Here is a 72,089-nt window from a genome sequence, read left to right on the forward strand (position 1 = left end):
AAACAGTTGGTGGAATGATTAGTGATTGACACAGTAACTTATCTTTGCATTACAGAATGAAAATATCAGGTTTGTGTTCTAATTTGAAAGAAATGATGTGATTTTAAGACTAAAAAGAATGTCTTTTTTGTAATTCTTAAATTTTTTTCTTGCGTGAAAAATATAAGGCAAACATTATTTCCTTTCAGAAATATGAACAAATTCTGCATATAATGTACTATTCAACATCAAAAAGTTATATGTTGTAACTTTAATTATATTTTTAAAGTGTATGATTTCTTTTAAAAAAGAAAAGAAAATGTTACAGTTATGAAGAAGTAACAGTACTTCCAAATTACATGTTGTTATAATAATAAATATCGCTGGAGAAGAAACAAATTAATTTAAATCCTAAAACTAACAAAATGACGTTTTCTGCATCATATTATAAATACGAACTACATATATGTATCTTGAAATCAGCAAATTAATAATTATTTTCTGTAAAATAATGATATGAATATTGAAAGTGGGAATTATTTATTTGTTGTGGAACTAGACGGTGTCACTAATTTTGCTGAATAAAATGTGGATTTGCGATGTGTGTGTGTGTGTTTGTGTGTGTGTGTAAATTAAATATTTAAAGACTATCAGTTTGAAGAATTAACCCAAGTAGTCATTAAACTTGCCGAAATATCCTGATATTATTTGGCATTTGTGGAACTTCACTCAAAACAAAAAACTGAATTATTCGTTATTGCACTTAAAATAAAACAATATATAATAACATCAATTGATTTAATGACTTGTCTTTGTCTTGTTATCCTGTGAAATAGATTACTGTATTTGTTAATCTTGTAAGGCAGACATTGTACGCTGATCCTGTCACTGTTCGACAATTTTATTATAATTAGCTCTCACTTTAATAATATTAAAATAAATGTTCTCATATTTTGCTGTTGTGGCTTTCAAGATATAGGGAAAATTCGTTGCATTTGTTCATATTTAATATAATGTCATCTGAAAATATTTGATATGGCATTTTTCCTCTCTACATAATAATAACATAAACTTTTCTCTAATTGATTTACGCTTGCTGATCACTACTTCGGCTACTATATTTGCTTCCTATTCAGTGGTGTTGCTATCAATGCAGTACTCCACTGTTTCATTATCTTTACTTAACGCTAGCACCTTTATTTTTCTTGCATAATATCGAATAATGTTTGTCGGAGTTCTCTTATAATATTAACGGCTCTAAGTTAATTCCGAAATCGATTAATTTTCAGTATGCTACGGAAGTGTGTTCGAAAAATTATATAACATCTTTTGTGACTCCTAGACAAATCTGTATTTTGTATTCAAACGAAGCAGGGATTTAATCTTCTCTGTAATTTTGCACAGACTCCACTGATCGTGTATAATAATGCCACGATTAGATATCTCCACAAAATTCTTTCAAAGTACTATACTCATCAATCTGTGAATTATTTGCCATTTATATACGACATTAATTGCTTATTACAAAAGTATTTTCTTGCACAATTGGTATAAGATATTTTCTTTCAGCATAAAATAATTTCTGCAACAAATATATTTTCTGCGACAAAAAACACCATATATAGTACTGATCAATAATCCTTTTCTGTAGCGGCCCAGAAATTTGTGTAATATTGCCACAATCAATAATATTGGCATGACTGAAAATTGTATCACTCGAACGCTGATGCTAATCATAATCCTAATAAACAATCATATCTAGCATAGTAGTTCGACAATAGCGGTTTCGTCGGTTACTGATACAGACCTCCGTCTTCTAGAATCAGTGACTTTATCATCTTGCATGGTCGGATATTGATCAGTTTCACAGATTACAATTTGAGGGTTCACATGCATACACATGTGATGTATTGTAATATAAGCAAAAAGGCATTGGGGAGAGAAGGCCATGACCTATATCAAAATGAAAAATCTAAATCCATTATTCTTTCACTGCTGCTTTTATTAGACATGCGATTTTTCCGACATAGTGAAATAAAAACAAATAAATTTAACTAACTGAATCACAACACTAATATCTACATATTTAACTTGGTTATTAAATCACAAGTGTACAAAAGGGAAAAATTACTATTACAAACTCTCATGATAGTCACATAATTTGAGGTGAAAATTATAAGTTATGACCTTTTTCTTTGCAAGTTTCTATTCAGCATTTTTGTAAACAGTTCCGAAATATCATACAGTCATTCAAACAGTTTGGCAGGCATTATTTCTTCTTGTAATAATAAAAACCTTATTAAGTGATTCACCATCTTTCCAGTCCTCAGTTAGCCTCGGATATATCAGATTGCCAACTCTAAACAATCGGTTTTTCAAAGACTTCTTTGATGAATGCCACCAATATGTTGGCTAGTAGGTGTTAATTGTTTAAAATACAACTTGTGAGATTTCTATGACAGGTGTGTATTTGGAAATAAAAAGACACTCATCTATAATGATTAACTATCAGGAGGAGTTCGTTCAAAGCGTGATTGATGTTAGGAAATGTAACAACCATAGGCCTCGTTTATGTTTTTTACATAATAATTACAGGAGACCCGATACATACGGCTTGGCAAAAAATTAAATTGACAAAAATAAGTGTTCTCAAATTATTCTCAAAATTCGGATTTTCAAAATATTTTGATGCATGTCGTCGATTTGAAGGTGACTACATGATAATTGTTAAGGAAATGGATAAAATAAGTGTTCACTAAACCTTTGTAAGTATAAATGAAACATTACAAACAGTCTTGCTTTAACTCTCGTTTTGCTTAAAATATACTATATTATATATATATATATATATATATATATATATATATATATATATATATATATATATATATATATATATATATATATTTGTTCATAAGAGTGAATTATTAGTTTCTCAGGAAAAAAAAAGATTTATAACTTGTATGTAAAATGGCAATAAAGTATTACTAAATAATTAAAGACCTCTGTGTTCGTTAATTACTACTTATAAAGTAGCCTCAGCAACCACTGCAAACAGAATTAAGAAAATAAACACACACTGATTAAATGGATCTCGTTTCTGGTTGACATATACAGGCAAATATCAGACTTACATGACATTGCAGGGTGGTCCAACTTCTTTAACACCATGGGCCACATTGACCATGGGCTATAAATATATAACTTATAACAATTATACTCTAATAATAGAACTGACATTTTATATGAGGACACAGTGGCCACATTTGGCCCCCGGTCTTGTAGCTCGAGTACTCAGATATAATGCAATGCACAAGATGACCAGAGCTTTTCTCCTTGTTGATGTCGAAAGAACGTTTCATTCGGTTTCATGGAGTTTTATCAATAAAGTTCTATTTTTTTTAAAATTCTTAATAAATAGGATAGAGAAAAAATAAAAAAACCACATAAGAGATAGATGAAGTATTCAAAAGAAAAGATATAAAAATGTTTCAAGTTAGTCCTTGGAAACGAAGACATACAAATGCCACATATCTCAGCAAGGTGTGACAGAATTGTGATCATACGTGTGATAGTATGTACTGTGGGTAGAGGTAGGTAAGGCATTTTGGAGATAAGAGTTTAATGTTTGGCATACTAAAAAATGTAGGGTAAAATCTTTTGCATCATCCTAAAGGTAGGGAACAATGTCTTCTGACTGAGTATGATACTCTTTGTAAAGATCTTTAGATCAATTCATAGTGAAGGGTTAAAAGTGTAAAATAATTGTGGAATAAAACATTTTGTGGTTGAGAGAAAACATGCAAACTGTCTTCCTTAATACTTGATCAAACAATACTTATTCAATGTGGATTTAATTTCATCAATAATACTTTACTATCGTATTTACCGCATATGTTGGGACACGATAAAATAATAATTTTTTCCTGTCCCATAATTTATGGTGAAACATTTTTTCACTTTGGTCGTATGTCCCAAGACTTAAGAAATGAACAAAAATTGTATCGCATTTATGCTTGCCCCCCCCCCCACTGCACGTTGCAATAAAATAGATAAATAAAACGCTAAATTGATAATAAAAAAGAAAGAAACTAACCTTGTGTTGTTATCAGTTATTCCTTTTTTCAACACGAGTATTAAAAAATAAAATATATCCATGAAATCTGTATAAGTAATGTAGGCTTCCATACTGTAGCGTGTATCAATTATGTCCGATACCACACACCACGTTGTTCATTGACATGAACATTGAGAAACAATTGTTTGTAGTTGTGCTCAAAGGTTTGAACATGTTATCCGACTGAAAACTGGAGCCAACAAAATCGCAAACAAGAGGGAAATAGTCAACCGATATCTTGAAGACAACATTCACGCATGACACGGTGTTGGGTGCAAAATAATCAAGATTGAATTATATCCAGGTTTACTGAATGACAGCATCTCACAAATAAAAATCATCATTTGAAAACGCAGACACTTGAGTGCAAGTGACAATCTTTCCCCCAGTTCGGGTTACAAAATTATCCTTAGTATTTACCTGCAGACATCAATGCTCCTTTGTATTAATTGTAACCACAGATGCCAAGCACATAGAAGCCCTGGTGGTGAATAAACACGACTGGCAGCGAGCAGTTAACTCCTTCTTTGAACCTACCGACAGGACATCAAAGACAAAAGGTTATTTTTATTACAAGTTGATCTCAGAAGCTGACTGGTTACAAAGTGCAAACCATCCACAAAGATTGGCCAAGATTTGTAATGGCTCCAGCATTACTGTTAAGAAAAAATATTTCTTTGTTGTTGTAGGGTTTAAGGCCATCTTTCAGCACAAGATAGGCTATACATGGCAGCCAGTATAAATGGTGGAGGAAGAAGCCATGAAAACCCCGGAGAGAACCACCGACCCACGAGAAGCTACGGGCAAGCTTTCTCACATAACTACATCAGCTGAATCCGAGACTCAAACTCATGCAGACAGAACTTTGTTTTGTCACAGTCACCATGACTTTTTTATATCCAAAATCAAAATGCTTTTTGTTTATTCCCACCCCAAGTAAAAAGCCATGTTACAAATATTGGCCAATGTCTGTGAAGTAAAATAATCATATTGTGAGGAAACCATGCTTCTTCTTTCTGTCAGTCTGGCCTTGACCGTTTGACTTTAAAAAAATAGGTTTTATCTTTACCCCATATGCAAGCCATAAACAAAGTTTGGTCCAGGTATATGGTGTATAACTGTTATTGTTTGGTAACCATGTTTCTTGTTTCAGTCAGTGACCTTGACCCCAAAAATCAATAAGACTCTTTCTTAAAATGAGTGCAAGTCATTCTGAAAGATTAATCCAGATATTTGATGTATAATTGATGTTATTATGCATAAACCATTTTTTCTCTCGATCACACTGATGTTGACCTTGGATCTTTTGTCTCCAAAATTTATAGGCGTCTTCCTTACCCTAATTGCAAATCATCCACAAGCTTTAGATGTTGGAGAAACCAAGTTATTGTGCAGAACCTGCTTACATATGCAGAGCCGAGGGGGGGGGGGGGCCAGCAACTGGGAATGTATCCCCAGGGCCCGAATTGAACAACACTTTTAAATATTATAAAAGATATTTTTTGTTTGAACAAGCACTAGGAGACGCATGGGTGTTTATTACCCCAGAGCATGTGATTGCTTTCTATGGCCCTGTACAGATGGATAGATAAATGACACCATAAGATAATACTCACCGCCTTCTGGCAAGCAAATCAAAACAAAATCACAGCAATGTAATCGAGTCAACTGGCTTTATTTCATTTGGTATAAAATACAAAACTTTAACGCCAAATGTCATCGCAGATCAAGCAAAGATAATTATTAAAGTCAGCAACATAGCATGTGTTGTATATAATGTTATATATAATATGTTAAAATTAAAATAATTATACATCCAGAGCATTACTCTCTTTCTCTCCCTCTCTCTCTCTCTCACTCTGATTCATTCAAATGTAGGTCAACTTGTATGCCAGACTTTAACTTACATAGTATCACAAACAGACACAAATGCTTATTTTGAATCTATTGCTATGTAATTAAGCAAGTAAAACAAAGAAATCTGCAAAATGTTTAAACAATTTTCCACTTTATAATTTGGAACTACATCCCTGCCCTCACTGTCTGTCACCCTATCCTTTTTGGGGAAATACTCTTATAAGACCAATATTACCATAAATCACAAAAGTTGTATAGCAGGGAAGCTACTGAAAATGGTATTATACAGCAAATATACTGGTTTTGTATACCAATACTAATGCAGTAAGTGATTGATGATGAAGCTATTTCAGTGCACTAAATATGTTATTTCTTGCAGACTATGATGATTATAAGCAAATTTCAACTTACAAACATAATGTGTGGTTATTAATCAATTAGTATTGACTTGAAACTAACACAGAAAACCCTATTTTCCTGGTAAAGTTCATGCAAAAATTGACCTCACTGCATAAAAGAATCATAGAGAAATTACTTACAGTATTTTTACAAGGGGACTTACTTATATATAGGCCAAAGCACCTGGCCTATATATAAAAGTCTGTCAAAATCTGCCTTGACTTAAAAAATTATAACACAAAAATAACAATGTCTGCAGTTAGGGACAAGGGGATTGGCTTGTATATGGGTCAAACAATAAGACAGTAAAAATGGGAGTCAGAATTTCAAGTCCATTTTCAAGAGCAATACGCCCTGATTGTGGCTTTAATATGTTTCTGGCAAATATTACAGTTCTGTAGTTTTTTGGCACATACAAGACACGCAGAAAGGTGACTACAGGGTAAAAAGACGATGCAGGCTTTTTCCTGTAGGCATGTTTTACACAGAAACTGATGTCGTAGTTGTCTGTTCATTTCTTCCAACCTTCTATAATTGTCTGCAAATTAAAAAAGTATGAAAATGTTATTTATTATTTTTCAGACCTTTCTGGCATCTTGTTAGTAAGTGCATCTATCTACCTATTTAGAAAGACATATGCATGTAAACACAAATATTTACATATCAAGGTAAATGTATAATGTACACCACAAAGTATCATTAAAGATCTGCAAATAATGTCAGTTTTGCATGTTAACAATGTACACATCTTTTAGCAAATAGCAATCCTTAATAATAATATCAGTTTTGGTGAAAAATATTCTCATGAGTATAACTTCCTCACTAATTTTGCTGAACTTCTGCACTGTCTGTGACCAAGATGAAGTGATTTACTACTAATGAAGACAGGGATTCATGTACATACAAATAGTAAAGTTAGTAAAACAGTACAGGTTTTAAGGTACTATATTAAGGTATTTTCATCCATACTTATGTTTCATTAACTTGTATGCCCACTTACTAGAGATCCAGACAATAGATAGATAAATAGATAATTGGATGAAAAGATACATCATATTTGTTGTGAGATAATTCCATAAGTGATTATGATCATTTATTCTGCAAAGTAATCGACTTTATACACAATGACCAGCTGCCTAGTTTTAAAATAATAATAATAATAATAATAATAATGAGGACCTTGTATAGCGCCTAATCTTTAGAAGCTCTAAGTGCTTTACAACATTAGACAACACCTACACCTATAACATAAAAACATATATAATGATATGATTATAAAAAACAAACACCATGAAATAAGAAAACATATTTTAAAAAATGATCCTAAATAATTATATTTAAAAAAATAAGCATGTAATCCCACAAAATAAAAACTGAACATGCATTCATGAATTGACATGTACTTCACAAAAATGAAACAGGAATCACTCCTTTGGCATGAAAGTAGTATTTATTGTATTGCTGATGGCACTGCAAATGATATATATATATATATATATAAAAATGAGGGGTTGACAGATGCCTGAGTTATTGTAGGTATTGTTGCAGCTATTGTTGTCTTCAAACTATTTCTATATTTTACCTGTTTCTTGCAAACTCTCTTCCTGTAAGCTATCTCGTCCGACTCCATCACCACTATTTTGCATTGTACAGCTCTGAAAACAAGTAAATAATACTAGTGCTAATCATTTAAATCTACCCAAATATTGTAAATTAAGCTTATTGACATCATTAATTTCTTTAAGTACAGGCAATATATTTATTGATAATAATGATGCTAGTATGGTGCTGGGGATCAAACTAATCAAACAGTTAATAAAAGTATATTACTGTTTATGTGTACATGATTTTGTGATTTATATATGCAACTGTATATCATGTCCTTGTCCTTTTTGTGTCTGTATATTTTTTTTGATGTTGTTACTAATCTCATAAAGAAGGAAATAAAAATACCAAACTTTTGTGTTTCATCATAAATCTCATAACTTTTCTCAGTTATTCATACATTACCGCTACACACACATTATATGCTAAAGTGTCACTTACCAATCATGCCACATCCAACCCACTTTATATGCCAATGTGTCACCCACTCACCCTGCTACACCCACACACACATTATATGCCAATGTGTCACCCACTCATCCTGCTACACACCACACACATTATATGCCAAAGTGTCACTTACCGATCCTGCCACATCCAACCCAAATTATATGCCAATGTGTCACCTACTCACCCTGCTACACCCCTCACACATATGCCAAAGTGTCATCCACCCATGCTGCCATACTCCACACACTCTATCTGCTAAAGCAACACCAAACCACCATATTACATCCAACTATGCCCAAGATGGATTTAAGCTGTATATACAACCCCCAAATCATACACAAATGCTCTCTGTCTTAAAAAGTGTTGGAAGAATTGTAGGTGTGATATTAATTTATGCATTCTCAAAAGACTAGAAAATCATCTATCTCTTGAGTTCTGAAACATTATGGTAAAACAGGTTTGTATCAAACATAAACGTATTTTTTTTCTCTTCAATAGACAGCATTTCCATACAACATTTCTTCCAAAGCAACATATTAAACTGTAGTGTTTCCTTGAGCTGTAGCCAGATTATCCCACTATTTGCATTTGTCTTGTTATTAATACTAGTAGTAGGATTGGACTGGATTTGTTCTTAATACAAATTATCAGATTACTGATAATTTTATTTAATTCAGCACAAACAAGATAGGCATTGTACAATTTGAAGAACACTTGGATTAGATGTTAAACATTTTGTATAATGTGAAATTTAGGCATATATGAGGTAATCCAGTGTATAATGTACAGTATACACCACTGCAGTTGTGACCCTACTACATCTAACTTCTCTGTGATTCTTACACACTTTCTGGTGAATAAACAAGATGTAAAAATATGTACAAAATTTCTCATCCAACTGTCAATCAAATAGGAGTACAAGTTATTTTCTTCTGCAAGTTTGAGGAGACTGAAGCTTCAAGCATACTTTTGGCCTGATTCACGGAAATTCCACATCAGATGATCCCAGTAGATTGTGGTGTATGTATATATATATATATAAACATACAGCCATGGCATACAGTTGGAAGCATTTAGTCTTTTTTATTGAATTTCGAGTCCATATTTATTACTTCTGCATCATGAACATGCTTCAGTTTAATTCCAAATTTCTTATATTTACTTGTGCTAATAATTTGTCATGGCTTGGTTGAAGGCCAGATAGTGAAGGGTATAAACACAATGGATTTATTTGATCCAGGGATGAAATTTTACATTGGAACTCAGTTAAACAATGACTCATTCCTGAATACAACCCTACCTAGTGTGTATAGAAGGAGTGATGTTGAAAAAGTGATCTACTTTTGACACCAGAAAAGTCCACTCTACTTCTTGTACCAAAGCAATATCAGAGGGGAGTTTGTCTGCCTGTGTAAGCCTCAAGAATGAGTACAGAAGGAGACGGGTGTCTGAGTGCCATATTTGCCAGCCTATAAGACGATACTTTTTTTACCAGAAAATCTTAGCTTCGTCTTATACTCCGAATCGACTTATATATGGATCATGTCATCCAAATTACTTTATGATATTTTTTGTATGGAAAATAATTCTCTCAGAGTACGAAAAATAATGTGTAAAAAATACTTCATTTTGGGAGATATCGTGTATGAACAAATATAGGATCCCACATTTAGTATTTTAAACAATTACATGATCGTCAGTATTAAAAATTAACATAATCAGATGTAACTGCACTAAAGCAGCATGCACCAGTAATGTACATTGCTTGTAATGTACGTTGTTTAAATTTAATTACATACATGTGCATTAGAATTTACAAGTTAGAGGATGAATAACCATGATCAAATAATCCATATGCCCCATTGAGAGACAGACAGACAGAGATGTCTTCATGATTGTAAATCTGTATTGTTCACTCACCTGATAACTGATTTTACTTGTGTATACTTGCAGTACCATATTCCATTATCAACTAATACCACTAGTTAAGCAATTCCTTCTAATGTTTGTTTCCACTTCCATTATTAAATGAATAACATGGCTTTGTAGTGGTATTTACATGCTAATTAAATAAGTTATGTCTGTATTCAGTCATTCCAAGATAACACCCATTTAAGGTCAAGATTCCACAGACCAGATCAGATTAGTGAGGCTACCAATAGGGAAATGAGGCTACCCATGGGTATTATGAATACAGTACCATATAGTTAAAGGAAATGCCAGGTGGTTACTATTGTAAATATCTCAGCCAGTGACATTTTTGAACTTGCTGACAGAACCGACACCCATTTAAAGTGCAAAGATCAAAAACAATTGCTACCTAAGTACAGGAAGAGGACATGCACTTTAAACAAAATCTTAATTGTTGGGAATGGAGATGTCATTATACTTGCAAAGAAAATTAGCATGAAAATGATCGTTCTTGGGATTTCACCTAATGGAGACTATATGGACATAACTATTGGAATATTTAAACCCATAAGGAGTATGGTACTTATTTTCATAGTTTACATTTACTGTTTCATTTATTAATGTTTCCTCTTTTTGACAAAAGCTTCAGCAACACAGGTCAAAATAAGAACACAAAATTCCACAAAGAGCTAAACTTTCTCTCTCTCTCATATATCGAACCATATTTTATTTAGATCACGAGGTGCAAATAGAAAAATGCAAGGGAATATATATGCATCCTTCTTTCTGTATCTCTCTTCCCCTCCACCCCATCCCTGGAAAATGCATTTTAGTATTAATGATGCAATTTCCCTATTTCTGGTAATCTCAAATAGCATACAGTGATACTTTTAATAATGATGAAGTTCTTATAATTTAATTCCACACAGCATTGCCAGTTTTATCCCATATGTAACTCAATAAATTTTAGGGTCAGCATCATTATATGTAGCTAAAAGTACATAATACATTTAACGTACTTCTTGTGAAAAAATTAGGTACTTTTAGTTACATTTAATGATCCTGACTGGAAAGGTTACTGAGTTACAGGCAGGGCTGGCGCTACTATATAGGCAAACTAGGCAGCCGCCTAGGGCGCTGATTTCAGGGGGTGCATTTCTCCCCAATTTTTTTATATTTTTTATTGTTTATAAATTTTGAAATTGATTTTTTCTGGGGGGCGGGGCACCAGAATCTAACCTTGCCTAGGGCGCCAGATAGTCCGGTGCCGGGCCTGGGTACAGGTACGATAAAATTTGCGATGCTGTGTGGAACGAAGTGAAAAACACAACCTGAAGTGTTAATCTGGCCTCCTCATATACTCAGCACAGACTTATACAAGGATGAAGGATGGAAAATTTGCCAAATTTGCTGATTTGACTTATGCTCCACATTGACTTACAGGCCAGCAAATATGGTAGTCATGAGTGGACAGTTATCTGATTCTTTCTAACCTGATGCAGGACTAGGTGGACAGGGTTTCCATAGCAGTGTCCAGATTTCTGCTGTACATGTATTGTGTTTGTTATTTCCATTATTAACAGTAGTACAAGGTCCGCTGTTAAAAAATAACTATTTAGTATACACAATGAATATCAACATCCCTAAAAATAATTGATGACATGAGTGACAACTGAAACAAGATGATCTTTATCGCACATCAGAACAAATACATGCATCTAAAAAGACAAAAAATGAAGTAATTTTTTCTGCAAACAATCAATAATTTGCTATCTTTGTAGTGTCAATATATATTGTGTATCTGCTATGTCTCATCCTACAAACCTCATCTGACTCTCTATGTCCAAGCCTTGAGTCACCCATCTTGGGTAAAAGGACATGTGCACATGATGGATAAAACTTTTCATGCTCTGTCCAGGCGTTATCTCCAGGTCCCCACTGAGCCAGTTCTCCACCACAGCAGAAACAAGTCACGCTGTCCCCATCCCCTACAGCAGAGTAAAAAAAATCCATTATAACTCACACTCAGCTAAGAAAACTACTTGTAAATGTTCATCAGTCATGAATTAGTCTTATGTGTTATTATTCTCTAAAATGAGACTTCATCTGAAATAGCTGTTGCAGGAAAAGGCATTCATTTTTGTCAACACAGTGGAAAAAACTATTGACGACACCCACTTGCCATCTAGAAATGAACTCAGGTAATGTGGTTCATAATCTGCCCAACCCCCACTGATTCCATTCTAGTTATCTTATCCCAACAGCAAGATTAGCATAAAAGAGCCATTCCATACAACAGCTAATGTAAATAAGCATCATGGATTCTTGAAAAGTAACCTCCACATAGCTTCCCTAAGGGCTGGGTAAATAATATATATTCTTTAATCAGGCCAAAATAAATAGATATATATATATACCATAGTTGTAGTTAGCAGTAACTAAAGTTGTAAAAAATATACAGAGATAAATAAACAGATATATACAGCTGTAGTTAGTAGTAACTAAAGCTGTCAAAAATAACATACAAAGATAAATAAAAAGATACATATAGCTGTAGTTAGTAGTAACTAAAGCTGTCAAACATTTCATAGATAAATAAACAAATATATATATATATATAGTTGTAGTTTGTAGTAGCAGTAATAGGCTATTCTAATTAGTATTTGTATAAGTCAGAAGAGACACTTCTAATAGCTGCACTTTGTTTTGTGGCTTACCATAATGAAAACTGAAATTTCTGGATGGATGGAAGGAAGAAAGAAATAACATTAAAGGATGGAAAGTAGGACTGGATAGGACTCTATGGATAGGAGGAGGAGCTCTAAAATAAAAGACAATTACAGACTCAAATAATACTGACCTTGATAGATAAATCCTGCTTCTGCAAGTTGTGTGGGCTGCAGAGGACAGCCACTTGGCCAACCTTTAAAAGTTTCTAATCTGCTAGCAACTGTATAGTACTGGGGAAATTTTGCTCCAATCGTTCTGCTAGGCAGTTCAGCCATTGGAAAGCATACCCAATCCTCAAAAATTGTCACCTAAAAAATATATTCTGGCCAATGTAAGCTTGATGTTTCATCCATAATGAAGATCACAAAGTTAAGAAAAATGAAAGAATCGCTGTCATCTCACACCCGCTAAGTTGCACACCAGTAAAGTTATGTCGCCCCCAAATATAAAGTCACGTCACACCCAAATATAAAGTTATGTTGCATCCTAATATGTAGTCAAATCACACTCATTTGTAATACATATAAACGACTGTCATGTTATATGTATTTTTCATTGCATTAGCCTTTATTAATGAAATTTATTAATTCACTTGTTTTGTTATATATTTAATTGGGCCAAAATAGATCACAACGTTGTCAGCTTGTAACAGTTTAAATGGGCATGTTTTGCAGTAAACACAAGAAAACTAGACTGTGCACAGTGTGATGTGTATGCTGAGCAATGCCATATATATTCTGAACTATGATCCTCCACTCATATAAATATGTACAAAATGACAAAGTTTAGACATTTAACCAGATTTAATAGTTAAAGGAAATAATTTGTATTGTAGACCTTAAGTCCTCTAATTTGGGGAGTTTATTGAAGGTAACTGTGTTACTGTTCGGTCTAACAAAAAACCGGAACCTTACATCTGATAGTTGTTGCTTGAGAACATCGTAAATCAGTTAACTCTACATACTGAAACCAAGTATAACTTTGGCATTGGGTGTGACATAACTATATTAGTGTGCAACTTGACCTTGGTGCGACATGACTAGTTACCAAAACAAAATAACAGTATCTCTCTCTCTCTCTCTATATATATATATTGTAATAAGAAAACCCCACGGACAGTAATTTTCGTTTCATATCAGCTAATTTTTGTTTTATTATAGTTTATGTTTAGATTTTAAATCTTAATGGGCTTTGTAACACCATCTAGTGTCTCAGTTTGGGTCATGTGATTCTGTATGGGTATATATATCTGAATGAGTATATATATATATATATATATATATATATATATATATATATATATATATATATGCCAACTTTGGCTGCAGTGGTGGTGTATTATGAAGTGGTATTGTGTGAAAAAGTCCCCTTGCAAATGAAGCAATATAACCACTAGAAGAGTATGTACATATGGTCATAGTTCGCCAGACAAGAAAAGGCCAGGCTGGGGAGTCTAAAAAGTGAAGGGGCAAGGTCTTTCTTTGATCAAGATACAGGCGTTACAAGGCTCATGCAAGAAACACTGAAATCTTGCGAGAATACACATTTTAACTGAAGATATCTCTTCTCTCATCATTTTGTACTGTTTATCTCAGGAGCAACTAATCACCCCAAGACATCCCAAGACTACCCCAAGACTCTCCCTAAACACTCTCACCTAACCAGTATACATTTATACAATTAAAAAAATAAAATAAATCGGTTACAAATTTTTGTTTCAAAAAAATATTTTTCTCTGACAAACAGGGGTCCGCTTAATAATTAGATCTGAAGGGTGCTACATTTATAATCTTTTAATTATTTTATTGTGGTAACAAAACCTATGCCACTTAAATAACTAATTAAAGGAGAACCGAGAAGTGTGCCTTTCTTTGACTACATTAATCAGTATCAAAATTAAAGATGTATAGCAAATCATACGTGATTTAAAAATGTACTTAATATTTATTAGAAATAAAAATTTTTAAAATTTTAAAAAATACAAAAATTAAAAAAAATAAAAAAAATAATACGAAGAACATCAATAAAAATGGGCCATGGAAATTTGAACAAACAGCAACCGAGAGGATAAAAATGTACTCAATATCTATTAGAAATAATTTTTAAAAAAAATTAAAAAAAATAAAATAAAATAAAATATAATAATACGAAGAACATCAATAACAATGGGCCATGGAAAGAGCGCCTCCTCGTGGTGTGGCCTGGATATATTGGGATAAATAAAAATAAAATGAGCATTCAGTTACTTTGCAGAGCATTTATTATTCATTTATCCATATGTAACAGAACACTCTTATTCAATACTTAGAATCAGATGCATGAACGAAACTCTTCACCACTGTGGTGGACTGAACTTAAAACATTTCTTGTATTTGTAATTTTCCATTTTGGGGGGTAATTAAGATTAAATTAAACCATTTTTTTGGTCAAGTGATAAAGAATTTAAAATGTAAAACATTATTTTAGGTGTTTTGTGATGTTTTATAGAGTCTTGGGGTGTCCTTGGGTCTTTCCTTTGGCAATGACAGACAAGGGTAAAAATTCTACTGATGTTAAACGATAATTATGCAATGCATAATTATAATTTTTACTTTTTTACTTTTTATTTTATTTTTTTAATTGTATAAATGTATAATGGGTAGGTGAGATTGTTTTGGGACAGTCTTGGGGTAGTCTTGGGGTGTCTTGGGGTGTTTAGTTGGACCGGTTTATCTCTCTCTCTGTCGATCTTGATAGAGTAATGACACAGTGACCAAGTCTGTGGCCCAGTCAGTGACTCTGCGACCCAGTCAGTAACTCTGCGACCCGCTAGGATGCTCTGTGACACAGCTGCCGACTTGCAACCCAGATGGCAACCCGGTCAGTGACTCTGCGACCAAGTTAGCGATACAGTCGGTGACTCAGTGAACCAGTCAGAGACTTTGTGACCCAGTCGATGACTCTGTGTAGTCAACAATTATGCATTCAATGACTATGCGACCCAGTTAGTGACCCAGCGACCCAGAAGATGATCCAGTCAACGACCAAGCAACTCAGTCGGTGACAAGAAGCCTGAAAATTATAAGGTATCCCACTGGGGTAAAAATCTGTTGCACTCTGGAATACATGTTCCAGTCCTCAAACAGTTTCAGCACAGTATCACTCTAAATGCAAAGACCTATCCTAAAGAACCCGAGATAGCAAAAATCGGGGTAGTGTAGCCGAGGAAGTTTCTGCTGCAATATATATATATATAAAGTCAGACCCCAAACCCTTCTTTCTATTCGACTGTCGTCTCACGTTTATTTACTCCCCTGAATCGCAAGAAGATTGAAACACATAAACAAATCCATTCAAAAGGCATTAACTTACATATGAAGCGAGAGAAAAATGACGCGAGATGGTCGAATACGAAGGTATGGGATTAGCAACGATGTTCTATAGCCTAAACAAGCTGAAGAATTAATAATTTAAGATACTAACGAAACGTGTGGAGCTGTAAATCTAAACGGTACCTGCGTATTACTACCACTCAGAGCTGTCACATTATCTATCTATAGCAAGAATGGGTTAATAAAACAAAGTTAAAGTATGCTATTGGCATTATAACGGAAACACAATACTTTACACATGCAGATTTATGTGAAACATCTAAAACACTCTTAAAAATATACCTTTCTGTTGCAAGAAATCCTTGTCTTGTTTCAATATGGCGAATGTTTATCTGTAGCGATCACAGAATAGATTCATTGTAAACAGGTCATAGGGAATTTTAACAACAGTGCATGATTTTCAAAAACGCCTCTTTAATGTTGTTAAAGTACCGAATTGTGTCAAAACAATGTTACTTCATAAAATTCAATGGTTTTATAGCTTTTTTGTAAAAAAGGAAGACATTTTGCTTAATTCTTACACGGATGTAAGTGGAAATTTTCTTTCAATTTTAAATTGATTCACCCTATATTATTACAATGGAATCGTCCCCTAACACCATTTGCGAAGATTGCGTTTTAGCCTACTGCGGAAACTTTGCTCATAACTTTCATTCTATTAATAGTACAAGAATAAGATTAATACTTTAGAAATGTAAAAAGAGAGGACGCAAGAGTAATGGCACGTAAAAAAGTTTTAACTTTGGTTAATATACATGAACTGTGTGAAAAGTAAGAAATTTAACGAGAATGACCTCACTGACATCTTCAGTTTATCTATAGTATCACAAAGGTTTTTCCCTTTTACTACATTTAGCACAAGAACGATAACTTATGTTGCTTGATATAATAATTTACAATTGATTTTCAACCCTTGTTAAATCATACCATCAGAAGTGTGTATAAATCTTTTTGGTAGCTACTTCGGTGTACAACAACTAGTGAACAAAAGTTCCGATGTAAATATTTTTCACAAGTTTCCAAATGACTCTATGTAACATACGGATTATAGGTGGAGATTAGAACCTGCCCCGGCCTTCTGGCAGTGATATACGCGACATGTATTCTTTATGAAGAAATTATGTTAAGTTCAGGGCCTGATCGGGGAGTTGGGTGGCGGGTTCGGGGTTTCAGACCCACCCCCACCGCTCAAAAAGTACACACACATACACACAGAGAGGTGCTCGATGCGAGCTTGATGTTAAGGGGAAAAAAAATAATCTGAAGGGGAAAAATCATACAGAGTGACAAAACGACCTTAGATTACCCCCATGACCCGTTCTGACATAGGACCCTCTCTGTCATAATATGTAAGAGAGAAGGTACGGAACTTCCAAATATTTCATTCCACCCATGACCATCGATTTCCTTCTGCTATTTCTGTCTTTAAAGGCACACGTCCACACTATATGGCTTATTTTACTCCTGAGATTTTTTTTCTATCCATCAAGCCATCATTGACTTTTCTGCGTTGTACCAAACTGAAGTTACGTGCTCCGAAACGTTGCATTTTCGCGAAGTTTTACTCAACATCAAGCTAGTGAGGTAGCTCAGACCATACCTGCTAACTATGAGAGACGAGGTACCTGGACGTTTCGCCCCATGGACGTTTCGGCCCAAGACATTTCGCCCCACTTCAGTGGACATTTCGCCCCACTTCAATGGACATTTCGCCCCACTTCAATGGACATTTCGCCCCACATGGTACATGGACGTTTCGCCCCATGGACGTTTCGGCCCATGGACGTTTCGTCCCACATTAAATAAAGTATGAACCCTCACTCGAGTACAGCCTGTCTCAGTATAATGGTAATGCGAGAAACGACACACATCATCAATCATACAAAACAATATGGCTTATTTGATACCGCTGTGTTTTTGCATCATGTCAGAAAAGAAGAAGAGACATTACAAAAAGGTGTGTGTGTGTGTGTGTACTGAGGATGAGAGAAGATTATGATAATTACTTTAATATCATAATGTCTAAAATAATGAACAGTATTTTATCACAGAAAATATATTTTCAATTTATTTATCCTAAATATACACGTCCAGATCAAAAAGTGATTTAGAAAATCAGTAATCAAATTAATTATTGTACAAACAAATAAAAGACACTAAACGATACTGAATAATCAGTATATCCATGAATAGTTTTACTTTTTCTCTTCCATTTTCAGGTTTTTCAGTCAGTCAAGGACCTATTGCCTGAAACGAAAGAAAGTCCAGTCATTTGTTGTTGACTTCGAAAAGGATCTTTGGCAAGGAATCAGAGCAGCTTTTAAAACCCCGCAGATACATGGTTGCGCATTTCATTTTGGACAGGTCCTTTGGAGAAAGATTCAGGAATTGGGATTACAGGTAAACACATTTCAGTCCACTCCATTGAGCTGCGATGTTAATATTCATTAGTCTAGTTACGATGTCTTTAGACTTTGGATAGCTAGTTCAAACAATTTTCGAAATGCTGAAAATCACTTATAACTCAACAATTTTTTGGGAAATTCAATATCTTGAGAAGTCAAAATCTAAATTATTTACGAAAATGTATAAATCTGTTCATCCCAATTCTTTTTTTTTAATTAAAAAATAATTGTATTTTCGTTTCCAATTCTAACGGGTCTATCAGGAACACGACAGTATGTACAAACTTCTGTGAAAGGTTTTCGCACTCCCCCTATTACCAGCAGACGACATACCACCGTCATTTGCAGAATTACAACGAAGAGTTGATCCAGAGGCAGTGAATGTGCAGTCATTCCTACGATATGTGGAAGACACCTGAATTCACAATGACATATGGACTGTTGACTCCTGGTCAGTTTATGGCAGAAGCATGCGAACCAATAATGATGTGGAAGGGTGGCATAATCGTATGAACAGGAGAGCAAGAAAGGGAAATTTGCCTTTCTGTCTCCTCATAACTTTACTTTATAAGGAAGCCAGAGAAGTTGGATCTGTAGTTCGTCTGTTGCAAGAGGGGAAGATAAGACGACATCAAAAGAAACAGACAACAAAAGTTCAGGGTCGCCTTATCAAGTTATGGGAGAAGTATGGAAACCACCAAATCAGCACGAACACCTTGCTTAAATGCTGTGCCAGATTGTATGGTCCGACATAGTACTAATATTAGTACCCTTACTCGTACCTCGTGGACAGGGTACTAAATGAGCATATACGTGTTAATGGAGCAAGCCGAGTGTGAATCACACCCGGCGCTCTTTTAGCCTAATAATAACACTTTAAACATATTCCTTGCATATAATCCAATAAATTGAGTAGTCCTCTTATTTAATACCGGAAGTATCGAAAATCATTGTAGAAATAGTTGTAAAATCTCGTTTACCTTTTTTTGCCGATATTTTCGTTTAGATCGTCTGTGCACAGCTTTGAAAAGATGTAATGTATAACGATCGGGCTATAGAAATGAAATACATTAATTTGGACTGTTTCTGTCAGCAGTTGAGTCGAGTAATTAGGACCCGATTTATAGCTAGTTTTACAAAATTCAAAGTAACAATGCCAATAAATGGCAGGAGATAAAAAGTCAATTAACCCGAGCTTGAAAAAAAATGAGTAAAGTTCAACGTTTGAAAAAAAAGTTTAACGATAGATCTTATTACATAAATGAAGAAAGAAAAAACGAAACTATTGTCTGATATAACGGCACGCTGAATGTAATTGAAATGGATGAGAGTGATGGGATTATGGGGCATAAAATTAAATCATAACGGCAGGCTCCTAAAGTAAAATGAAGATAATGGTGTAATGCTTGTGAATTTCTATAAATGTCCGATATTTCCAATGATGTGGGGCGAAACGTCCATGGGGCGAAACGTCCATGTACCATGTGGGGCAAAATGTCCATTGAAGTGGGGCAAAATGTCCATTGAAGTGGGGCGAAATGTCCACTGAAGTGGGGCAAAACATCCTGGGCCGAAACGTCCATGGGGCGAAACGTCCATAATCCGAGAGACAAACACGATTACCCTGTTTCCCATTTGTACTGAGGTAACTCAGAGCAAACCTGCTTCCTCTGCGAGTACCATGCATATGACCACCCATACTGAATCTAGAGATTAGTGACCAATGGCTCTCAAAAACCTGGACATTAAGTTAAGCTTGCAGTCTTGAACTAAATTTAGAAACCATTGTTTTCTTATTAGACTTAAAGATCACCTGCCACCTATATTGTACAAACGTGTGATATTATTATAGTTATAAACAAAACGCATTGGTTATGTATGCACACCATAAAAATGTTTAATTAGACTTAAAACTCCGCTTTATAAAATGGAAAAATTATTCGGCAATCTCCGTTAACATTTGGTAGTTTCCGTGTGCCAAAACCGAACGTGACGTACATTTATCCCTTCTATTGAATCTAGCCATTCAAGTGCTTAATTTCCCCATGGAAATGTGTATGTGATATAGCATACGATCATGCTTTTGTACAGCAAATATGAGCACTGTGTTGCATACGGATTTTACCAAAAGAGTGATGATGGGGAAAAAGCGTTCTTTCTTTTTCCGAAAAACCATGTTTACCAGATAAAAGTGTATTTAATCTGTGGGATCAAACAGGGGAGGGATTGGAAAATTGTATCATTTATGCCGGATTATAGTGAATTTGGCCCAAAGACGATTCGGCCCAACTCGAAATAGAATTTGGCCAAACTTAACAATAGTTTGTACGTTCTTTTTCTTCAACAAAGAAGTAGATGATATGTAAGATAGGTTTTAGGGGGGAAAAAACTAAATTTAAATAAACTATTTTGATATTCTTTGAAAGAAAATAATCTTCCTTCGTAACGTACATATTTATGAGAGAAAACACAAACTGACATATCTTGCTTGTTCTAACTAAAATATGTATATACATTTTTATGCTAACAAATATATGCATCTAGACAACGACATTCTCAATTTAAGTCTTCCGGTCAAATTATCAATAATCATTTATAAAACAAAAATATGTAACATAATATTCTACATAATACGTATACATTTTGCTAAGAGTAGTGTACATGAGATATTATGACAAATATACTTAATTTTAGGCTTCACGTTGTAACACAGCTGCATACAATACATACTAGGTTACACTTGAGAGAGAGATAGAGAGAGAATAATGTTGAGCATTTTGTTAGTATTCAGTTGCTGCAATATGAAGCTCTTACCAGTTAATTGTATTGTTTGTTTTTATTTTTCAAGTTGTCTTATTGTTCGCGCGCGTAAATTGAAAGCTTGTCATTACTGGTCAACATCGTCAATCATATTTGTTCCATTATTCCGTACAAATTAGAAAGGAAATCATTTTGTGTTTAATTTGTGCCCCCCACCCCACCCCCACCCCCCACACAAACACACTCACGGTACAAAATAAATTGATCAGCATACACTTGTTTGAAAATAAAATGAAAGAAAGTAACCTTACATTGTTATCATATATTCCTTCTTTTTCATCCTGCGAAAATTATTTTAAAAAATATATATATCCACAAACTCCGTATATGTAGCGGATGCCGGCTTGCGTATGCATCCTTAGCGTAGTGTGTATTGCTTATGTCAAATAACAAAATCGCAAATGAGACGAAAGTATCACCCGATTGCTTGAAGGCACCTCCCATTTATGCATGATAAGTTACTTATTGCAAACTGACCCAGATTGTATTGTATTCAGGTTAACTATAAGTCGGTATCTTGCAAATAATAAAAAAAATCATTTTTTTAAAAAAAATACATTTAATGTGAGTGCAAATGATACTCTTTTTGCTAGCATGGGTTAAAAAAGTATTATTAAAGCAAGTTATTATTGTGTGTACTATTTGCCCTGCAAACATCAATTATGATTACATATGGCAAACAAATAGAAACCTGTGTGATAAACACAACTGGCATGGAGCAATAAAATCATTGTTTAAACTTACCTACAGGATATCAGATACATAGGTTATTTTATTACAATGCAAACCAACTCCGGAAAATTGACGTTGGTATCTTTTTAGTGTGCCGATTTTTTTTTCTTCTGAAGTCTGCCGACAAAAGGAAGTCAAGTTTGGTTCCTTTGGATATCTTAAGTGTGCCGATTTCTTTCATTTTTTTTTATATAAAGTCTGCCGACACAGGGAAGCCAGCATTGATTTTTTTAACCTGTCTGAATTTTCAAAATAAATTGAAACAATGGAACAGTTTTGAAAGCGACACAATCTAGTGCATCATGCACGCATACCGATATAAGGCTGAACAGTAAATTAGTTTTCATTACTTTCATCTAAAATATTCCCTATCCATAGTTTATGGTGTTTTATTTTTCGACGACAAGAAGCATGTACTTAGTCTTGTAGGGATACATGTACGTCATTTCCGGTTGCGTCCTCTATAGGTGGACATAAGACACAATTAATTTTACTATATGTTATCTACATTGGTTTCTCAGTACTGACCTTTCCACTGTGTGACAATCAATACAAATCATATGCTAATCTAAAATACCTTCAAAGGTGACTTCACGGTGAAGTTCTCGTCAAAGGTTGACCTGCTCTTTTTTTAGATGCTTAACTGTCAACACATCACCATGTAAACAGACCACAGATTTCACTTCCGGATCATCACCAAGGCCTTATTACTCACTGTGCACTGTCGCCGAAATACACACATACAACAACACCCTGAGCTCATATTATCAAGAATAAACAGTTACCTTTAAATCCCTACCAAAAATGCATAAATAAAACTCTTCTATCACCACCAAAATGAGAGAGGAAAAAATGTTCTAAAAATAGACTAGAACTACATTCGTTTGGGTACTGAACTGGAAGTATTAATTGTGAACCGATTCCAGGTGGGAAATTGTAACTAAGGGGAAGTAACAGCGTTGTATACTTCTATTTCGAGTAATTAAATTATTATTTATTCTTTACCCTTGATAAATTTTTTGACTTTTTGTGTGCAAGTATAACTATTTTTAATCATGTAATGCAAATCGGATATAAATAGGAAAATGTTAGAGTATGGCCAGTGACCTTTAACACAATTACAACCTCTGACCTTTGACCCAAGAATCTATAGGGTTCTTTACTACCCAAAGTACAAGCCATCCACAAAATCTGGTCAGACAGTCCACAAAGATTGGTCAAGATATGTAATGCTCCAGTCTTATTGTACAGGAACCACTTTTCTTTGTTTAGACACAGTGATCCTAAAATCGATAGGCTTTTGTTTAAACACAGGTGCAAGCCATATTACAAATGTTGGTTCAAGTCTGTGAAGTAGAACTGCTGTTATTGTGTGGAAAACATGTTTCTTCTTTCCCTCACTCTGACCATGACCTTTTGACATTAAAATCATCATGCTTTTTCTGTACCCCATATGCAAGTCATATACCAAGTTTTGTCCAAGTCTGTAATGTGGAACTAATGTTATTAAGTGGAAACAATGTTTCTTCTTTCAGTCTTAGTGACTTTGACCTTTGACTCCAAATATCAATAAGACTCTTTTCATCCTGAGAACAAGTCATTCTCAAAGGTTGATATTGGTATCTGATGTAAAACTAATGTTATTGTGCAGAAACATTCCCCTCTTTCAATCAAACTGGCCTAGACCTTTGATCTTTTGTCCCCAAAATTGAGAGGTTTCTTCCTTACCTAAGTGCAAATCATCCACAACCCTTAAATGTTTGAGAAATCAAGTGATTCTGCTGACAGATGAATGGACAACATCATAAGATAATACTCACTGCCTTCTGGAAAGCAAATGAAAACAAACTCACAGCTAAGCTGGTTGAGTCAAGTGTGTTTATTTCACTTGGTATAGAGTACAATATACAATTACAAAATGTATATCCATATCACACAAAGATATTATTAAGCAGGCAAAATAGTATTGCAGTGTATTGCGTATAATCTATTTCAATGAAATGTAATTATACATCCAGATCCTCTCTCTCTCTCTCTCTCTCTCTCTCTTGATTCATGCAGATATGGGCCATCTTGAATGCCAGGCATACCAAAATGTTTTAACTCGGTATTACCTGCAGACATTTTAAATGGCAGGGTGCTAAACCCTGAATTTCTTGGGCATTTGGCTATCCTTTCATAACATTTTGCTATCCTTTCATAACATCTTGCTTCCCTTGAAATATCATTTTTGTAGATTATAAACCTCCTTATTTTTTAAAGGTAATGGTTCTTTCATTATTATAAATGCCTTGTTTTGAATACATTTCTATGTAATTTAGCAAGTGAAACAATTAAATATGCAAAGTGTGCAAATATTTGTCTGCCTTTTACTTTGGAAGAGCGACTCTGCCCTCACTGTATGCGACCCTTCCTTTTCTATTGGTCCTTTGCCCTTTTTTCATGCTATGGGAAGCACTATTATTAGACCCACATTATTATGAATCTCATAAAACCTCATAGATTTATGTACCAAGGAAGTTAGTGATCAATGATTAAAGTATTTCAGAGTACAAAATCTGCTATATTTTGCCTACTTAAAGCGTGATTATTAAAATAAATGTATGTTAATGGATATGGAACTAGCCAAAGCTATTAAATTGCTGTTAATTTACATTCAAAACATGCATCAAATAAATTGTTGATATAGTATGATTTAAGGCTTCCTTTTCAAAATCTTTTGTGCTTTTCATCTTTGGTTGAAGGATTTATCTATGCAAGGAACTGAAGATCCAGCCCTGTATTTGACCTTCGACCCTTTGAGCTCAAATGTGATAAACTTCTTCATTAGCCTGAGTCCAGATTATAATCCACAACCATGTACATAGAACTCATGTCTTAGTGCAGAAATCATTTTTCTTCTTTCAGTCACTCTAACCTTGACTGTGCCCTTTACCCGACCAAATGAAAAGAGTATTTAGGTAAACATACTGGTTTTGTATACTAATGTAGTTAGTGATGAATAATGAAATTGTTTCAGTGCACAATATATGCAATTTCTTGCTGACTTTGATTATTAAAAGCAAACTTCAATTTTAAATTAAAAGCACACTGTTTGATTATCAATCAACAGATTGATTTATGTAATACTAATATAGAAACACCCATTTTCTCAGTAGAGTTCATGTAAAAACTGACCTCGCTGTATAAAAGAATAGAGAAATTACTTAGAGTATTTTTACGAGGGGGTCAATTTATATGGGCCAAAGCACCTGGAAATTATATGTCAAAATTCACCTTGACTTAAAAAATGTAAAATATAGTAATAACAGTTTTTGCATTTTGGAATAATGGGTCCAGCTATAAGATTTATGAATGGTGGTCAGGATAGTTCTTTCTAATAGCAATATGCCTTGATTGTGGCTTTAATATGCCGCTGGCAAATATTACAGTTCTGTAGTTTGTGTGAACATACAGGACAAGCAGAAAGGTGACCACAGGGTAAAAAAACGATGCAGGCTTTTTCTTGCAGACATGTTTTACACAGAAACTGATGTCGTAAGTACTTGTTCTCTTCTTCCAACTTTTTATAATCCTCAATGCCTAGAAATAAAAATTGATAGAAATGTGATTTCTTTTTTGTACTTGTTAATCAGAGCATTTATCTACTTCTTTAACCTGTTATGTGTTTAGGCTATTACAAAACATATCAGAAAAGAGTGAAGACAAGAAGCTTTGTAAAATTTGAAAAATAATTTATTTCCCTAGAATATCAAGTGAAAAATGTGAAAAAAAGAACTTACGATTTTACAAATCAAATCCAAAAATAATCCAAGAATTAAACAATAGAAGTCCTATTATTAAAAAGTCCTAAATAAAACTGAGTTCGAATCCTGATGAAATCCAAAATGAAAGATGATGACGTCTGTTGTAACCTGTGAAGTGCTGCAGTGTCAACAGTCTCCTGTTGAATCACAGAAAATATCATTCCAGTTTTTGAATTCTATATAAATTTCGATAAATGTCCTCGTCCAAGAATTAATTTAGAGCACTAGTATTTCTAGAGGAAATAATTACTTGAAATCCAAATAGTTTGAAGAAAATAAAATAGGCCTAATTATCCCAAAACTTGTCACAATAAAAAACAACTCGACTTCTCAAGTGTTAAGGCACGACTGACTATTCTTTCTCAAAATATCAGTAATAAGTCTAACTACAACGCAAAACAGATGCCCAGATGAGGGTCACATGGTCATCTTTCTAGAACAAAATAGAAGCTTTTTAAACGCCTAACATCATGTACTCCCAGTATGACCTTAACTGAAATCAATGGTTCTTACTCTGGGAAAATATTTAATTTTTTTTTAACAAGTTGTTTACTAGAACTGCCTTTGTTTCTTAATCAAGGTCAGGAACTAGGTCAGCATTAGATACAATATCTCTATTATTAGCTGTTTACATCAAAAATAAAAAAACAAATCAATCAGAACTGAATTATATTCTAGACAATATCAAATCCAGTAAACAAAGTTACATTATAATAGCATGTAATAGAATTTTTAAAAAGATTTAACAACTAACAAACAAATAATTAAATTAAATATAAATTAAATCAAACATATATAACAAACATATTTCCAAACATTCATGCATATAAATGCAACTATTTACAAAGTTATATCTATGTAATGTATACTGTAAATCACAAAGTGTCATTCAAATTGTACAAATATCGTCAATTTTGCATGCTACTGATGCAGAAATCTTTTAGCAAATAAATGATCCTTAAAAATCTATCATATCATTTTCGGTGAAAAACATTTTCATGAATATAACTAAATTTGCTAAATATCTGCACTCTTAGTGATCAACATATTTTGATTTGCTGCTTATGAAAACATAGGGATTCATGTACAACGATACATAGATGGATAATAATAGTTGATAGTAATACTAGCAATCTATATATAGTAACACAATCCAGGTTTTAAGGTACTATAATGAGGTATTTCCATGCATAACATTATGTTTCATTAACTTGTATGCCCACTTTAAGGGGACCCCAAATATTAGATAAATAGATTATTGGATGAAACGATACATGCATATTTTTGTGAGATAATTCCATACGTGATTATTATAATTTATTCCACAGAGTAGTAGGTTTCATACACAATGACTAGCTGCCTAGTTTTCAAACTGGCATGTAATCCCACACAATTAAAAAATGAACATGCCCTCAGAAATTTGCATGTATTTCAAAGAAGATAATTTGAAGTTGCCCTATGTATTGACATGTATTCCAGTGAAATATATGAAGGCTTGCCCTCTGTATTGGCATGTATTCCAATGAAATATATGAAGACTTGCCCTATGTATAAACATGTATTCCAATGAAATATATGAATGCTTGCCCTATGTATTGACATGTATTCCAGTGAAATATATCAAGGCTTGCCCTATGTATTGACATGTATTCCAGTGAAATATATGACGACTTGCCCTGTGTATAAACATGTATTCCAATGAAATATATGAAGGCATGCCCTATGTATTGACATGTATTCCAATGAAATATATGAAGACTTGCCCTATGTATAAGCAAGTATTCCAATGAAATATATGAAGGCTTGCCCTATGTACTGACATGTATTCCAATGAAATATATGAAGGCTTGAATTATTGTAGTTACTGTTATTGCTCTTGTTAACTTTAAACTATTTCTATATTTTACCTGGGTTCTTTAAACTGTCTTCATATGCACAATCTTTGTTGAAGCCCTCGCGTCTATTCTGTGTTGTACCACACTGAAACACAAAATATAATAATAATTACAATCATTGAAATTTACAGTTCACATCGTTAATTTCATTCAATACAGACAATATACATTTTCTTTTCAATCATCATGCTGGTATGGTATGGGGGATTATAACAATCAAACATATAAAACAAATTGTATTCATGCCAATGTATGCATGAGTTTGTGAGTTACATATGTAATTACATGTCATGTCCATGTTATTCATGTATCTGTACATTTGTATGTATTGTAATTAATCTCATAAAGAAGAAAATAATGGATTACTAAATGTTTGTGTTCTCAAAATGTTGAAATTATAATTCTAATACATTTCTCAGTTATTAATACACCCCCTACACTCCCCCACACTCCCACCCACACATATTATTCCAAAGTGTCACCCACCTACCACCCCCACATTCAAGCCAAAGTGTCACCCACCCAAACTGCCACACTTGATGTGCTCTCTGCCCCCAGTAAATGGATTTAAATTCTGAAACATTGTCCATGTCTATATACAACCCCTAAATTGTACCCACAATTTTTCCATCATAAAATAGTGTTGTAGGAGTTGTATTTATGAGATCATACATGAATACAAGACTGTAAAGTCATCAACATCTTTAACTGTGAAAAGATAGGTAAAAAAATATATGTATTAAATAAATACATGTAGATTTTTTCCTTTAAATAGACAGTCACTCCACATATTTATTTTACAAATCAAACATATTTGTCATTGCTTTACAGCACAACATTGGAATTATTTCAGATATCTGCATATAAGCTATTATGCAACATTACATTTCAAATTGGTAACCAAGATAGAACATCAAAACATTGTAATAAATATCTCAACATGGAAGCATGAAAAGATATATGAAGATCTTTCCATGTTCCCAAGACAAGATATGGTAAGTGAATAATTTAGGAAATATTCTATAGCCTAATTTCATAAACTGTAATTGTTAAATATTTAGAAACATTTACTCACAATGGAAATAAGTATCCATTTCACCAGATATTTCCACTAGAACCTATTTCATATTATATCTGTATAACAAAAAAGCAACTGACATATTTCATATCATGGAAAATAATTCATGATTCATTGACAGTGAGTCGGTGACAGATCCAATTTAACTGGCAGAATGGAGAATGGTTTAGGAAAATGATAATGAATCAAGGAACTAAAATTCCATGTGTTCACGAGCAACTCTTCTGTGTATACATTACATGGAAAGGTGTGATGTGGAATAAAGGGGTCTGCTCTTGCCACCCCTATGGTCCACTGTACCTCTGGTACAAGAGAGTTTGCCTACCTATGTAATTATATATAATAGGCAGGTATTGTAAACAGCTGCAGTCCCTTATTTGATTCTTTCCAGTCTTTGAGGTCTAGACAGACTTGACACCTTTGTCACCAGAGACAATGGCATGCCTGGTTACTTTACTGTAGGTTCTCATTTCATGTCCTGGGATCTAAAGTATTAAACTATTTGCTTGAGATGACACCGGATAATCCCATTATTTCCATGTGTCTTGTTATTAATAATCTGTGGTCAGATTATCCCACTATTTGCTTGTGTCTTGTTATTAAAATCTGTGGTCAGATACTCACACTATTTGCATTCCAATATTAATACTAGTAGTAGGATTCAACTGGGTCTGTTCTTAATGTAAATTATTCGATTAATGCAAATTGTATTTGATTCAGCAAAGTCAAGATAGGTACAGTAAAACCTGTCTTGAGAGACCACTGCTATGAGAGACCACCTGTCTTGAGAGACCAGGTTCTCCATGTAAAGATTTAGAGATTATATAGTGTTATAACCTGTTATGAGAGACCACCTGTCATGAGAGACCATTATGTTTTGGCAGAAGGGGTGGTCTTTCAAGACAGGTTCCACTGTAATTTACATTTTGGAGAACAGTTGGATTACATGTTAAACAGTTTGTATGTTTTGAATTTTTGGTACAAATAATGTAACCTACTGTACTATGTACAATATATACCTCTGCAGTTGTGACCTTGCTACATCTAAACTTCTCAATGAAAATAACACATTTTCTGTTGAATAAAAGCATGGAAAAGGTATGTACAACATTTCTTTCTCGTCCAGTCACTCAAAAAGAGTTTAATTTTATTTTGTCTTCTGCAAGTTAGAGGAAGAGACTGAAGCTTAGTGCATATTTTGGGCTGATTCAGGGAAATTCCATCTTCGCTAACCAAGCTTCTACAGATGAGTTAACATATCAAGATAAAAAAAATAGCTGATGACAAAAGAGTCAATTGTCACAAGATCTTTATCTCGCATCAGAGCAAATACATGTGCCTAAATATACAAAAGAATGAAATAATCTTTTCTGGGCATTATTTTGCAATCTTAGCTGTGTCATATATATATATATATATATATATATATATATATATATATATATATATATATATATATATATATGTTATGTATCCACTATGTTTCATCCTACAAACCTCATCTGCATCTACATGTCCAATCCGTAAGTCACCCATCTTTTGTAAAAGAACATGTGCACATGATGGGTAAAACTTTTCATGCTCTGTCCAGGCGCTATCTCCAGGTCCCAACTGAGACGGTTTTCCACTAAAGCAGTAACATGTCACACTGTCTCCATCCCCTACAATACAGCAAAAATAACAAAACATTATAACTCACACTCAGTATATATATATATATATATATATATATATATATATATATATATATATATATATATATATATATATATATATATATATATATATATATAAGTCACATTATGTTAATGCTTTTTACAAGATTATGTACAAATTTATCTGTACTCAGTACATGTATATGATAATATATACTAACAGTACTAAGTAAAACTTATATACTAAACAATGAAAATTAAGTACTACCAACTTAATCATTTAATTCAATACAATTTCATATGTCTATATTCAGTGAATCTTTCTGACATTGTAATAATCTTTTAAAAAAATGATAACATCCTGAAACTGTGCTAGTAGTGAATGGGGTCACTTTAGCAACAATGGGAATTAGCATTAAAAACCACCCTGGGTCACTTTGGCGACAATGGAAATTTAACATTAACCACCCTGGGTAAGATTAGAGACAATGGAAATTTAACATGGGCAAAAAACCCTGGGTAAGATTAGCGACAATGGGAATTTAATATGGGGAATAGAGTTTGGGTCTGTCTAGGGACAAGGGGAATTGAACATGGGGAATAGAGTTTGGGTCTGTCTAGGGACAAGTGGAATTGAACATGGGGAATAGAGTTTGGGTCTGTCTAGGGACAAGGGAAACTGAACAGGGGAATAGATCGTGGGACTGTCTAGGGACAAGGGGAAATTGAACATAGGAATAAATCGTGGGACTGTCTAGCTTCAAGGGGAATTTAACATATAGAAATTGAACATGGTGGGTCTGTATAGCGTCAAGGGGAATTGAACATGGTGGGATTGTCTAGGGACAATGATGGTAGAGGGTCAAACACAACAGAGACAGAGACATACATACATTAGTACAAGCGTGAGATTTATATATAAAGCATTACCAAGACCTGAAATCTTGCTGGGGTGTTCAAAAATTTGCATAATTGTAATGATGCTATAAATAGCTATAATCAAGGAAATGCTCAACGACAAAATGGATGTGACTAAAAGTAACCCTAAAATGACGAAATTGTCCCAGAATTTAAAGGAAAATAAACATATCCCCGAAAATTAAGTTACAATGGTTTAGACTAAAATGGATAAAATTAGTAACTACTTACAATATCAACTTGTGTGACGATCGTGGATAAACACCCATGTATCTATTTATAGCTATAATCAGCTAAAATTCCTATGAAATCCCACTATCTATTTATATTACAACTTGTGGGTTATTCCTTTGGAAAACCCCACTATCTTTTTATAGCCTCAGCTTGAGTGACGTTCATATTTATGAACTCAAATACATATGTATAGCTACAACCTGTGGAAATCCCCAAGTCCATATTTATAGTCTCGAAATTTCCAGCCTCAGTGACGTCACTGTACTGAACACTAGGGGATAAATGTCAACAGTGTTGCAAGTGGCTGACCTGAATACACGCTACTGCAGGTAGGTAGGTAGAGTGTATCTGATAGGGATAAAGTGAGTTTTATAGGGACAAACAGAGGCCAATACACACACACCCATACACACACACAACGTACGCGCGCAGACATACGCACACACACATACACACACACACACAGAGGGAAGAGGAAAAACAAACCTCAAATATACTATCAACACAGAAGGGAGATAATACAAACCCCAAATAAACTATCCACACAAACGTACGCGAACGCATACCAACCCCAAATATATAATCAACACAGAAGGGAGATAATACAAACCCCAAATAAACTATCCACACAAACGTACGCAAACGCTTGCAAACCCCAAATATACTATCAACACAGAAGGGAGATAATACAAACCCAAATAAACTATCCACACAAACGTACGCGAACGCATACAAACACCAATTATACTATCCACACAACGTCGCTAACGCATACAAACCCCAAATATACTATCCACACTCGGGAGGAAGAAGAAAAAAAACAACCAAATATACGATCTACACAACGTACGCGAACACACACACACACACACACACCACAGAGGGAAGGAGAAGAAAACCATTATACACTATCCACACGGAGTGAAGAAATAACCCTTTATATATACTATTAACAGAGAGTGAAGAAAAAAACCCATTATATTCCATCAACACAGAGTGAAGAAGAAAAAGTTTTTTGAAAGCACCTAAGCCCTCACCTGCAATGACCAACTCTGCCAAACACCTACACCCCACCCCCCACTCCCAACACTACAAAACCCATTTAACCCGTTATTTTATGGCATCAGTGTGTGATTTAGGAAACATCAAGACACAAAATGATGGATGAATAGACTGACTATTGTTTACCGACTTGCATGCCTAAAGAGCGTGCGTGAAGGAAAACATCCTTCCATTTCAATTCTAACTAAAACATGATCCAGAGGGATAGAGAGAGGTGAAAGAGCACAATTTCATAAAGTGTGAGTAAAAACAAAACACGCTATCCTTATTATACAATGTCAAGACCAAGAGACACTTACGTTTTCTTTCTGGTCTATTCTCTTTTAGAAGGCAGTATGAAATTTCACATCAGGGCCAACGCATCAGCTCACATTGTCAATTTTTCCATTTCCATGTCTTTACTGGCACAAGTTCTTCATCATCTTCAATTTCTTCTTCTTCTGAATCCCTCTTCTCTGTTTCGTTTTGTTTCTGTTTCTTCTCTTTTCTCGTAGGGCACTCTGAATCCCATTGTCCTTTCTCCCGACAGCGATATTAGGCATATTGACTTTTGTCTCTCTTTCTTAGACGAAGCAGGTATTCTGGAGACAAATACCCATTTACCTTTGCAGATATAGCAAACTTCATCAGCACTTACACACTTTCGTATGACTCTCATCAAATCAACGACCAAAAGAGTAAGTTTTGTTGCCACTTTCGCCTGTGAATTATGCTTTCGTATGACTTTTAGCAAATATTTGACCAGCAGGTCGATCTGTGCTGACTCTTCCATCTTCTTGATCGTTTGAGAGTGGAATGAATACTCTGACGCTAAGACACTCTCCTCATATACAGGGACCTGCTGCGTATGAAGCCTAGTCAAATGTAATTTTGCAATAAGATGAAACGATTTCATTGAGGAAGTAAAAGGCAATGATGTACCGTATCGCCTCACACAAAACCTGAAGTGTTAGTTCAAATCCGTGTCAGCGATTTCGAAGACGACATAACTGGGCTTTAATCAATGATCTCCAATTATGCCACAAAACCACGAGTCCTGATTCACGCCAAAAGAAATTTCGTTCGGTCCATAAAAAATAGTATCACATCTGAGAAACGCAAAAACGAACTTCCAGAAAACTGAGAACGACGGCTTACACCTACAACGTAAATGTATGAGTTCAAGTTGTGCGTAAAACTTAGTCAAATTAAATTTTTATAGTCAAGACGAAACGATCTCTTTTCGAACAAGAAAGCAGACACCAAGCGACAATGGCGATCCGTGTCACAAAACACTTTTCAAAATGTATATTATCAGAGGTTTGTTCTAGCGATCTGCACGGTTAAATTAAATGTTGATGTATTTTGCAATAAGACGGACACAATTTCCATGGGATCGCCCATGGTACGATTGTTCGTGCATTAGTTTAATTTTTAAAAACATTTTTTTATATAAATCGCCTATAGGATAGACTCAGTAAAGCATGGCCATTCTCGTCACTGTCTGAATAGCTACTCAAGTCAATTCGAAGCGAACGCGGTAAGAAAATAAGTATAGCCAATGAAATGGCTTACAACGGGTGATGCATTGTTTTGTTCTAGGACTGTGTGGCATAATAATTCCTATGTTCTTGCGTTGTTACCATTACAGTGCAGACAGACTGAAATGTGAACTTACAAGCCCTCTTTGTGTGTGTGTTGTACCATTTCTTCTTACCACATCAAAATACTGAGCGTCACAGTATTGGTTCGCGTTTTCAAGCTGACCATTTTTTTTTATATCTCACTTAAACATTTTAACATAAACACTCACACTCACATCGGTAGAGTCAGAACAGACGTGTTACAGTATTGAGGGGCATGTTATCTTTTTTTTTTTCAAACTAATAAATTTGGGGTTTGTATGAAGTAAAGAACCGAAAGTACAGTGAAACTCAAGGATGATGACCCAATCTGTCTGTCTATTGATGCGTGTATTTACTTAAGAAGAAATATGACCTCTAAACCACAAAGAGATACGGCAAGCATGATTAGATTAAACACAACGATGTTTTCCTTCACGCCCGTGTAATTTAGAGTTTCAATCGTCTTTGAAGACAAACTTGGTCTCCTTTTGTAGGGCTTGAAATAAGAAAAAAAAACTGAAAAATCTTAAGCACTTTGCTACAGATAATTTCATCAACAGACTAAACAACATAAATACCGTTACAACAATAGAAAGCCTTAAATCTTCTATCAAAAAGAAATGCATGAAAAAAATTAAAGATTAACGATAACTAACCAATGAAACCGAATTTAACAAAGGCAATGACATGTGAAGAAATGCCTCTCACTTTGGAAAGGTAGGCGAATGTACTCTGTCATGCACCATCAACTTGAAAAAAATTATAAACAGAGAGAAAACCTGAATTCAAAATTCAGTTGTTTTTTTTTTCTTCAAAATTATTTGGTTTCTTTTTTTTTTTTTTTGGAACAAATCTAAGCACTAATATAGAGTGGAAAAGGGAAAATGCACATACAAGCTTTGATATTTCTGAAAAAATGAGGGGATATTCCTAACGTTCATAACCACCTATATATGCTTGGACTTGTCTGTGACTTATCCACAAAACAAGATGTACATATTTCTGGTCAAGCTGCAAGTGTGTGCGTGTTTTTGAAAATGGTAAAAATGGGATATACAATTTTCTCGTGACACTTATAAAGTGAAGAGTCTGTGCAAGTGTCAAAAGCCAAAGTCATATAAGTTTTGTATTTTGTACGTCTTGTAAAGATTTCCACTTTAGAAAATGTGAAGTATCACAAGTTATTATCACAAACAGAAGTGGAACATAGGGGCTTGCAAGAAAGAAAATAACCCAGACAGTTGGTGTCATCAAGAGTGCTAGAGACGGTACCCGAACTTGCTTGCTTGCTTACTTGAATTAAAGTGATTTTCGCTCTAATGGAGCATGTATCACTGGTTTAATAACGCACCGCGTGATTTTCAATTACTCCTGGGGAAGGAAAGAGAGCCTCATCCCCCAGGCTTTTATGTACTCACAGACTATTTTTAAATTTAGCCACTCAGGTGTAGGACTAACTAGTCCTTAACAACCTGACTGAAAGGCTTTAAACATGAGTGGGAATTGTCTCACCACACACTCATTTTTCTGTCCGAGCGTGGTAAAGGAGGAAAAAGGTGCTCAGCAAGACAGCCATGGATGTTAAGTACTCACCAAAACGCTAGCCCGTACTTATTTCAAATCAAGTCCCGTTTTTGCTAATGGACAATAAAAAGTACCAATAATGTGTTAACCACCTTTGCAATTAGTTCAAATCTAACGAGTCTGTTAAATTTCCTAACTTATCTGTCTAATATTAGTACTTAGTGTACATAAAAATAGCCATACTGATCTTATTTAAATTATTATGTCTAAGCGACATATACCAGTTTGGTCACTGTTAGGTTTAAAAAGTTATGTTTGTTGCGGTGTTCCAATGGGTCAAGTTCGTTTCGAGAATAGTTTAGTCAAGGAGGGATACCAAGCCAAATATGGTTCCCTATTTAATAAAAAGCAATCTTTTGGAGCCCTAAAAAAATCTGTTTTATCTGTTAGAAGGTAACACGTCTCTCTTTTGCTTTCACGTTCTTTCCCGCACTCCTAGTCTCATGATTCTTGATATCAGGAAATGCGTAGCCATGATGGGCGGTAATGTAAGCAGCGGTTTCTACCAGTTGACTGAGGGGGTATCCAGTGTAGGCTTGTCTGTAGAATTGGGGAAGAACTCTGACCCCTAATCCCCATTGAGAAGGTCATGGTTTAAAGGTGTCTAGAGATTTGTAGGCAACGTATTGTATGGCTGCCCTGCTATGTTGACGTCATACAATGCTTTATCTAGCCCCATTTCGGTGTACTTCTCAACGAGGGTCAGCGTCCCCCTCCTCCTCCTCCTCAACCGCCTCAATTTCCTCTTCTGGTTCTGATACTAATTCTTCAGTTGAGGTAGATAGTTTCAAATCCGCTGCTATGGTGTCTGTCGCTGTTATTGTTGTTGTGGTTGTTCTTTCAGCTGAGATTGCCTGTAGTATCGGAGTGAGAAAAGAACGTAGTGCCTCCTATAATTACATTTGAGTTTGCCATACCGTTTGTCTAACATAATTGGACCTTTGTTTTGCCACCACTCTTTCCGGGACGGGTTGTTTGTTAGGTATAGTCGGCTGTTGACTAGATGTTATTTGTGTTCTCGAGGTGGGTGGAGTGCTAACTGGCTAGGTCTGCATTTCTTGCTCCCGCTGCTGTTGCGTATATTTCTTCCCTCCACACCGAGTTCTGGGCCTAATTCTTTAAATTTCGTTGTACCCGAACTTACATTATCCATATTATCACCAACAAAAAAACAACAAAAAAAACGCACAGACCTAAAAGAAACACTCACTCACTTTTTACAGAACATTACTATTTTTAAAATTTTGATAAGCGACGGAAACGAACAACTTAGAGTCACACTTTGTAACCAAGATAAAGAAATCATGTGCTGATAGACTCACTTCTGTATTTTTTCTTCTAACTGACTAACATATCATAGGCAATGGAATGTTATTTCTTTTCGAGAGTATGGGGTAGCCCTGAATTTTTTTTTTTTGGGGGGGGGAACTTGAAGCTATGGCGATCGCTTAGGTTATAAGATGACGGCCTCCTCTGACGACAGGCTTTCTCACAGGATAAGGTCTGCTTCTTCGGAAAAGAGAAGAAGAACTCTTTGGTGTCGATACAACTGTTGACAAAGCCTCTGTCAGGTTCATGCTGCTGCTGTTGCTGCTCTCTCTGCTGTTTATGAAGTCTGTACTTCTCCATCCATTCTTTTTTCTCCTTCTTGAATTCCTCCTTGAAGAGCTCTTCTTTCAGGTCTTCAGTGACTTTCAACATTATGATATTGTCTATCTCTTCAGGTCTCGGTATCAGACTTGTCATGACCCTATGCAAATTCACATAGGCTTTGTTCAACTTGGCTAATCTTGAGCACATCTTCGTAGGAAGATAAGTTAACAATGGATGGGCAGACTGGAGACTACCCCGGTTCTTAAAGTCAAAGCGCGGACGTGAAGCAAAACATTACTACACGGTTTCGAGCCGGAACGTTCAAATAGTGTTATGGGAGGGATAGAGAGGAGTCAAAGACATAAATCAACATTCCTATAGCCAAACAAACCACAAAGGCATTTTTTTCTTCAAAACACAACATTTTTTTATTCATACTAACAAACAACTAACATTTTTAACAATAATCCAACAATATAACATCAAACATTTTTTTTTTCAAATCACAAACATTTTTTTCAATTTACACATTATTTTGGACAGGGCTGACAACGTTGTGAATGAAACTGTGATTTCCACTGTTGGAAGTCATTAGGCCATTGATGGACACTACGTTTCCTAGCTTGAGACAAAAGATAAGCATAATGGTCATAAAACCATCGATCTACTTTCACATCGTTTCTAGAAGAAGAAGAACGAGGATCAAAATGAGTCACTAAATGTTCTAAAGAAAAGCCCAGGCTGCGATGATGCAGAAAATACACACAGTACTGTCCGCACACCAAGGAATCTGTGCCTTGTAATGTCACATTATTGAATCGGGTGGTCTGAGCATTTCTTCTCATAAAGTCGATGACATCGTCTTCCAAAGGGGGCAATCCATAGGAATCAAAATATTCCACACATCCTTCTTGAGGAAAGTAAACGGCTACCCAGTGGGTTCCTGGGAGATGACTGTCGTCCGTGTTGATCACATAAGCTTGATGGTTTTGAGGTGTGCAATGAGGGAGTTCATCTTTAGCACAGACGACAGGATTCCAAGAAGCAGTGTACGAACTGTGGTTCAAAAGGTAATAAAGTTCTCAGGTATCCATTTTTTGTTTTTTTTCTTCTTCACAGGTAATGATAAGTGATCAATTCGATCCTGACTTTTTGCTTGAAAATGTCTGACAAGTAACCGTTTCTTCGCCTTGTCTCCCAACTCTGATCCAACAGAGCTTCGATGCGATGGATCTCTTGAGTTGTTAATGGAGGACAATAATGTTCACGCAAGCCTTTATACCACTGTTGTAACACGTCTTCTTCCGAGATGAGACTCCAAGCTTCGTCCAGATATTCGTCCAATTTGTCTTCTTGACTCAGCATCAGGCATTTATCGTGTTGAATTTCACTGGGATGATCGTTATGACATCCATAGCAATCTTTCTTGATCAATTCCTTAATTTTTTTTCTGTCAAGACTATAGCATAACAGGAAACTAAATGTGATTCTTGTTCTGGCCATCTAGACTTCATCATGATGACTTCTTCGTCTTTGTCTTGGGGTTCTCCTTCCTCAGGATCTTCACATTCCATGTCCAAAGAATCCCTACTATACAAACATTGATAAAAGTCTTCCATAACTTCTAATAGTCTAGAATGACTTCTCTCAAACTGTTGGTTTATATCGTATTGTCAAATTCAGCATACAGGAGGACGTTCACCGTATTATCTGCGCGTAGATTTTCTGCAAACTGAAATTCCACACGCATCTGGCCGGATTTTATAGGGTGAAAATGTCACTCGTCGCTCTCTTGACTTACAATTCGTTAGAGAACCGTTTTCGAAAATGGAGTTTCACTGTAACTTTCCCTTTGGAGAATGGAATATTTTGTCCCAGATCTCCTTTTATAGCAATGTTGACAGTGTCTAAATACGACTTACTGACGGGCAAATAGTGAGGATGTACAAATTCATGGTGTACGTGATAGGTGTTTGCACCTTCCTGGTCATTGTTTGTGGTACTATCCACTTTGAAAGGAATGTCACGCAGTAACGGCACAGAGGTGTGTCCCACCACGTTGTACTCCACCACATCGGAATACACAAAGATCAAATTAAGTCCTTGGTTCAGTTCTACCGGGTTTCCAAAAGCTCTGTAAAAATCCATATTACTTTTGATCTTGGGGCTCAAATTGTTTGCTACCATTTCTGCATGTCCACCCAAAATTTCAAACAAACTACCATTGAACCTGAGGGACAATGTGTCCGTATCTTGAAATTTGATCATGAGACGATGAGCCACTTTATGGTAGTCAATCTTCACACTTTTTTTGGCTCTGTACAGTGCTTTGCCAAAGGCTAAGTTGAACCTGTCCGCAATAGTGTCCACCAAATGTTCACCACTAAAATAATAACCTGAAGGAATTTTCAAGGTGTAGATAATGAAGGCTGGATTGCTGGCTGGTCTTGTGTCCCCTAAAAACCCGATGTTATTGATTTCTTCCTCCAATTGGGCATTCAGGATTTCCACCTCGAAAGTGTTTTGCTTTTCGGTGATGTTTTTGATTTGTGTTGGGTGAATGATTTCCACTAAAGCCACTTCCCAATGGGCTTCGTGATCTAACTGAATGGTCTGAGGTAATTTGACCGTGTAACAGCACAACGTGTTCTTGGGAAACACCTCCATGGAACTGTCACTGGGTAAGGTTAAGTAAAATTGGTTGTTATTGCTCATAATTCCAGAGTTCTTTGGCTCTCCGAGGTGTTACTGGAAGTCAGAGGAGTGTCTCCGCCCAAAATGGAGTTGTTGTTGGAGTGGTGGCTGGCACTGACACTGGACACAAGGTTCCCGTGGTTCCCGTGCGAGGAGAATTTCAGGAAGGGATTAGGAAGCAGGTAACCGATGCAACTGCTCAATACAATGGTCCACAATTGTTCGTCTCCTTGTTGCAAACTCAAATTGGCGATGGCTGCATCGATCACACAATACACCACGAAGGTTTGGCAGAAAAAGACGATTTGCGTTATAGGCACACGTTCTCTATACCTCACCCACAAGGGTTGTTTTTGTAAATCATGCAGAGAAGAATTGGGTGAAGGAGTGATCGCAGTAGCTGAATCTGTGTGAAAGGGAATGATGGTCACTTCTTTTTATAGTCGATGACGTGCGAAGCGTCGATCCAAGAATGATAACTGGTCGGATATCCTTTCCAACGTACTTTGACTTCTTTGACACGTCGTTTGTCCACTTTACGGTTTCTGCGTTTGACAATGCCTTTGATGTCGTACACGTCGTCTTTTTTGGTGACACGACTTGATTTGAAATAAGTACGGGCTAGCGTTTTGGTGAGTACTTAACATCCATGGCTGTCTTGCTGAGCACCTTTTTCCTCCTTTACCACGCTCGGACAGAAAAATGAGTGTATGGTGAGACAATTCCCACTCATGTTTAAAGCCTTTCAGTCAGGTTGTTAAGGACTAGTTAGTCCTACACCTGAGTGGCTAAATTTAAAAATAGTCTGTGAGTACATAAAAGCCTGGGGGATGAGGCTCTCTTTCCTTCCCCAGGAGTAATTGAAAATCACGCGGTGCGTTATTAAACCAGTGATACATGCTCCATTAGAGCGAAAATCACTTTAATTCAAGTAAGCAAGCAAGCAAGTTCGGGTACCGTCTCTAGCACTCTTGATGACACCAACTGTCTGGGTTATTTTCTTTCTTGCAAGCCCCTATGTTCCACTTCTGTTTGTGATAATAACTTGTGATACTTCACATTTTCTAAAGTGGAAATCTTTACAAGACGTACAAAATACAAAACTTATATGACTTTGGCTTTTGACACTTGCACAGACTCTTCACTTTATAAGTGTCACGAGAAAATTGTATATCCCATTTTTACCATTTTCAAAAACACGCACACACTTGCAGCTTGACCAGAAATATGTACATCTTGTTTTGTGGATAAGTTACAGACAAGTCCAAGCATATATAGGTGGTTATGAACGTTAGGAATATCCCCTCATTTTTTCAGAAATATCAAAGCTTGTATGTGCATTTTCCCTTTTCCACTCTATATTAGTGCTTAGATTTGTTCCAAAAAAAAAAAAAAAAGAAACGAAATAATTTTGAAGAAAAAAAAACAACTGAATTTTGAATTCAGGTTTTCTCTCTGTTTATAATTTTTTTCAAGTTGATGGTGCATGACAGAGTACATTCGCCTACCTTTCCAAAGTGAGAGGCATTTCTTCACATGTCATTGCCTTTGTTAAATTCGGTTTCATTGGTTAGTTATCGTTAATCTTTAATTTTTTTCATGCATTTCTTTTTGATAGAAGATTTAAGGCTTTCTATTGTTGTAACGGTATTTATGTTGTTTAGTCTGTTGATGAAATTATCTGTAGCAAAGTGCTTAAGATTTTTCAGTTTTTTTTCTTATTTCAAGCCCTACAAAAGGAGACCAAGTTTGTCTTCAAAGACGATTGAAACTCTAAATTACACGGGCGTGAAGGAAAACATCGTTGTGTTTAATCTAATCATGCTTGCCGTATCTCTTTGTGGTTTAGAGGTCATATTTCTTCTTAAGTAAATACACGCATCAATAGACAGACAGATTGGGTCATCATCCTTGAGTTTCACTGTACTTTCGGTTCTTTACTTCATACAAACCCCAAATTTATTAGTTTGAAAAAAAAAAGATAACATGCCCCTCAATACTGTAACACGTCTGTTCTGACTCTACCGATGTGAGTGTGAGTGTTTATGTTAAAATGTTTAAGTGAGATATAAAAAAAAAAATGGTCAGCTTGAAAACGCGAACCAATACTGTGACGCTCAGTATTTTGATGTGGTAAGAAGAAATGGCACAACACACACACAAAGAGGGCTTGTAAGTTCACATTTCAGTCTGTCTGCACTGTAATGGTAACAACGCAAGAACATAGGAATTATTATGCCACACAGTCCTAGAACAAAACAATGCATCACCCGTTGTAAGCCATTTCATTGGCTATACTTATTTTCTTACCGCGTTCGCTTCGAATTGACTTGAGTAGCTATTCAGACAGTGACGAGAATGGCCATGCTTTACTGAGTCTATCCTATAGGCGATTTATATAAAAAAATGTTTTTAAAAATTAAACTAATGCACGAACAATCGTACCATGGGCGATCCCATGGAAATTGTGTCCGTCTTATTGCAAAATACATCAACATTTAATTTAACCGTGCAGATCGCTAGAACAAACCTCTGATAATATACATTTTGAAAAGTGTTTTGTGACACGGATCGCCATTGTCGCTTGGTGTCTGCTTTCTTGTTCGAAATGAGATCGTTTCGTCTTGACTATAAAAATTTAATTTGACTAAGTTTTACGCACTACTTGAACTCATACATTTACGTTGTAGGTGTAAGCCATCGTTCTCAGTTTTCTGGAAGTTCGTTTTTGCGTTTCTCAGATGTGATACTATTTTTTTATGGACCGAACGAAATTTCTTTTGGCGTGAATCAGGACTCGTGGTTTTGTGGCATAATTGGAGATCATTGATTAAAGCCCAGTTATGTCGTCTTCGAAATCGCTGACACGGATTTGAACTAACACTTCAGGTTTTGTGTGAGGCGATACGGTACATCATTGCCTTTTACTTCCTCAATGAAATCGTTTCATCTTATTGCAAAATTACATTTGACTAGGCTTCATACGCAGCAGGTCCCTGTATATGAGGAGAGTGTCTTAGCGTCAGAGTATTCATTCCACTCTCAAACGATCAAGAAGATGGAAGAGTCAGCACAGATCGACCTGCTGGTCAAATATTTGCTAAAAGTCATACGAAAGCATAATTCACAGGCGAAAGTGGCAACAAAACTTACTCTTTTGGTCGTTGATTTGATGAGAGTCATACGAAAGTGTGTAAGTGCTGATGAAGTTTGCTATATCTGCAAAGGTAAATGGGTATTTGTCTCCAGAATACCTGCTTCGTCTAAGAAAGAGAGACAAAAGTCAATATGCCTAATATCGCTGTCGGGAGAAAGGACAATGGGATTCAGAGTGCCCTACGAGAAAAGAGAAGAAACAGAAACAAAACGAAACAGAGAAGAGGGATTCAGAAGAAGAAGAAATTGAAGATGATGAAGAACTTGTGCCAGTAAAGACATGGAAATGGAAAAATTGACAATGTGAGCTGATGCGTTGGCCCTGATGTGAAATTTCATACTGCCTTCTAAAAGAGAATAGACCAGAAAGAAAACGTAAGTGTCTCTTGGTCTTGACATTGTATAATAAGGATAGCGTGTTTTGTTTTTACTCACACTTTATGAAATTGTGCTCTTTCACCTCTCTCTATCCCTCTGGATCATGTTTTAGTTAGAATTGAAATGGAAGGATGTTTTCCTTCACGCACGCTCTTTAGGCATGCAAGTCGGTAAACAATAGTCAGTCTATTCATCCATCATTTTGTGTCTTGATGTTTCCTAAATCACACACTGATGCCATAAAATAACGGGTTAAATGGGTTTTGTAGTGTTGGGAGTGGGGGGTGGGGTGTAGGTGTTTGGCAGAGTTGGTCATTGCAGGTGAGGGCTTAGGTGCTTTCAAAAAACTTTTGTGTAGATCGTATATTTGGTTTTTTTTTTTCTTCCTCCCGAGTGTGGATAGTATATTTGGGGTTTGTATGCGTTAGCAACGTTGTGTGGATAGTATATTTGGGGTTTGTATGCGTTCGCGTACGTTTGTGTGGATAGTTTATTTGGGGTTTGTATTATCTTCCTTCTGTGTTGATAGTACATTTGGGGTTTGTAAGCGTTCGCGTACGTTTGTGTGGATAGTTTATTTGGGGTTTGTATTATCTCCATTCTGTGTTGATAGTATATGTGGGGTTTGTTTTTTCCTCTTCCCTCTGTGTGTGTGTGTGTGTGTGTGTGTGTGTGTGTGTGTGTATGTGTGTGTGTTCGCGTACGTTGTGTAGATCGTATATTTGGTTGTATTTTTCTTCTTCCTCCCGAGTGTGGATAGCATATTTGGGGTTTGTATGCGTTAGCGACGTTGTGTGGATAGTATATTTGGGGTTTGTATGCGTTCGCGTACGTTTGTGTGGATAGTTTATTTGGGGTTTGTATTATCTCCCTTCTGTGTTGATAGTATATTTGGGGTTTGTTTTTTCCTCTTCCCTCTGTGTGTGTGTGTGTGTGTGTGTGTGTGTGTGTGTGTGTGTGTGCGTATGTCTGCGTGCGTACATTGTGTGTGTGTGGGTGTGTGTGTATTGGTCTCTGTTTGTCCCTATAAAACTCACTTTATCCCTATCAGATACACTCTACTTACCTACCTGCAGTAGCGTGTATTCAGGTCAGCCACTTGCAACACTGTTGACATTTATCCCCTAGTGTTCAGTACAGTTACGTCACTGACGCTGGTAATTTCCAGACTATAAATATGGACTTGGGGATTTCCACAGTTTGTAGCTATACATATGTACTAGAGTTTATAAATAGGAACGTCACTCAAGCTGAGGCTATAAAAAGATAGTGGGGTTTTCCAAAGGAATAACCCACAAGTTGTAGTATAAATAGATAGTGGGATTTCATAGGAATTTTAGCTGATTATAGCTATAGATAGATACATGGGTGTTTATCCACGATCGTCACACAAGTTGATATTGTAAGTAGTTACTAATTTTATCCATTTTAGTCTAAACCATTGTAACTTAATTTTCGGGGATATGTTTATTTTCCTTTAAATTCTGGGACAATTTCGTCATTTTAGCGTTACTTTTAGTCACATCCATTTTGTCGTTGAGCATTTCCTTGATTATAGCTATTTATAGCATCATTACAATTATGCAGATTTTGGAACACCCCAGCAAGATTTCAGGTCTTGGTAATGCTTTATATATAAATCTCACGCTTGTACTAGTGTATGTATGTCTCTGTCTCTGTTGTGTTTGACCCTCTACCATCATTGTCCCTAGACAATCCCACCATGTTCAATTCCCCTTGACGCTATACAGACCCACCATGTTTAATTTCTATATGTTAAATTCCCCTTGAAGCAAACAGTCCCACGATTTATTCCCATGTTCAATTTCCCCTTGTCCCTAGACAGTCCCACGATCTATTCCCCTGTTCAATTTCCCTTGTCCCTAGACAGACCCAAACTCTATTCCCCATGTTCAATTCCCCTTGTCCCTAGACAGACCCAAACTCTATTCCCCATGTTCAATTCCCCTTGTCCCTAGACAGACCCAAACTCTATTCCCCATGTTAAATTCCCATTGTCGCTAATCTTACCCAGGGTTTTTTGCCCATGTTAAATTTCCATTGTCGCTAATCTTACCCAGGGTGGTTAATGTTAAATTTCCATTGTCGCCAAAGTGACCCAGGGTGGTTTTTAATGCTAATTCCCATTGTCGCTAAAGTGACCCCATTCACTACTTGTGCTGTTATGTCTGCCGAAAAAAATGATTTTTTAAAATATTAATCTTTACTATTTTTCTCAGACTTCATAACGTGTCGTTGAATTGTATTCAACTTATTCCAAGAAAAGATGATTTGCATTAGAAATAAATACTAGTTAAATAAAAGGTCATGGTCAGTATGTATATATATATATATATATATATATATATATATATATATATATATATATATATATATATATATATATATATAACTGCACATGTTCAAAATTATACAGTTTATTCCGACTCGACCATGGTCCGAATTCGCCAGTATACTGAGATGCAATTTGATTAATGTCTAAGAACACAACAACAAACCAAATCAGAAACATTTTACCAATGTAATGTTTGTTTTAATTAGACATATAGGCTTTACATTTTTCAATTTTTGGCCATAAACTTTAGAATCTAAATTTCATGATACATCTTTCCTTCTCGATTTCCCTTTTAAAAAATGGACAAACAATTAAAAGATGATATCAATTTTCGACAGCTCTCGATTTAAACCTTCTACATAGCTTATGTGTTAATTCTCCATCGTACCGAAATGTTTCTACATATAAGTTATGCGATACTTCGCTAACTCAGTTTTCAGTGCATTTTTAAAACGAAACTTTATTACACACACGTACTTTTCTTATGATAAGTATTCTTTATGTATGAAATGATATTCTAAATAGTTTGATGACATCACTGATGATTTACAGTTTTTTCATTGACTGGAATCACATTATCAAATTTATTGTTCCATAAATAAGAAAATTCAGTACCATCTAATAGGTGTAACTTGAAATGCTAAATTTTTCCCGCTGTAAAAGTCGCCTTTATCAGCATCGATATTCAACATATCACGTGTTCTAAAACTCAAACTATCTCTAGTTACCAACATACTAGTCCAACATTTTAACAAGAATAATTTTATAATGTAAAACGGTGAATATCTCCCCCTATCATCAAACAGAACATTCAAACTAGTATTTTTTCACCCAAATAATTGTCTATAAAACTGCATATTATTTTTTTTTGCCATATTTTTTTTTTCTGGACGGAAGTCACAAATCAAACGAGAATATCAAAATATTTAATTTTTTCTCTTACAGGCAAAATAGTGTATTTAAATAATTTATAGAAATTAAAATGAGCTAAATGTCACTGAACACTTGAGTACTTTCGTCTTCATAACCATAATCCATTTATAAATAAATGCAAACGTAGGTACCTAAATAAGTCTACATTTTTCTAATATTTCACCATTGTACTAAGGTGATGAGCCTCTCTTTTTGTCTCTTTCAAAAAGCAATTGATGGTTTGCAAGTGTTAACCTTGACGTCCAAGAACGACTAAGTGATTCTAAAATTATTTAGCATGGTTGTTGGTTACTATTGAGAATTTATGAAAATAACTCCATTGTCTGCATAGAGTAACAAAAATAGGCAAATCGTCTTAAAAGAAAACACCAACTACATTTACATGACGTTATATATATATACATGTAACATAATAAAAACTGCGAATAATATTGGTGAGAGAGGTTCCTATTGTTTCAAGTTATAGTGTGACTCGGAAAATTCTGAAAACTATTTATTGTATTTTACGCAAGATTCCACAGAATTATAAATAGCACACGTAAAACCTTTCCCTGAACTGAAATGACCTCCTTACGGGTTAATTTATGCTATAAAAAAAATCGCAGTTTATTTTAACGATTGCTATCTCATAATCGATGAGTGCGTAATGTGATTTTTTCCCCCGGAACGCAACACCTTGGAAATAGTTACGTAGATGACAGATATGCAATATACCGTAGATCTTTTTTAATGCTTCTAGACACCATGCTAGTTTTCAATTATCGTTTCAATATTTGTTAGCCTATTTATGGAATCTTTCATTCAATATATTTGGGTTTTTTGTGCTAATATACTAATAAATGCAATACCCCATAGTTATAAACTTCATAAATAGTATTTTTCTTATAATTAGGAACTATAAACAGATTAATTCCATAATTCCGGTATTGCCAACCCTTTTGGAGAAAGCATTAAAAAAAAAACTCTGCAAGGGAAGTTAACAACTTCAACTAAGTTAACAATCTTTTCAGACAGTTACAACATTCAGAAAGTCATTTGCGCATAATTTACTATATTGCTTACTATTTCTTGTGGGGACCCTTAGTGGCAGAATGATCTAAAGCGCTCGCTGTTACGAATCACTGCCGTCTCACCTCTGTCTGCGTGGGTTCGAGTCTCGGACTGGGCCAATGTGGGTACATGAGAAAGCTTGCTAGTAGCTTCTCGTGGTGGGTGGTTCTTCTTCGGGGTTTTCCCGGGTTCTTCCTCCACCATTTATACTGGCCGCCATGTATAACCTAAAAAATGCGTTAAACCCTACAACAACATCAACTACTTCTTGTTATTGTTTTTAATATTTTTTCTTAAAAATCCTACTTGGGTTCGATTTGGCCATATTTATTATCTTGATACCCTCTTTAACAATATGCTTCTTCTTGCAATCTTCTTTTGCTTTATTAAGACTTAATCTAGCTTTATATATGTACTATTTATTGTAAGTTTAGTTTCCATGTTGCCAGTTTCTTTTGGACATTAAACTCAGTCCCTGCTTTCTGACAACTTTTAGCAATCAAAACATTTCCGTTTGGTTTAATTTTTCTGTGTAAATACTTTCCTTCCAAACAATGGAACTGCATATTTCAAAATAATAATTGGGGGAAAAAATCAACGATATAATTTAATACATCAGGATTATCTGCAGTGCCGACACTGACGTTAAGTCAGGCACATTTTCATATCTATCATACACACATGATACAAATGTGTCTATTTTATCATACACACATGATACAAATGAGTCTATTTTATCATACATGGTACAAATGTGTCTATTTTATCATACACACATGATACAAATGAGTATTTTATCATACACACATGATACAAATGAGTCTATTTTATCATACACACAGGATACAAATGAGTCTATTTTATCATAAACACAGGATACAAATGAGTCTGTTTTATCACCAACTAAATTTTTCTCTTTGTCAGCAATGACTTCCAATACTTCCGTGTTACGTCTCTTAATTTTATTTGTTCTATGTTTAAAAGCAGTCGTGCGTCATGTATATTAGACTGACTGTATTAATGTTTTGATGGAACTAGGGACAGATAATGGATATTGTAAAAAGGGTTTGAACATAAATGCAAACTTGAAGAACAAGAGACGAGAAGAGAAGAGAAAAGAAACAAATTGCTCCTCCAAACATCTCCAAATATAATTCATCGGATTTTTTTATACCCCAGACATTGTGTTGTCAATGTTGAAGGGCTTGAACTCACCGTTCACACACACACACACACACACACACACACACACATATATATATATATATATATATATATATATATATATATATATATATATATATATATATCTCATTCCTCCGAGCACCCCCACCCCCTAACATATGCCAGCAAATACATAAACAGATGCAGTTTATCTGTTTTATTTGGTGTTTAATTTATTAAATAAAGTCAGAGTTCGTATAACTTTAGTAATTTTGCTTGAAAGAATGAAGACTAGATGAATATTTATGTAAGTAAGGAAGAAAAAAATGGTGAAATTAGAGCTCCATGATAAGAATAATGACGGAGTTATAAGGTGTGATAAAAATTACAGAATTAATGACATTGGTTAAAATAACACTAACCTCGGTATACAAATCCTGCTTCTGCTAGTTCCATGGGCTGCAGATGACTGTCCTTTGACCAGTTATCAAAGGTTTCTACTCTACTAGCAACTGTGTAGAACAGGGGAAAGGTAGCCCCAAGCCTTTTGTTAGACAGGTCCGACATTGGAAGTTAAGCTGAAAACAACAGTTGTGACCTACAAGACATGCAACGTGTGGATTTAAGATACCCGAAACGTCAGCTGAACTGAAAGTACCTTCACAATATTATGAACAAAAAATACGCCGATAAAATAAAAGAGAGCACACTATATCAGTAGTCTAAGCATCATGAAGATAAATATATCGATTATGGTTTTCGTTTCTAATTACCTTAGCCTGTGCCTGTGAATAGAATTCAAACGGATTTCCCCTTTGCTAAATTTAGCTGATGCCAGTAGCGCCAATCTATTTTTAGAGTACTTTCAGGTTATTTAATGGGAGGTGTATATTCTCTGCAACAAGAGCATAGTAGTGTCATTTTCTGTTCGAAACTTGGTGACGGTGCTGCTAGTAATTTAGCATTTATGAGAGCCGGAAGTGAAATATGTTATCCCATGACCCGTTTTTTGTTTGTTTGTTTGTTTTGTTTTAGCTTTTTTAATTGGCCGGTTAACTTATTACAAGAACTGCAGCGGGTGCAGCTGTATTCACACACACACACACACACACACACCACAATGTTCATGGAATGATATTGAAAAATCTCTTTCCAAATAATCACACTGCACATACGTTCATACATTTTATTCAGGTATGACAAGTCTTTTATCATGTCCTTTAGATGGTCTGGACAACAAGGCTTATCCACCCCCACGGCAGCTTGTAATCCACCCCACCCGATTTTAAACACGAAAAGCATCAAGGATAAAAAAAAGGTGCACAAACGTGTTCATTTCATTAGTTTGTTTATCATTTAGAACTCGACTGCCATCGTCTGTGATACCTCGGTGACGTTATATGCGGAGGGAGCGACCTCTGAATTACGCATGATTTAATTTACTCTGGGTACATGTGTTGGGCCGATATAAGGGAATTTTATGGGTGGGTAGTGTTACAAGGTCTACGGAAATTTAATATTATGTGTTGCTTATTAGAGACTAAAGTAGTACAGAAATCATGAATTCTAGGCTACTCATGTAGTATGATTAAAAAATGTTAAGTTACGAAAACGGCCTAGTAAAACAGTGAGTTGAAAACTTTAAAAAATATTGGATATTTTTAACGGGATCTTTACTACGCAAGCTTCAATGAAACTGATTTTAAAAAATCTGTATGTACGTATGTCTATACGTATGTCTGTGCGCATGGTGGATCATGAACGGTGGGTGTGGCCAATACAAATGTGGGCCAACCCAATTCAGGAGAACTGTGTGCTGTCTGTGCGCATGGTGGATCCATGAAGGGTAGGCGTGGCCAATACAAGTGGGCCAACCTTAGAACGGTGTGCTGTCAGTACGTATGTCTATATGTATGTCTGCGCATGGTGGATACATGAAGGATGGGCGTGGCCAATACAAGTAGGCCAACCCAGTTCAGGAGAAATGAGTGCTGTCTGTGTGAACATCAAAACATTCTAACAAATATCACAGCAGGGAAGCATTGCAATATAGCCTACGTTTCTGACAGATACAAACTTCTCAATGATTAATCTGGCAAAGTTTCTGGTGAATAAAAAACATGTAAAAGGTATATACAAAATTTCTCACGCAACCAACCACCCTCCAAAAAGTTTTTATTTTTTATTTTTTATTATCTTCTTCTGCAAGGATTAGGAGAAGAATGAAGCTTCATGTTTAGTCTGGCTGACAGGGAAACTCCACGTCAGACAGTAGATAGTGGTACATCTAATAAAGATATGACCATGCATGTAATTGGAACCATTTAGACTATGGAGGGGGATTACCGACATAATTCTATGCGAGTATTTTCAAATCTTCCTTGATGCATTATTGTAAATGACTTCTTGCAAGTGTTACTTTCATAATTCTATCAATTTATATTGTATTCTTCACTGATGCAGATTATACGTGGCAGTTTGCAAGTGCTACTTTCCTTCCGCATTTTTTATAATGACTGCTTGCAAGTGCTACAGCCATAATTCTAGTCATGAATTTTCTATTCTTCATTGATGCAAGCTGAAGATGGCTGCTTGCAAGTGCTTAGATCTACTTTCGTTCTACCCCCTTGTATCTTGCAATTGGCCAACTACTGAATTGATTCGGTAGTTTGTCGTATGGCAAATGCTATATCAGTTATTACAAGTTTTGTATATTTTGTTTATAAACTTGCTATATTACAATTACATCATTCCAACTGCTATTTTCGTGCAGATTTTGCCTTACAACCATGTAAATTTTATCAGAATCGTCTTTGTTATCAAACTCATGTCGCCATCTGTTGCCAGAATGGTATACTAGAGATTAGCATGGCATTACGACAAAAGATGGAACTTTAAATTTCTAAATTTTTCCTTTACCATAATTAATTAATGCTCTACACGAAGCTTTACGGCATTCATTTGGTGTCAATAAACATTGCAGCTTTTTCAGTCCCTTTTCTAAGGTGTACGTTAGCAAGACAATTTTAACCATTCTCTAAAACTACGTGCTTTCTCGAAGATCTAAGTGATTTATAGCACATTGCGAAAAGAAAAACGCATACGCTACAACAGGGTGCTGCTCCATCTTCTTCAATCCTTGTTTTGACGCACTTAATTATTTACTTTCACCGTTTAAGAAGTCTACTTCTTAGTGATATCTCTCATTACTCTGGAAACATTAGATATTATAGCAAAGTAATGATCAGAAATGACAACGATATATTCTATCGTACACTACTTATTGAGCTTTTCATCAGACGACCCCTGGTTGTAATGATTATATTGTACGTCACCCATTTTGACGCACCTCACAGACATCCATCACTTCCTTTATATTGTACATAAGCTCTGGCAAAAATGATATCTTTCAAAGCAACATCAATAGCACATTTGAAAAAAAAAAGTTTATAGGCTAAATGGCATTAAAAAAATTAAGCATGCCTAATGGTTTTCTTATTCTTATCACAATCTTCATTTTGGAACATATTTTGTCGCAAAAGCCGAAATAATCAAATTGTGGAAAATCATATCATGATAACAAAATGTTTACTTGCGATCAGAAGTATTAGATTTAGTGCAAGATTGTTTTCCAATACTTAATTTGCATTGTTAATGTACAAAACCTCAAACTTTGAATATATTTTTTTAAAAACAACAGCTTTAAAACTGACAAAAGACATTATCAGGGCCTGCGCCAGACCCTGCCAGACTATCTGGAGCCCTAGGCAAGGTTAGATTCTGGCGCCCCCCCCCCCCCACAAAAAAATATTAATTTCCAAATTTATAAACAATTTTTAAAAAATTAAAAATGCGCCCCCCCCCCTCCCCCCGGAATCAGCGCCCTAGGCAGCTGCCTAGTTTGCCTATATGGTAGCGCCGGCCCTGGACATTATGTTACAGGAGATTTAACTTTTATTTATTGTAATTCTTACCATTATCAAACCAACTGAAGTTAATAATTTGGTCTAAGAATTTTAAAAATAAAAATATGGCACCCTTAGGTTTTATTATTCAGCTACATTATTTGCCACATTAAAGATTTTTTTAAAAAACTTTAAAGAATTTTTAAAATATGAATGTAGTGACGCATGATAAAAGTAGTTTAGTGAATTATCTCTGATCAGAGAGAGAGAGAGAGAGAGAGAGAGAGAGAGAGTGCACCATAATAGCATCTATTTCATTAAGTTATTGTAATTGTATTAAAAATGTGGGGGTCGCTGAAGTACGAACGAGGGAAAGGGAAACACTGAGTACATGTATTGTGTTTGTGTTGTTATTTCCATATTAATAGTAGTAGTACATGTAGTGTATTATACAAGTTCTGCTGTTAAGTAAGGATAACCATTGTCAATATGACAAAGCAGGACAACTGACGTATTGTATTAAGGAAAATAATTGAGAGGAAATTCAAACGTGATGATCTTTATTGCATATCAGAGCAAATATATGTACCTAAATAGACATGAAAATTAAATAATTATTTTGTTATCTTGTACTATATATATATTCTGTATGTACTGTGTCTCATACAAACCACATGATATGCAGGTTCACCTTCAAGAGTTAAGCCCCCATCTTGTGTAAAAGAACATGTGCAAATGACGGGTAAAACTTTTCATGCTCTGTCCAGGCGCTATCTCCAGGTCCCAACTGAGACAGTTTTCCACCACAGCAGTAACATGTCACACTGTCCCCATCTTCTACAGTACATTAAAACTAAAGTTGTAACTCACACTCAGAATCAAAATAATTACTTTCTTTTATCCAGGACTCATTGTATCCCTTTATCAATATGTCAGAACCAAGATAAATGCTTTATTGTATCCAGGACTTATTCTATCCCTTTATCAGTATGTTAGTGTACTTTGTTCTATTCATAACTTTATTGTTTCCATTATTATACAGCTTTTCTAAAATTTAATTGCATGTTGCAAGTTCAGTTAATAGACTGAAAGATACACAAAGAAATGGATGGTACGATGATGCAAAGATCTTTTTATTAATTGATGGGTTGAGCAAATGGTGAAGGATCAATACCAAGAGATATGGATGTAAAGATAGATCAAGAAATGGATATTGCATGGATAGATGCATGGCTTGTTCATAAGAGCACCACAATTGCTGAAAGATGAAATATATTTAACTATTCTTCATTTTGATTCTCTGAATTCGTAATGTATCATTTAACTGTGTGCAAATTATTCCAAGAGATAGCGATCTGCATGAGAAATAAATCAAACATGTGTGTTAAATTATATACAGTACTGTTTGATTGTGTTAAAAGTCGACCATACCGACCCGATTAAGGACAAGTTCAGTGTGTTTTTCATAGATAACAATTTTAAAAATAACTCTGTTTTCCTAATTTTAGCCATTGAAATGTTGGGGTGTTTTGTTTTTTGTTTTTAACAAGAAAAATTTTAATATGATAGATCATATATGTTTTGTTGTGATTTCGACTAGACATTTACCAACAACAGTTGGAACTGACAACGTGGAAGATACAGATGTTCACATAAGAATTTTATGAAGATTTATGAGCTGAAAATCAACCATGAAAATTCTTTTGCTATTCTTGTCAAAATATATATAACTATTAAAATAAAACTAGTATATTTATTCCATTATTTTTCTGTACTGTATACTTGCTGTATATGATCCAAATCAACCTGACATATGGTCTGAATTAGCCCGTTATTTTATTTCCAAATTAGCTAACACTGAGATGCAATCTGTACTATGTATAGGGTGTACGACAACTCGCCAAATGTTAAAGTGGTACATATTTCCTTCCTGATTCCCTAAACAAATGGACGATCAAGAAAAATACTATATCTATTTTCAACAGTTCTTAAAATTACGCCAACTACACAGTAGCTAATTCCTTGATACTCCTTCGTAATGAACCGTTTCTGTCTTCAAATTATCAAATTATGCGATGCTATTCTAAACAGATCGTAATTGTAAAACGAATTTCATTTATCACACAGAAGCTCCCTTCATATGGCAAGTAGTATTTTTTTTAATACATGGAATACAGTTTTAAGTCGTTTGATGACCGCACGGAGGATTTCCAATTTTGCGTTTACTGATTAGAAGCTCAATCCCATATTTCACTGACTGGAATCAAAACATCAAATTGATTGCTCCATAAATAGGAAAAGCAAATACCATCTAAGATATGGTACATGAAATGCTCAAGTTTTCCCGTTGAAAAGTCACCGTTATCAGTCGCTTGTCAATTCAGTATAAGTTCTAGAAAAGCCAACTATCTCCATTTACCAACCATACTGCTTTCGAGCATTATTTTATACTTGTCAGCCCATCTAAATAATATTTCATTCAATGTATTCGAACAACGTTTTGCAAATATATTAATAACATAGTAGCCCTATAGTTATAAGCTTCATAATTATCTTTCTTATCAATAGATACTACAACAGATTTATTCCATAAATTCGATGTTTGTTTTTTACCACCACTTCGGAAATTCACAATAAGAAGCTCCACAAGAAAATTAATAATAACATCAACAGATAACACTCATTTCGGACAGTACGTTATCGACATATGTTGTTTTATTTCTTTTCAATGATGCCACATCCTTTTCTTTCATAGTTTTAAACATCTGAAACTAGGTCTCCATTGATCATTTTATTATCTACCGAGACTGAACCCTCGTCTTGAGAATGTTAGATTATTAATTCTTGAGAGCCATGAACGGTTTTTAACATGTTTTAAAGAGTCATTCACTAGATGATAAACTATTACTTTTTGAAGTAATTATCACTTTCTCTCCCAAAGCCTCTGGTGTTTGATTTAGCCATTTTTATTCTTTTATACCCTCTTTAACAGCATTCTTTATCTTTGCAAATTTCTTAGCTTTATTATAACGTAATCTAGCCTTAACATATTTATTTTTTTAAGCTTTACTCTGATGATACTCGTTGCGATGGACTCTCGGCTTAATTCATGTTTTCTGACAACGTTCATCAAACAAAACATCACTTTCCGTTTGTTTTCATTATCCTGCGAACATACATCTTTTTTCAAACAATGGAACTGCACATTTCAAGAAAATGTTGTTTTGTTTTTTTTAAATTAAAAATATTTGAAGAAACTTTAACATTAGCATTTACCGCATACGGGTTTCTGCACTGCCGACAATGAAGTTAGGCTTCACGCCAATCTATCATACAAGCGTTATTGTCAGCCCATAGTGTTTTAAATTTATTGCTCTTGCTATCAATGACTTTCAATACGTATGTGTATCGTCTCCTGATGTTTCCCTATTTAATACTTATAAGCAGTCGTGCATGATCAGAAAATAGACAGAAGGACGTTACACAAACTCTCTTTTTGTGTAATGAAATATGTATACACTGAAAGGAAATAATCCAGTACACTATTGAAGCAAACGTTATATTCGACCATACCATCATCGGTGCGTAACCGCCCGTTTGCTCAAACCAATCATGTGACTTTACAAAATCGAGTAGCATTTTGACCCCCATTTGTCGATGAAAAGGTAGTTGTGTACTCTTAGGAAGATGCAAAACGGGATAAATACATGTATTCAGGTACTTCTTTGGCTCAGCAGTATCATTAAAAAGCCAGTTCTAACACTATATCTTATAAAACAAGTACCTTACTCAGTTGTTCATAATTCACAATCACTTAAATCTTCGTTTGCTAAGTATTTCGTTTAACTGGAGTAGTGAATGGGGGCGCTTTACGGACAATGGGAATTAGCATTAAAAACACCCCTGGGTCACTTTACGGACAAGGGAAATTTAACATGGAGAAAAATCGTGGGTCACTTTACGGACAAGGGAATTTAACATGGCAATAAATCGTGGGTCACTTTACGGACGAGGGGAATTGAACATGGCAATAAATCGTGGGTCACTTTACGGACAAGGGGAATTTAACATGGGATTTTTTTTTTAAAAATTTAAAAATTTTTTTTAAAAAAAGGGGTAGGCAATTCAAAGACTGTCTCTTTTCGAGAAATATGGCTGGCCCTGAAAAGGGCCTTTGGGTTTTATGTTAATGTATTCATTAACATAAATGGCACCGCATTGGTCTTCTTCTTGTCCTTAGGCTGCGTCTTACTGTTGGTCCGTACATCAGCACTCTTTTCAGGCATCCTTGTCTTTCGACGTAGATCCTACGTATCCACAGGCTGGTGTTTGTCCTGTGGACAACGGTCCACTTGGATCGGACATACATGAGCAAGTCTGTCCGAAACATCATGGAAGACACAAGGGTGGATGACTCAACTGTAGTCCACATCTTGAAGCGACGAGAACAGGTGAATCAATGCATTGAACGGTGCTTATTTATAGGTACAGAAAGGATTGAAACGGATTGAGTTCATTCACCAATCCAAACACGCGTTACAGAATTCAGTCAGCTCGCATCCAATCCGAAGAGAGCAGTCTGTGACGTCACGTAGTCAATATAGATTCGCTAGCGCTTGTGTGCATTCAGTCTATGCGACAGTGATTCAACATGACGGAAACTCAGAAAACGATCCATTGGGGTGCACCAACAGGGGAGACTGCCCAAGGGAACTCGGACTTACTTTCAGAAGAGGTGAATTGGGATTTTGTGGATTTTCTCTCCTCGCAAGAATTTGTTCCTGAACCTTCGTTACCTTCTTCATTACCGCAAGTGGAGAATTTTAGACAGAGACAGAAAGAAGAATTGGAGAAATTTATACAACGACAAAAGGAAGCGGAACAGGCTTTTCTCCTACAGCAACAGCAACAAGAAGAAGAGGTAAGAAAAAAACAACAGCAAGAAGAAGTAGCAGCAAAGAAACAAGAGGGTGAAAATCAAACGGTCACGGTACTGTTGGACATTTTAGCGGAGTTAAGAAGTCTGAAACAAATGTATCAGACTTCTTTATCACGACCGAAGAGAATACGACCTTCCCGAGCTAAACACGTCAACCCTGTGACTAAGCCTACCGTACCACCCTTAGTGATTTCAACCCAATCATTATCATCATCATCAACATTACGCAGTCCAGAAGTAGGCCTTGGCCGTGGCAAAGGCATAAGGCAGTTAAAGTTGATTGCTTAAACTTGCCCCTACATCGTAAAGAAAAAAGGCCCTTTTCAGGGCCACCCACATATCTCGAAAAGAAATACAATTTCAATTTGCCAATAACTCAAAAAAAAAAAATAACCCACCCATTTTACCCTATAGTACGTGTCTTTGTATGAGTGCGTGAGTGTAGCTTCTTATTTTAAAATCAAAACTCAAAGACTCTTACCTTATATCATTCATTTATTCTTTTATCCATTTTTTACAATCCAATTCACAACACAACACTTTAATTTAAAGTTCATTGACTTCTTCTTTCTCCTTGTTTAGTCTCTCTGTTTTTTGAATTTCTTCACTGTCACACTCTTTTCCTCTTCTTCCTCCTCACTTTCTTCCCTTCTTCTTTTCTTCTCCTGTTTCTTTTTCTTCACCTGTCTGCTTTCTTTCTCTGAAGAATCCCTCTCTTCTTCTGAAGAATCCCTCTCTTCTTCTGAAGAATCCTTCTTTTCTTCTGACTCCTCTTGTTTCTTTTTTGGGCAATCTGGAGACCAATGTCCTTTTTCTTTACAATAATAACAGGTATCTTTACTTTTGTCTTTTTTAGCTCCTGTTTTTTGACGGTCTGGACACTCTGAAGACCAATGCCCTTTCTTCTGACAGATATAGCAAGTATCTTGACTTTTATCTCGAAAGGAAGGAGAGTAGTCCGTCGGCTGGTCTGAAGAGAATTTTCTAATGACCCCTCGCAAAGCTCTGACGAAACGTTCCATCTGGTTAGTCTCTTCCATCGTTGTGCTCGGCTTGAGAGTGAAATGAATAGTGAAAGGACAAGACACACACCCTTTTATATACGCTGGTCTGCTATGACTATAAAGTAGTTTATGGTGTTTGAACTTGAGTCATTTGACTTTTTGCTTTCAAGATGAAACGATCCCATTCATTCGAGAAGAAAGAAGAAGAAGAAAGTAAGAGGCAGAAACGTGATCTATCGCCTCGAACCAGGGCTGAAATCTTGGCACAAATTCATGCCAGTGATTTTGAAGAGGACATGAGTGAACCAGAATCCGAACCCTCTAAACCAAGTTCATCACCCTTTGTCAACCCTGAAAAGTACTATTCCATTCGAGAGACGGAAAAGCGCTCCTCTAGAAAATTTAGAACCACGGCTTACAAATACACGGTGAAGTTTAAAGATTTCAAGGCTGAAGTGCCGTTAGAGAAAACAGAAGGGTTTATCACCGAGATGTGGGATTCTTTGCTCACTGCACTCAAGCGACAATGTCAACCCAAAGAAGACGATCGCTTGAGACTTTCCATACAACACGACGGTTTGAAATCCCCTATTTGGATCGAGTTTAGCACCCCTGCAGAATTGACTGCTTCCAAAGTCATGGACAAGATTCAACACGTACAACAATCTAATGATCAGTTTGACATCACCGATGGTAAAGCCACACTGGACATGACCCACGTCTCTCCTCCTCAAGGGACAGCACGCAAAAAGATGTTATTGGTGGACGACCTTCGCAACACCAAAAAGAGTCTCGTCCGAATTAACAACCCTCATGACCAGATGTGTTTAGCCCGTGCCATCGTGGTGGGACGAACCTATGCCAACAAGAACGACACGGTAGAATGGAAAAGAACCTGGGACACTATTCAACGTTCCGACCGAGCCAAACAACGAAACGAAGCAGAACTCCTGTTACAACAAGCTGGCCTGTCCAAAGACACACCCTGTGGCATTCCTGAGATGCAAAAATTGCAAGATGCCCTAGCTCCACGCTACACCTTGAAAGTGCACCCTCAAGAAGTGCGCGGACCTCTGTTGTTTCGAGGCCAAGATTTTAAGGACGGAAAATACATTCACCTTTATCATCACGATGACCATTTCGATACCATTACCAGTATCACTGGATTCCTGAGATACTGTTATTATTGTGAGAAATGTGACCATGGTTATAACAATCGAGAGCAACACAAACATTGTGGATCGAAATGCTCAGGATGTTTGGCCTCTTCACCCTGTCTGAGCGAAGAACCAGTGCCTTGTTCCACTTGTCTGCGTACGTTTGTCAGCCCTACCTGTTACCAACAGCATCTGAAAACGCAAGGTTCACAGAAGAAATGCGCTTGTCAACTCCTGAGATTGTGCCCTACGTGTGGACAAGGCATACGTACCAATAGTGCCAAGGCACACGTATGTTCAGGAAAAAAGAAATGTCACATTTGTCATCACATCGTGGACTTGAAACACCAATGTTACGTGCAAAAATACCAACCCCCACCAGAGAAAGAGGATGGTCACAAGAAGAAAGGCAATTTCATCTTTTTCGATTTCGAATGCATGCAAGAGACCGGCATTCACATTCCTAATTTCTGCGTGGCTCATCGAGCGTGCGAGAAGTGCATTCAAGAACCTATCTTCAGTCATTGCCCTCACTGCAGTAAGATTCCCGGAGGGCGTGAAAAAATCTTTCGAGGACCCAACACGTTAGCCGATTTTGCCCAATGGGTCTTAGACCCCGTCGACAAGACGTGGAGCCAAGAGGACATCGAACGTTACGGAGATTGTCATCGTCATACCACGGTGATGGCTCACAATTTCTCCGGATACGATGGACAGTTTCTTTTGAGGTACTATACGGAACAAGGCACCGAGCGTCCTAAAGTGACTTTGAACGGAGCCAAAATCATTTTCATGCAAGTGGGACAAGTGCAGTTTAAAGATTCGATGAGTTACTTGGCCATGCCTTTGAGTCGAATGCCTAAAACGTTTGGAATGACAGAAATGGCTAAAGGGTACTTTCCACACTTTTTCAATACGGAAGCCAATCAACACGCCGTTCTACCCCATTTGCCCGAGGCTCACTATTACGACCCCGACAACATGCGTACCGAACAACGAGAAGCTTTCTACGCTTGGTACCAGGCTCACGCCTCGGACCCTTTCGACTTTCAGGAAGAAATGCTAAAGTATTGTCGTTCCGACGTGGACATTTTACGGCGTTGCTGTGGAAAATTTCGAGAACTGTTCATGGAACACGGAGGGGTGGATCCTTTGAAAGAAGCTTGCACCATTGCCAAAGCGTGTTCCCTAGTGTATCGACAACGATTCATGCCTGAAAACACCGTGGCTGTCATCAGCCCTCAAACGACCCACTTTGTCAAACGTCAATACTCGGTCAAAGCCCTACGTTGGTTACATTACTTGTGCGACAAGGAAGACAAGTGGATTCAGCATGTCCGCAACGGAGGGGGCGAAAAGACCATCGGAACGTATTCGGTCGATGGCTGGGACTTAGAAAACCCCAAGATCGTGTACGAGTTTAACGGTTGCTTATTTCACGGATGTCCTGTTTGTTACCCTGACCGTGGCACTAAAAATCAGTTTTTGCAACGAACCATGGAAGACTTGTACCAGGACACTTGTCAGCGACGCCTAAAGTTAGAACAGCAAGGATACCAAGTGGTGGAAATGTGGGAACACGAGTACGATCACCGTATGAAAACCGATCCCGAGTTTAAACGCCTCGTGGAAAGTTACCAGTTCATGGACCCGCTGAACCCGAGGGATAGTTTGTACGGAGGAAGGACCAATGCCACCTGTTTGCTGTACCAAGCCGACGAAGAGATAGGAGAAGAAATCAAATACTTGGACGTGTGTTCGCTGTATCCCTACGTGTGCAAATATTGTCGCTTTCCTGTAGGGCACCCGCAATTGTTCACGGAACACATCGACCTGAAAAACATTCGACAATACGAAGGCTTGATCAAGTGTAAAGTTTTGCCTCCCACGAACCTATACCATCCCGTCTTACCTCACCATTGTCAAGGCAAACTGATGTTTCCCTTGTGCCGTACTTGTGCCGAAACGTGCAACCAAGACCAACCTTGCCATCACACCCAGGAAGAACGTGCCTTGACGGGAACCTGGGTCAGCGTAGAATTGTTCAAAGCTCTGGACATGGGATACCAACTGTTAGAAGTGTACGAAATTTGCCACTTTCCCAAGACACAACAATACCACAAGGGTGATCCCAGTCAGAAAGGCATTTTCGCAGACTACGTGGATGCCTTTTTGAAACTGAAGCAAGAAGCCAGCGGCTATCCTTCCTGGTGTCACACTCCCGAAGACCAAATACAATTCAAAGAGAAATACTACGAACAAGAAGGCATCACTTTAGACCACATCGAGAAAAACGAAGGCAGGCGATCGTTTGCCAAAGTGATGTTAAATTGCTTGTGGGGTAAAATGGCACAACGACCGTGTTTACCCAAGACGGAATATTTGACAGAACCTTCCCGTTACTTCCAGATGATTCACGTCAAAACCAAATACATGAAACACGTGGACGTCGTTCGAGAGAATTTGATCTTGGTCAATTACGAAGAAGATCTGGACTTTGTACAAGACGACCCCTTTGGAAATGTCATCATTGCGGCTTACGTGACAGCCCATGCTCGCTTAAAATTGTACGAAGCTTTAGAACTGTTAGAAGAACGCGTCCTGTACTTTGACACGGACAGTTGCATTTACATCCATCACCCGATTCAACATCACCCTGACATCGAAGGAGACCGTTTAGGAGCCTGGACAGACGAGCATCCCGACGACAAGATTCTAAGTTTCGTCAGTGGCGGTCCCAAAAATTACGGCTACGAATACCGGGACAAACAAGGAGAAGTGCACACGACGTGCAAAGTGAAAGGACTGACTCTGAATTATCGTACCAGTCGTGTGGTCAACTTTGGGGTATTGAAAGAAGCCTTGCAATCGGGAGAGGATGGAAACTTTAAAGTGACCACTTACCAACCGAACAAGATTGTACGTTTACCCACTCACCACATCGTCAGTCGACCTTTGGAAAAAGTTTATCAAATCGTGTACCAGAAGCGAGTTCGACTTCCCAATCATTTCACCTTACCGTATGGACACGTTGGTATAAAACATTGGTTGTAAGAGGATAGCCACCCACCAGAAAGATGACTTCGCCACAGCAAGAATCGAGTGAGAAACCCGATGAGAACTCCAAGTTCAAACCCTACCATTTTCAAGTCTTCTTACCTGACTATTGTGATTGTGCCCGTCGATTGGACACGTTTCAGAAATGGCCTACGGATAGGGAAGGATTACCTTCTTCGCATGTTTTAGCTAGAACAGGATTTGTCTACTTGGGACCTGAGTCAGGATTGGGATACGAGGTACAGTGTTTCGCTTGCGGACTGAAGTTACGAATGGATCTATGTATCTATAAAGATTCAGCTATTCTGGAACATACTCGATGGTCTCCGCACTGCCCTTACCTTTCTATGGCCTTTCCACCCATCACACTACGGTACAATGTTGACGGTACCTTAGAGACGGTACCTTCCGAAACAAGACATAAAAAACGTAAAAAAGGAAAGATGTACAAACTGGAGACTGCATTGCGACTAGTATAAAAAGGGGGCTATGGTCAAGATCGATAGTTCATTGTGACTACCAAGACCGAGCTAACAAGATGAATACTTTGAAAGAGACATCGTTTCAGTTTGGGGATTGTAAAAAAGCTGTATCTTTCTCTAGTGTAACTAATACTGGATGGATAAGACCCAGGCATTGCGACGGAAAATGTCCAGAAGGAAACTGCGATTGTCCATGTGGTTACCATTGTAATTGCGTAACGGAGTTTGCAGACGAGTGCGATTGTGAGCCTTGCGATGGATACGATGCTGTACGTTGTGACCTGAGCGATGCCGTAAAGCATCATGGGAACTTTAGTGCCCCTACCCCTATCATGGAAAGTGATGCTGTGCGTGTCAAACCTGTGGGATGCGAAAGTGATGCCGCTCGTCCTCTTGGACATTTTACTGGGTTTCGTTTTAAAGGGGAATGTTCACCTTCACGTCTACCCCCCTACGGATGTCATCCAGCCTTGAGCAAACTCCTACCCATGTCACTCAACCCTCATCGAAACGAACCTGTGAAAAACGAATATTCGTTTCCTGTGCGTTTGTCGGAATACTGCGACTTTGAAAATCGTCTTCAATCGTTCAAAGGAAAATGGCCTAAGTATCTGGGAGGACCGACCCCTGAAGAATTAGCCAGAGCCGGATTTTTCTACTTGGGCGAAGGAGATAAAGTCAGGTGCTTCAGTTGCGATGTGACACTTCACCACTGGGAACCGCAAGATTCGGCCTACGTAGAACATGCTCGATGGTCACCGAATTGTCATTACTTACCTTTAGTGGGACCGAGACATTGAAGTAACTTCTTACCATAATCATCTGTTCATGGATACTTTACAAGAGAACATTCGTGCTTTGCCTGTGGAGTTGAGAGAACGCATTTACCGAGAGCTGGTCAAAATACAAGTGAAACGTAAAGAACAATTGCATCCGTTACGTCACCGGTGTTTGAACCACTGGTACCTGAAGGCTATACAAGGATTGATTCAATTGAAAGTGTTCCATCGGACAGACATTGATCAACGATCCTCTAGTTTTAAAAAGGATTGGTTTGGTATGGACGATTCTACCTACATCATTGTAAACGTACTGCATCGAATTCCAGAGGAAGAGTTAACGAATTACCAACATCTTGAACACAATGTCAACTTAGTGAAAGAGGAAACTTCTGAACGAATTGTAATGTGTAGATTAGTGACTCAACGATTTAAATTTGACACTGAAGTGAAACCATGTTTGTGCAAAGAGTACATTTCTTGTGTCAGACCAAAGAGGATTTAGTATGACCTATTCATGGATACTTTGCTAGAGAACATTCGTGCTTTGCCTGTGGAGTTGAGAGAACGCATTTACCGAGAGCTGGTGAAAATACAAGTCAAACGTAAAGAACAATTGCATCCGTTACGTCACCAGATCTTTAACCACTGGTACCTGAATGGTATAAGAGAACTGATTCGTCAGAAATTGTTTCAGTGGTCAGACCTTGTTCAACACTTTGAGTTAGTGAATGATCGAAATGTTCATTATTTTGGTTACTTCGAGATTCACCTACAGCAATACATTGAGGAAGACAAGTTAAAGGATTATCAACATATTTTACGTGGAATCTACTTAGAGGAAGAGGAAACTTCTAAACGAACTCTGAAGTTTCGGTTACAGTATGCAAGATTTAGATTCCCTACTGGAGAACGAAGATCTCTGGCTAGAAAGTACGTGTATTGTTTCCGAAACAAAGAGACTATAAAAACAGGCTGCCATGCCACGACTTATGTCACATGTCATCCAACAGATTCCGTGGAAGGAACTCAATGACCATATTCAAACCGTGGATCATTACCATCGATTATTACAAGAACTGTATCCATTCAATTTTGGACGACAAGTGGTGTGTGTCTTAGTGACTTGTTTTCTGGGATTTCGTTTACCAGCCGATTCTTTGTGGACTCTTTACGATCAGTACTTACCACCTCCATGGCCTTAAATGGTCACGAAAAACTCCTTTTGCTCAAAGCCTTGCGTTTTCATCTGGATACTTCTCGACCTCTACGGGAAAAAAAGATTCGTCAACTTTTAGCTACCCAAGACGTGTATGACGATGTGTGTGTAGCTTGTGACTTACATCCCCATTGGACAGATGTCCGTGCCTGGAAAGAATGGGATTTTGAGGCTTGGACCCAAGAAGTGGCCCAGTATGCACGAGAGTTGTTCAAGGAAAAAAGTTACTTTTCAACCCGTGTTAGTGACGGTGCCAGAAGAACCCGTCACCCAGGACAGGACTGTCGTGGACAGACCTGAAAGACCCTTTCGGGAGGACACTTGTGTGACCTTACCCCCTGTTGAACTGGTTAGAACATTACCCAAAAGATGTGATTGTTGTACAGACACTTGTGTTTATTCCACGTTCATCGTTATCATGTGCCTTTTATCCTTGTACTTAAGCCTTTGGCTTTTATGTATTTTTGTCTTTCGTATTCATGTTTGAAAAAAACATTCAATAAACGTGTTCTGAAAAAGTATATAAACTCTTGTCTTGTTTGTTTTTTCGTGTCACAAGTGACATTTCTCATACCATGGCTACCTCTGCTGTCTCTGCTCCCTCTTCCTCTACTGTCAAAGTCATCGACGAACACTTAGATCGTGCCAGTTGGGAGGCTTTGTATCTTCGCCATCCCTTTAACATGCTCATTGCTGGACCTAGCGGTTCAGGCAAAACCGAATTCGTCAAACGTTTGATCGAACATAAACATCATTTGATCGATCGGCCCCCTCAACGGATCGTGTGGTGTTACAAAGAGTGGCAATCGGCGTACAGCCTCTTGCGAGAAAGTCAAGGCGATTCCATCGTGTTTGTGGAAGGCATTCCTAAAGAAGACGACGGCATCGTCTCTGACTCCCGTCTAACCCATTTGGTCATTTTCGACGACATGTTAGGAGAAGACGAAGAAGAAATTAAATTGTGGTTCACGCGCAAAGGGCATCACCGTAATGCCAGTGTCGTTTACATCACCCAAAATTTGTTTCAACAAAGTAAAGCCCATCGCACCATCAGTCTCAATGCGCATTACGTGGTCTTGTTTAAAAGCCCTCGAGATAAATCGCAAGTGCAAGTCTTAGCCAAACAGTTAGGAACGCCTTGGCTGACTCAGGCGTACGACGATGCCACTCAAACTCCACACGCCTATTTACTCGTCGATTTGAAACCTACGACCCCCGAGGATTTGCGATTTCGTACCCACTTGTTTCACCACTGGTGCCAAGACGGAGGGCCTGTCCTGTACACGTCTCCGTCCTCGACTTCATTTCACTCCCCATGAAAAAAATCTATAAAAACCTCAGACCCTTTCTCGTCTGTCTCACACAGTGTGAACATGACGTCCCTTCAGTCGCATCTTCCCGTCAAATTGATTCGTGCCTTGTATGGCATCAGTCGAGAAAAAGATCCACAAACACGAGCCCGTGTCTTAGAAGCTAGTCTCAAAGAAGTCTTACGATGGTTCACGGTGACGGCACGTCAATTACTCCAAGGAATCATTCAGATTCCTCATCAAACCCAACGCTTTTTCGATCGAAACAAAGTCGCTTTGGTCCAACTGGCCGATCCCCGCATCGACACTCAAACCAAAAAACAAATCATTTTGAAACCTGGAGGGAGCGGTACTCTAGGAGGGGTCATCATTCGCTCACTCTTAAGATGGGATCCTAATGCCCCCAAAGTTATCCCCAAGACAAAAGTCCAACGAAGCCCCAAGAAGAAAAAGAAAAAGACCAAGTCCCCAAGAAGAACTTCTCCAGTGGCGGGACCCTCCTCTTACCAGACACCACCACCATCACCCCGGAAAAAGAAAAGAAGCCCCAAGAAAAAGAAACAGAGAAAAAGTCCTCAAAAAAAGAAAAGTCCACAGAAGAAAACTAGTCGCAAGAGAGGCACTTCGGCCAGGACGCAACCTTACACTCGCAAGCCACGACCTACCACAACGTCTCCGGCTGCCTCACGTTTGTCCACTTCTCCGTTGATGTCACCAGGAACTGAAGAGTACTTGGAGACGTTGATTACACCAAGAACTTCTCCGTTGATGACCCCCAAAAGAACTTCCCCAGTGGCAGGACCTTCCCATTTAGCGGCAGTGGCTGCTGCTCACAAAGTACCTTCTCCCAAAATCAAAGTTCAAGAAAGATCGGGCATGTTACAAAGTTTACTGGATTTGTCCAAGCAAGAACTGGCTCGATTTAGTCCGTTACGTACCCCTGCACGACGTGTCATGCCTGTCCTCAAACTGATAAAACGTAAAGACAATCAGTGGCGACGCGTTCCAGTATAAAAAAGGCCTGTGACCGAGTAGGGTATCAGTGTTTTTAGGTGCTCCTAAAGACTCAAAGATGTCACCCTCCAGAAAACCCCAAGGAAAGAAAAGAAAAGGACTACCACCACGTTTAGCCAAACATGGGGACCTGTTATCTGTCCTGTCCAAAGCTTCTCCACCCCTACGAAAAAAACTCATTCAAACGGCCTCCAAAGAGGTCATCGATACCGTGTGCGAATGTTGTTTGAACGTTTTGAAAGGCACGATCCCTTTGTCCAAACACCAGAAACAATGCTTAGGCAAACATCGTCACGTTCTTCGGAAAATGGTTCAAAAGAAAATTCCCATTCGTCAAAAAAAGAAGATGTTGGTCCAACGTGGAGGCATTTTACCTCTCTTGTTAGGCCCCATACTGAAAGGAGTCTTGGGAACCATGTTGGGAGGACTGATGGGAGCAAGATAAAAAGGCCTTCGGAGGTCCCAAGATCTCAGAATCGACCCCTGACAACCCCATGGAAGGACGAAAACTAGCTTTAGTGCCTTACAAACGATGGATGGAATACCATCGGTGGCAAGAACAACGCACCCCGCATTTACCTCCCAATCCCCATTTGAGCGAGATGTCCCAGTTACAACACGAATTGCAATCCTTGCTGGATCGCCAAGATTTGTCCGAAACAGAAAAATCGCAAAAGTACGGTCAACTCTTGCAAAGACTGCAACTCTTTCACCAGAAAGCTTTAGACGAAACAGCTTTACCCACTCTGAAAGATTTTAAGACCTTGATGAAAAGTCCAGCACCATCACCAGTACCAGTACCGCCAGTACCCGTGACCAAGACAGAAATAGGAAAAGAAGAAGAAGAAGGGTTTCAAACTCCACCAGAAAAAGTACGCAAGTTAACAACACCACCTACCTCCAGAATTGGATGGATTAAAAAGATGATGGCCACCCCTTCTTCCTCACAAGAGAAAAAGAAAGTGAAGACAGAAGTGAAGACAGAAGTGAAACAAGAACCGATATCCCCTGCTCAGACATCCTCCTCCTCTTCGACACCTATTGCTGGCCGCACACGCAAAGCCTTGCAATCCAAGAAAATACCCCAAGAGAAAAAGAGTAGCCTCTTCCAAGAGTGGGTGCCTTATTAACACACCAATCAACACAAAAAAAATGGAAAAAGTCTTAGCCAGCATTTACTACGATCCCTCCCATCCTGCAGGTTACGCAGGAGTTCAAAAATTGTATCGTGCTGCCAAAACGCGACTGAAAAGTCTCCGTTTACCTCAAGTGTTTCGATGGTTACAAGAACAAGCTACCTACACTTTACACAAACCCATTCGACGCAAGTTTGCCAGAAGTCGCACCCGAGTGGAAGGCATCGATCATCAATGGCAAGCCGATTTAGCCGATGTCTCTCATTTGGCCAGCTACAATCGTGGTTACAAATATTTGTTTTGTGTCATCGACGTCTTTTCCAAATTTGCCTGGGTCGTACCCTTGACTTCCAAATCCAGCAGCGAGTTAGTGCGAGCCCTGCAACGGGTGTTGAAACAAAGCGGTCGTCGCCCTCTTCGATGGCAAACGGACAAAGGCACCGAATTTCTGAACCAAGCTTTCCAAAAAGAATTAAAGAAACGTGACATTCATTTTTTTACCACCGAGAATCCCGAAACCAAAGCCAGCATCGTGGAACGTTTTCAACGCACTTTGAAAGAACGCATGTGGAAATATTTTACGCATCACCACACTCTGAAGTACATCGACATCTTACCGCACCTGGTGCAAGCGTACAACCAATCTTACCATCGAAGCATCGGACGTGCCCCGCAAGACGTGACTCCCGACAACGAAGTGCTGGTGTTCGAGCGCCTGTTCGGTACGTCCCCGACGAGGGCTGTCCCCAAGAAAAGTGGAGAGTTGACCGTAGGAGATTGGGTGCGCATTGGCAAAACCAAACGCACTTTCGACAAAGGTTACTTACCTAACTGGACGACCGAACTGTTTCGCGTCACTGGACGAGTACATGGTCGTCATCCTGCTGTCTATAAATTGGAAGACATGAACGGAGAAGTACTCAAAGGAACGTTTTATTTGCCCGAGTTACAACGTGTCACCAAAAAAGAAGACGACGTGTACGACATCGAAAGCATTCTCGAACGCAGAACCCGTAAAGTGGGCAAACGACGTGTCAAAGAAGTCAAAGTACGTTGGAAAGGATATCCACCCAGTTTCGATTCTTGGATCGACGCTTCGCAAGTCATCGACTATAAAAAGAAGAAGTGACCATCATGCCCTTTCACACATCAGACGCAGCTACGTCGACCAGTCCTTCTTCCCCTAGTTCTTCTGTGCAAGATTTACAAAAACAACCCTTGTGGGTGTGGTGTGGAGAACGTGTGCCTAAAACGCAAATCGTCTTTTTCTGCCAAATCTTCGTGGTGTATTGTGTCATCGGGGCAGCCATCGCCAATTTGAGTTTGCAACAAGGAGACAAACAATTGTGGACCATTTTATTGAGCAGTTGCATCGGTTACCTGCTTCCCAATCCCTCCCTGAAATTCTCCTCGAACGGGAACGTTGTGTCCAGTGCCAGTGCCAGTCACCACTCCAACAACCACAACCAGAACCCCATTTTGGGCGGAGACACGCCTCTGACATCCACTAACCCCTCGGACAGCCACAGAACTCTGGAATTATGAGTCACCAAAACCAATTTTACTTAACTTTACCCAGTGACAGTTCCATGGAGGTGTTTCCCAACAACACGTTGTGCTGTTACACGGCCAAATTACCTCAAGCCATCCAGTTAGATCACGAAGCCCATTGGGAAGTGGCTTTAGTGGAAATGATTCACCCGACCCAAGTCCACAATGTCATTCCCAATCAAAATACTTTTAAGGTGGAAGTTCATGACAAACAATTGCAAGAGGAGTTGGATAGGATTGGCACATATACCAATAGAACCTATGATGAGAAAACTAAAACGTGGACCTACAACTTGTCCATTCTCCCAGGCTATTATTTCAGTGGTCATCATTTGGTCAGCGCCATAGCCTCCAAGTTTAATGGTGCGTTTGGGGAAGTTTTTAAGAAGGACACTTTCAAGAACAAAAGTGTCACCCTGGAGTACCACAAAGTAGCTCGTCGCTTCTTGATGAAATTTGAGCGAAGTAAAATCGTCTCCATTATATTTTGTCCTGAATTGTTTGACATGTTGGGCGGGGACATGGAACTGAGGAAGAAATTAGAACAAAAAACACCACCCGAATTACCCATCATTTACGACAACGTGACTTTTGGCCAGTATTTTCGTACCCCGGTAGAACTGAACCAAGGACTGAATTTGATCTTTGTGTACTCCGATGTGGTGGAATACAACGTGGTGGGACACACCTCCGTGCCGTTACTGCGTGTCATTCCTTTCAAAGTGGATTCTGCCACGAACGCTGACGAGGAAGGTGGAAACACTTACCACGTCCACCGCGAATTTGTCCATCCTCACTATTTGCCGGTCAGCAAGTCGTATTTGGACACGGTCAACATTACTATAAAAGGAGATCTGGGACAAAATATTCCATTCACCAAAGGAAAAGTCACGGTGAAACTCCATTTTCGAAAACGGTTCTCTCACGATTCGTAAGTAAGTCATGTATCCAGTGTACCAAGGGGTGGCTCGACAGCGAGGACACGGTTTAGGAGACATGT

At 37.1% G+C, this 72,089-nt stretch overlaps 2 protein-coding genes and 1 pseudogene across 3 annotated transcripts; 1 reads left to right on the forward strand and 2 right to left on the reverse strand.

Annotated features, from left to right (window-relative positions):
• Positions 1-5,752: 5,752 nt before the first annotated feature.
• LOC149788047 (baculoviral IAP repeat-containing protein 7-B-like) lies at positions 5,753-16,832 on the reverse strand. The gene is made up of 5 exons (XM_089974330.1): positions 16,702-16,832; positions 13,179-13,356; positions 12,143-12,306; positions 7,935-8,007; positions 5,753-6,890 (listed from the first exon to the last, which is right to left on the reverse strand). Exons 2-5 carry the CDS (start codon positions 13,321-13,323, stop codon positions 6,691-6,693), a joined length of 582 nt encoding a protein of 193 aa, XP_089830456.1. The 5' UTR covers positions 13,324-13,356; positions 16,702-16,832; the 3' UTR covers positions 5,753-6,690.
• Positions 16,833-16,967: 135 nt separating this feature from the next.
• Positions 16,968-24,085, forward strand: LOC149788048 (uncharacterized; annotated as a pseudogene). The gene is made up of 3 exons (XR_016424055.1): positions 16,968-17,417; positions 18,639-18,819; positions 19,088-24,085. The product of XR_016424055.1 is annotated as an uncharacterized LOC149788048 (transcript).
• Positions 24,086-24,232: 147 nt separating this feature from the next.
• LOC149788049 (baculoviral IAP repeat-containing protein 7-B-like) lies at positions 24,233-50,299 on the reverse strand. The gene is made up of 4 exons (XM_089974328.1): positions 49,959-50,299; positions 30,653-30,816; positions 28,090-28,162; positions 24,233-25,958 (listed from the first exon to the last, which is right to left on the reverse strand). Exons 1-4 carry the CDS (start codon positions 50,101-50,103, stop codon positions 25,753-25,755), a joined length of 588 nt encoding a protein of 195 aa, XP_089830454.1. The 5' UTR covers positions 50,104-50,299; the 3' UTR covers positions 24,233-25,752.
• Between the last annotated feature and the right edge of the window lie 21,790 nt (positions 50,300-72,089).

The sequence above is a fragment of the Sinohyriopsis cumingii genome, chromosome 11, assembly GCF_028554795.1.
Source record: "Sinohyriopsis cumingii isolate HCF-2022 chromosome 11, ASM2855479v2, whole genome shotgun sequence".
Taxonomy (NCBI): Eukaryota; Metazoa; Mollusca; class Bivalvia; order Unionida; family Unionidae; genus Sinohyriopsis; species Sinohyriopsis cumingii.

Excerpts from the sequence above, each read along its gene's own strand:
- LOC149788047 (XM_089974330.1), bottom strand. The coding sequence starts at position 13,323 with ATGGCTGAACTGCCTAGCAGAACGATTGGAGCAAAATTTCCCCAGTAC. Across the intron at positions 12,307-13,178 it reads AGCAGGATTTATCTATCAAG|GGGATGGGGACAGCGTGACT; the intron begins GTCAGTATTATT and ends ACTCTGCTGTAG. Across the intron at positions 6,891-7,934 it reads AGAGAGTTTGCAAGAAACAG|ACAATTATAGAAGGTTGGAA; the intron begins GTAAAATATAGA and ends TTTAATTTGCAG.
- LOC149788049 (XM_089974328.1), bottom strand. The coding sequence starts at position 50,103 with ATGTCGGACCTGTCTAACAAAAGGCTTGGGGCTACCTTTCCCCTGTTC. Across the intron at positions 28,163-30,652 it reads GACATGTAGATGCAGATGAG|TGTGGTACAACACAGAATAG; the intron begins GTTTGTAGGATG and ends TTTGTGTTTCAG. Across the intron at positions 25,959-28,089 it reads AGACAGTTTAAAGAACCCAG|GCATTGAGGATTATAAAAAG; the intron begins GTAAAATATAGA and ends TTTTATTTCTAG.